Source organism: Lathyrus oleraceus, chromosome 5 (assembly GCF_024323335.1).
Source record: "Lathyrus oleraceus cultivar Zhongwan6 chromosome 5, CAAS_Psat_ZW6_1.0, whole genome shotgun sequence".
In the NCBI taxonomy this organism is placed as follows: Eukaryota; Viridiplantae; Streptophyta; class Magnoliopsida; order Fabales; family Fabaceae; genus Lathyrus; species Lathyrus oleraceus.
The window spans coordinates 24,131,234-24,203,322 of record NC_066583.1 but is presented as its reverse complement, the minus strand read 5'-3'; the positions used below and the strand labels follow the sequence as shown (position 1 = coordinate 24,203,322).

Below are 72,089 nucleotides of genomic sequence, written 5' to 3'. Positions count from 1 at the left end.
GCCCCATCCTTCCCAACCCGAGCAACCTTCCATAATACGTGCTCCGGAAGAGATGTTGCGTCACTTTTCTCCTCGGCTAGCTACACATTGAATTAGATTATAAGATCATCAATTATAACATATTGTGACAATGTATAAGCTCATAGCATTTGAATATACTCACAATTCTTTGTTGTAACCGTGCATATCCCGTACGCCCTTTTTTGTACGGATACGCGGGTTTTGATGCCCTTTTCCGATTTTTGTCGCTTACTTCCTGGATAAAAAAGTTTAAGGCATATTAGAACCAAGTAACTTAACAATTGTATAATACCATAATTAATAGACATTACATGGAATTTTTTGTTTCTTCGTTTGGCGACAAAGTTATCCCATTCATCGGCTGAAATAATCTCGGCATACTTCATTGGCCGTTCTGCTTCAACAAATTTTCCTTCCTCATCCTTGAGAAATTTGTTGGACAAAAAGGATCGAAATCCTCGGAGTCTTTTTCCGGCCAATTGAATACAATATTTTTGCCGGCTTTCATCGATGTGAAAGGATCTCTAAAAAACATACACATGGAGTGTGTTATTATAAAGTAATATTATAACAATATATGGTCAACAAATAGTCAACAAAAAAAACATATAACAATATATGGTAAGTACCTGTATCTCGGACCATATTTTTTCTTTGCCAACCTTCAAGTCCGGACTTCTCCAATTATCACATGTAATCGGAATATGTTGTCGAACAAGGAAACCAATGTAACTTGCCAACATTGAACCGTTAGGCTCAATTAGTTGGTCTTCAGCACTCCAATGTACTTCAAATTTTACACCCTTGTCTCTTGCACGAATGATTGACTTCATAACAGTCAATCCTCGTTTGATTTCTTTTTCAACATTGTTACGTGATCCATTCGCGTCATGGGTATCGTCTTGGTTAGCCATTTTATCTGTAATATAGAAATGATTCAATAAGACCCAAGTAAGACAATGATTCAATACGTGAATACATTCATATACCTTCCATTTCTCTCATGTTACAACAATCTAAACTCTTTTTTTTTTATCATTATTGAATACAAACTCACACACACCTACTGCATGCAAAAGACCAATGCAAACTTATGGTGTTTGGAACATGAACAAACTTGCATCCATAATCATCAAACTTCCAAGCACAAGCTCAAACACACTTCAAATGATATCAGTTTTCAATCAGAAATAAAAAACTCAGTTTGCCCTAAACAACATTAATCAACATAATGCACAAAATGTAAAACTAAGTTTAGAAAATGCCCTAATCAAACACATGAAGAAAGTGAACGGTAACGATGGAGAAGAGAAATACCTTCAAGGTGACGGTAACGATGGAGAAGAAAGTGAACAGTGACGGTGGACGCAGATAACTCAGTGAAGGTGAACGCAGCAGCAGAAAAAGGCGACGGCGACGATGACGGTGAGGGAGGGAGAACGAACGGAGGACGAGAGTAATCGCAGTAGAGAGTAATCGTAGTAGAGAGAAAACCCAGTTACGTAAACGAAATAGCTTAAAGAGAGGGAAAATAAAGAGACATGCAGTATATGTTATAATTTTAATGTTTACTAAAGGGGACCTTAGAGGGCGCTTTTGTAAAAAAAGCGCCCTCTAAAGGGGGCCTAAGAGGGCGCTTCTGAAAGCGCCCTCTAAGGCTTTCCAAAAGCGCCTTCTAAACTGGAAATGTACATGGACTTAGAGAGCGCTTTTTTAAAAGCGCCCTCTAAGGGTAACCTTAGAGGGCGCTTTCACTAAAGCGCCCTCTATTGTTGTCCCTCCATTTCCTCATTATTTTTTTTTGACTTCACTTTAGAGGGCGCTTTGTTACAAAAGCGCCCTCTAAAGGGGGCCTAAGAGGGCGCTTCTAAAAGTGCTCTCTAAGGCTTTCCAAAAGCGCCTTATAAACTGGAAATGTACATGGACATAGAGAGCGCTTTTTTAAAAACGCCCTCTGAGGGCGCTTTCAATAAAGCGTCCTCTATTGGTGTCCCTCCATTTCCTCATTATTTTTTCGCTTCACTTTAGAGTGCGCTTTGTTACAAAAGCGCCCTCTAAAGTGCGCTGTCTATTCCAATAGTATGCTCCTTATTTTTTCTCTTCACTTTAGAGTGCGCTTTTGTAATAAAGCGCCCTCTAAGGGGCGCTGTCTATTCCAGTTTTTGGCGTAGTGATAAGCTTCTTGATTTGTGCATGACTATTTTTATTATTGCATGATGATTACATATGATCTTATTTTATGTGTGTGGTTTGATATAAGATGAAGTTACAGGTTTGTTATATTCACATGAAAGAAACAGCATGAGAAAAAATAAAGTAGCTTGCCGTAAGAGAGAAAGTTGTAACATGCATGGTGGTGTTGTGTCAGAATGGAAAAATCCATGTAGAATTAATATATATTTTAATGAAGGCGAATAAATAACGAATGGACCAACATGGCTCGTTGGTAGCTCCCCCCTCACTGCAACGTAGAGGTCTATTTTTTTAGCTTTTCAGTGTTTTTACTATGTTTACTCCCTTTCCACTATAATTAATTCACCACTATTTTTCTATTATTAAAATAAAACTCATTAATTAATATATTATATTAGTTATTTAAACTAGGATATAATTTAATCTAGTTTATGAATTAAATTTTCATATATCACTTAATTAATTAAAATGGGCTATTTTGAATAATAAAAATCTAATTATATTTTTTTTTCTCTTTTCTTTTAAAATTTCTATCAATTTAGTCTAAGTTTTTCCATAAATTCATAAAAAAAAAGTTTCTATTATTATAGACTAAAAATATTCTTAATTCATTCTTAAAATTAGTTTATTTATTTCATTTGTCATGAACTTTCTATGCCCTTTTAATTTTGTACTCGTTAATTAAGATTTAGATATTTTATATCCCCTTTTAAATTATGTACCCCCCATCCCGAAGTCATGTAATAGCGTAGTCTTATTTTTCGCACTTTAATTTTTCCATACTGTGAATATAACTGTCTACATGTATGCTAATAGGATTGCATGGAAAGATAAATAATCAAACTTAGATAAATTAATTCAAGATAATATATCTGAATCCAATCATTTCCACACTTGCACCTCTAGGGTAACCCTCTCTTTGTTGCCTTACGATATTACGGTCATGTCCCGCGAATGTGGGGATACCCTTAGCAAAGACCCTTTCGATTAAATCATCATTATCCCTAAACAGATAAGTCATAGTCCCTTCGATCAAAAGGTCAATGTCCCTACAAGATAAATCATAATCCCTCGAACGTTGCCTTCGAATATATGACCTTGTCCCTCGAATGTTGCCTTCGAATATATGACTTTGTCCCTCGATGACCCTTCGTTGTAGCCTACGATTAAATGATGATCGTCTCTTCGAATGCTAAGGTATCCTTACAAATGTTGCCTTCAATGACCAATCGACGACCCCACGATGTCCCTTTACATCCAAAGGATAAGACTACTTACTTCTCAATAGTAAGGACAGTTTTACCCTCCTAAGGATAGGAAATACCTATAAAGACCTTTGTTAGGTATTACTCTTAAATGCTTGCTCACAGCTTAAAATACTTTTCACACCTCACACTTTTCAAAACATCTTTTAGAAAATCACCACTTGGTATAGATTCGCACCAGAATCATCGCCGAGTTATATTTTTCTAAACATCTTTCAAAATCAAACGAGATAAACACTTTGTATACATTCGTACAAGAATCAATACAAAGTTAAACTCTCCTTTCAAAATATTTTCTAAACATACCACATTTCTCAAACACTTTCTCAAACAAGGAAAACATATGTGAGTTAAGCAATTAAGAGCCCATGGATAACCATGGATACAAAGGGTGCTAACACCTTCCCTTTGTATAATGTACCTCCCGAACTCAAAATCTAATCAAGGTCTTTCCTGTTCTTTTCCGCCTTTCCTTATTGGATAAAAGAAAAGTCGGTGGCGACTCTTGCTATCCGCAACATAGCTTTTCAAAGCAAAAACACAAAGTCAGTTCACTGTATCACAGAACTGGCGACTCTGCTGGGGAATCTTAAAAAGAGAGGTTACCTTAAAGATAAGATCACTTATGTTTTCGAATTGTTTCTTTGTCTGATTTACTTTAAGGGATTATTTGGGTATTCTATGCTTGAGTGAAAGATCCTACACCCGGATCTAGTGTACCTTAGGTAAGTAGCAAGAGATCATCGCGACTGTCCGGCGTATACTGGAATGGTTAAAATGATGGCTACGGTTAATGTGACACTTTGGATGTCCTGATGTTCCTCATGTTTACTTGAGGAAAAATTTGGCGTCTGCGTGGTGTCATCAAAGCATTAACCAGACCTTTAGAACCCTAATTGACTCATCCTAGCCATTAGAAAGTAGTGAGATAACTGACTTCGGTTTCGACTGGGGTTGGTTGATACTCGATACTACACTCTTTGAGATTGGACTTTAGGGAAATTTTGGTCAACCGCTTGGTGTTGCACTGAAGTGGACTTAAGGAAAGGTCAATGATTTGAGATCCTTCTAGAACCCGGTTACTATTCTAGGACAGGTTGAACCAACCAAACTTCAGTGGGGAGGGTACTTACCTATGGAACTCATGCAAGCCTTAAAACCTATGAATGATTGTGGTGTGACTTGTTTGTGCTTGTTACTTACTTGACATCATAACATCATGACATCATGGCATTGTACTAACCATTTCGAGGACTTAGGGATTTAACTTTGCTCTGTTTTGTAGGGCTATGGCTTCCCGGAAGACCATCCGGATCAATTTTGTAGCGACCTCTTCTCAACTCAAGGATTTAGTGTTGTAACTTCCCGATCATGCTCAGTTCATCAAGAAACATGGTTATCTCCTCAATTTAGTTACCACCGGTTTCAAGGAAGATATGATGAGAGTTCTATTCCAGTTCTTCGATCTTAAACATCATTGCTTCACCTTCCCAGATTATCAGTTGGTACCCACATTAGAAGAATTTTCCAGGTTGCTTGGGATACCTATTCTTGATCAAACACCTTTCAGTGGTTTAGAAAAGATTTCGAGGTCTGAAGAGGTTGCCGCGGCTTTACACATGACAAAGTCCGACATTGAAACTAATTGGGTAACAAGAAGTGAAGTTAAGGGTTTACTTGCCAAATTTCTGATAAATAAGGCCCGAGAATTCCTAAAAGCTATGAGTGTCCATGCTTTCGAAGATGTTCTAGCATTACTAATCTATGGTTTGGTGCTATTTCCTAATCCGGATCAATTCATAGACATGAATGCTGTTAAGATATTTCTCACTCATAACCTTGTGCCCACCTTGCTTGGAGACATTTTGCATTCCCTACACACTCGTACTATGAAAAGGCAAGGGACTCTCATGTGCTGCGTACCTTTATTATCTAGGTGGTTTATTTCGCACCTTCCTCAATCAGTCTTGAAGAATGAGAAAAATTTGAAATGGTCTCAAAGGATAATGTCGCTCTCCCATTCGGACATCCATTGGTGTCCCCAACCCAAAGAAAATGTTATCATCATTGACCGTTGTGGAGAATTCTCTAACGTACCACTCCTGGGGATAAGAGGAGGTATTACTTATAATCCTGCTTTAGCCCTACGTCAGTTTGGTTATGCTCGAAGAGATGGTCCACATGAAATAATTATCCAAGGCACTGTGTTTGACTATGACAACGATTCTCAAGGTCTCCATCAAAGGTTTGTACGAGCTTGGGGCATGGTGAAAAGAAGTACTTTAGGACAGAAAAACTCTATTCCTATGGAACCTTATCTTATATGGGTACGCGCCAGAGCTCGTGAGCTTATCAAGCCATATCTTACAATCGGACCTCTGATTGTTGAACCAAAAGTTGAAGGAGGTACCCCTCAGATCATTCCTTATCCAGATATGCCTACCAATGTTGAAGAATTGAAGAAATCTTGGATCCAATTGAGAGAGGAAAGGGATACTTTTGAAGCTCAGTTCTGTGCTAAAAGGAAGAAAGTATTAGAGCTCACCAGCCAGCTTAATGAGGAACGAAGTCTCAATGCATATCTCCGCCCAAAAAGAAGCCGTCCCTGGGAGACTTGAGCTTTCATTTTTTCTTGTAATGAACATTGATTAAAGAAATTATTAATAAAAGTTCCCCTTTTTGGTGGTTTACGCAAAGTTAAATTCCAAAAGTCCTTGAAAACATTTCATACATTGCATAGCATAACATAACATTGCATAACAGGTACTCTAAAGGATCAATGTTCTCACGGTCTTCCTCTCAAACAGAAAAATGGCCCTCGAACAAACTGTCAAGGATCTCCAGGCTCAGAATGCTTAATTCCAGGAGATGATCTTGAACTTATCCAAGGGGCAGGAGGAACTGAAGACTCTATTGCTCGAGAAGAAGAAAGACAAGAAATCTGTGAGTTACATTAACCCGGGAAGAAGGCTTAAAGGACAGGCTCCAGGAGTCAAGATTGGAATTCCGAAGGATAAAGAAGATGAGACAGAAAATGATTCGGAAGATGAGAATGCTGATCCCTTCAACCCTGAGGACGACTATGAAAATTATGAAAATGAATAGTACTCTCCGAAAGATGATAAGTATAAGTTGCTGGAAGAACGTATGCTAGCTATGGAGGGTCAGAAGGCGCCCGGTCTGGATTTCGAAAGCTTAGGTCTGGTCTCTGATGTGGTCATTCCTCGCAAATTCAAGGTCCCCGCTTTCACTAAGTATGATGGTGCGTCTTGTCCTCAGATGCATCTGAGAGCTTATGTGAGAAAGATCCAGCCGTATACCACTAATAGGAAGCTATGGATCCATTTCTTCCAAGAGAGTCTGTCTGGCACACAGTTAGAGTGGTATTATCAGCTCGAGAGCTCTAACATCCGCACCTGGACTGATTTAGCGACAACTTTCTACAAGCACTACCAGTATAATTCTGAATTAGCGCCTACTCGGCTACAGCTGCAGAATATGACTATGGGCTCTAAAGAAAGCTTCAAAGAATATGCTCAAAAATGGAGAGACTTGGCTGGCATAGTCAAACCCCCTATGACTGATCGAGAATTAGTGGACATGTTCGTGGGTACACTGACTGGCCCATTCTACAGCCATCTATTGGTAAGTTCCTCATCGGGTTTCACTGAACTTATATTGATGGGTGAACGTGTTGAAAGCGGCATTCGAAGTGGAAAGATACAGGCGGCTACCTCTGCAAGCACCAAAAAGTCCTATCAGGGGAAGAATGAATCAAATGCTGTGTACGGTCAAAGGGGTCATAACAAGAAAAATCGTGACCATACTGTTGGAGCAGTTACGATTGCAGCACCGCCATCTCAAAACTTCCAACACAGACAAGACAGGCCAAGAAGGCAGTTTACCAAGATCAATATGACTTTAGCACAAGCACTGCAGGGTATGCTAAAAGCAAATTTAATTACCCTCAGAGATCCTCCTGCAAATCCCAACACTACTTCTCCTCGTTATAATCCCAATGCCAGGTGTGCATATCACTCCGATAGCCCCGGGCATGATACAAACGATTGTTGGTTGTTGAAGAATAAGATTCAGGATATGATCGACGCTGGAGAAATTGAATTTGATCCTCCGGAGACTCCTAATGTCATCACTGCTCCTATGCCTAATCATGACAAGACTGTTAATGATGTGGATGACAATTCTCACATTACTAATGTAGCTGACTTAGCATCTCCTCTCCTGATCATCAAGAAGAATTTATTGCAAGCTGGTTTATTTCTGGGTTGTGCTGAAAATTGCGATCTCTGTATACTCCGACCCAATGATTGCTTGAAGTTGAGGAATGGTATTCAACGACTGATGGATGATCGTACAATTCTCTTTGAAAAGATTCCTAAGGTGGAAAACCCTATTGAAGAAATATTTGTGATTGCTAGGTCCAAAGTTCCAGTGAAGATTACCGCTACTAGAATGCCTGTAAAGATTACTGCTGAGCCCAAGGTAGCTCCCCTAATTATTACTGCACCTGGCCCAGTACCGTATTCCTCAAGCAAAGTCGTTCCATGGAATTATGGAGGTGATGTTTACATCCACGGCATAAAGCAAGATGATAATTCTGCTAATCCTAATGACGTTGACATTGTTGGGACTAGTAAAATTACTCGAAGTGGAAGGATCTTCTCTCCAGAAATATCACCTCCCGCCCCTGAAACTCGAGGAAAGGGACCAGTAATCAATCCTTCTCAGTCAAAGACACCAGTCGAAGTTACTACCAAAGATGTTGCCAAGCAGGAAATGGAAGAAATGCTGAAAATCATCCGTAAGAGTGATTTTGATGTGGTAGAACAGCTGGGGCATACTCCGTCTAAAATTTCGATGTTATCCTTGTTGTTATCTTCTGAATCTCATGCCAATGCGTTGATAAAATTCTTGAAGACCGCTCATGTACCTCAGGAGACATCTGTCGATCAGTTAGAAAATCATGTTGCTAACTTGGTTGTTGATAATGGCATAGGCTTTTCTGATGCTGACCAGACACCAGTAGGAAAGAATCACAATAAAGCTCTGCACATCTCCATTGAGTGTAAGGGGATCACCTTGTCTCATGTGTTGATCGACAATGGCTCTTCTTTGAATGTGCTACCGAAAGCTGTGCTCGATAAGCTTGACTGTAAAAGCATTGAACTGAAACCTAGTGACGTTGTGGTGCGTGCTTACGATGGTGCGAAGAGTGTTGTCCATGGTGAAGTGGTTCTCCCTATCAAGATAGGACCTCAAGTCTTCAACACTACCTGTTACATAATGAACATTCGTCCTGCCTATTCCTGCTTGCTGGGACGCCCTTGGATCCATGGGGCAAGTGTTGTAGCTTCGTCTCTCCATCAAAAGCTGAGGTATCCAATAGAGGGCAAGATTGTCACTGTGTGTGGAAAAGAAGAGTATATTGTCAGTAGTGTGCATACCTTCAGATACGTCGAGATGGATGGTGAATTCTTTGAGACTCCTTCTCAGTCATTTGAAGTAGTTCCTCCGACCAGTCCTGTCCTTAAGCCAACTTCCCGTGTGCCCAAGGTTATTCGTGCTCCTCCTGCTATGATTTCTCTGAAATATGCTCAAGCCGTGGTTGAAGATGGTGGTCGTACTGGCTGGGGTCAACTGATCGATGTACCGTACAAGTCTGATAAATTTGGCCCGGGGTTTAGCTCTAAAAAGATAGTCGAAGATCAGATTAATGCTGTAGAAGATGCTGATAGCGATTGCGACTTGGATAGCTGGATTTTCCCAATAATTGGTGACGGACTCAATAATTGGAAGGCTGAAGACACTATCCCGATTTCCTTTAGTCAGGAGTAATTGTTATTGCTTATTTTAGCGTTTCAAATTTTGTAATTTTTATTATGAACAATTGAACTTCTTAAAGCATTGTGTCTATGCCCGGGGCACAATAGCTAATTTGTTAAGGGTTTTGTCATTTTCATAAGCATATTCACATTCAATAAATCAATGGACTTTTTGCATTCAAATATTGCGCTCTTTATCTTTCCTGTCATCTTTCAAATAAGCTATGTTTTCTTACACACACTCACGTAACAAATTGCAGATCCATATCCACTCTGGATCCTGTTGATAATAATTCAGCTACTGTTAATTATGGCTTTAAAAATCCGATCTACCAAGCCGAGGATGGAAGTGAGGAAGATTGCGAAGTGCCTGGAGAGCTTGCCAGACTGTTACTGCAAGAAGAAAAGACTATACAGCCGCATGAGGAATCAATTGAAATTGTAAATCTGGGTACTAAAGTAGACAAGAAAGAAGTCAAAATAGGAGCAGGCTTGGAAAACAGTGTCAAAGAAAGATTGATTCAGATGTTACATGACTATGTAGAGATTTTTGCTTGGTCTTATGAAGACATGCCAGGACTGGATACTGATATAGTAGTACATCGTTTGCCGATGAAGGAAGATTGTCATCCTGTTAAGCAAAAGGTTCGTCGCATGCGTCCTGAAATGTCTGAGAAAATCAAAGTCGAGGTTATGAAACAATTTAATGCAGGTTTTCTAGCTGTTACTTCTTATCCTTAATAGGTTGCTAATGTGGTACCAGTGCCAAAGAAGGATGGTAAGGTGCGAATGTGTGTAGATTATAGAGATTTGAATAAAGCAAGTCCCAAAGATGACTTTCCACTTCCGCACATTGATGTTCTGGTAGATAACACCGCTCAACACAAGGTATTCTCATTCATGGATGGATTCTCAGGTTATAACCAGATTAAGATGGCACCTGAAGACATGGAGAAAACTACGTTTGTGACGCAATGGGGCACTTTCTGTTACAAAGTAATGCCATTCGGTTTAAAGAATGCAGGGGCAACATACCAGCGTGCTATGGTGGTTTTGTTCCATGATATGATCCATCATGAAATAGAGGTATATGTGGATGACATGATAGCCAGATCTCATACTGAAGAAGAACATCTCGATCATTTATACAAACTGTTTGAGAGGTTGAAGAAATACAAGTTGAGATTGAACCCGAACAAATGCACCTTTGGAGTAAGATCCGGTAAACTCTTGGGCTTTATTGTCAATGGTAAAGGAATTGAGGTTGACCCGGATAAGGTGAGAGATATTCAAGAAATGCCAGTTCCCCGTACAAATAAAGAAGTTAGAGGTTTCTTGGGACACTTGAATTACATTGCCCGATTTATCTCCCATTTGACTGCTACTTGCAAACCCATCTTCAAATTACTGAGGAAAAATCAAGAGATAATATGGAATGATGAATGTCAAGAAGCTTTTGACAAAATCAAGAATTATCTCCAAGAACCTCCAATTCTGATGCCACCAATTGAAGGAAGACCTCTAATCATGTATTTGACCGTGTTAGCAAATTCAATGGGGTGTGTGTTGGGGCAACATGACGAGTCTGGTCGAAAAGAGCATGCAATATACTACCTTAGAAAAAAGTTTACCGACTGTGAAACAAGATACTCATTGCTTGAGAAAACTTGTTGTGCTTTGGCTTGGGCTGCTCGCCGACTAAGACAGTATATGTTGAATCATACCACTTTATTGATTTCTAAGATGGATCCTATCAAATATATATTTAAGAAACCTGCTCTCTCCGGAAGAATAGCAAGATGGCAGATGATTTTAACAGAGTATGATATCCAGTATACTATCCAGAAAGCAATCAAAGGAAGCGTGTTAGCTGATCATTTGGCTCATCAAGCAGTTGATGATTACCAATCTATGAATTTTGAGTTCCCTGATGAGGATGTTATGCTTGTTACTGATTATGAAGAACCTGGATTGGATGAAGGACCCGAACTGGGATCCCGATGGACTATGGTTTTTGATGGATCTTCTAATGCATTGGGCAATGGTGTTGGTGTTGTAATTATTTCTCCCAAGGGTTGCCATACGCCTTTCACTGCTAGACTATGTTTTGATTGTACCAATAATATGGCTGAGTATGAAGCATGTATTTTGGGACTCAGAGCTGCTAGAGACCTGAGAATCAAGTTTTTGAGTGTGTACGGAGACTCAGCCTTAGTAATCAGTCAGATCAAAGGAGAATGGGACACTAAACATCCGAATCTCATCCCTTATCGAGAGCGGGTGTTGACATTAATCCCATACTTTGAAGAGATTACATTCGAACATATTCCACGAGAAGAGAATCAGTTGGCAGACGCATTGGCTACCATGTCATCTATGTTCAGAGTCAGATGGGACAATGAAGCTCCCATGATCACCATTGAACGATTAGATGAACCAGCATATTGTTATGAACTTAATGCTGATGAAGTAGAAGAGAAACCTTGGTTCCACGAAGTAAAAAGATATTTAGAAACTCAGGAATACCCTGAAGGGGCATCCATCAATGACAGAAAATTTCTGAGGGAGTTCTCCGCTAAATTCTTTTTGAGTAATGGAGTATTATACAAATGTAATCATGATTCGACTTTGCTTCACTGTATGGATAAAAAGGAAGCAGAAAAGATTATGGAAGACATGCATGACGGTATTTTTGGGACTCATTCTAGTGGACATACGATGGCCAAGAAGATTCTGAGATCAGGGTATTATTGGTCTACCATGGAAGCTGATTGCCACCATCACTCCAGAACTTGTCACAAGTGCCAAATCTATGCGGACAAAGTACATGTACCTCCTGCTCCATTGAACGTGTTGACAACCCCTTGGCCCTTTGCAATGTGGGGAATTGATATGATTGGAGAGATTAAACCTACTGCTTCTAATGGATATCGTTTCATTCTTGTTGCTATTGATTACTTTACGAAGTGGGTAGAGGCAGCCTTATTTGCTTCTGTCACCAAGAATGTGGTGGCACGGTTCATCAAGAATAGTCTTATTTGTCGGTATGGCATCCCTGAAAGAGTTATCACTGATAATGGTACTAATTTGAACAACAAGATGATTACTGAACTCTGCACGCAGTTCAAAATAAAACACCATAACTCTTCTCCGTATCGGCCAAAGATGAATGGCGTCGTAGAAGCTGCTAATAAGAATATTAAGAAAATTATACAAAAGATGACAGTAACATACAAAGACTAGCATGAGATGTTACCATTTGCTCTTCATGGTTATCGCACTTCAGTACGCACTTCGACAGGGGCAACTCCTTTCTCTTTAGTCTACAGAATGGAAGCCGTTTTACCAGTGGAAGTTCAGATTCCCTCTCTAAAATTATGAAAGATGCAGGCTTAGATGAAGATGAATGGATTCAGACTCGACTCGATCAGATAAATTTGATTGATGAAAAGAGACTTGCGGCTGTTTGTCATGGACAGATATATCAGAAGCGCATGACCCAAGCATTTAATAAAAAAGTCAAGAGACAGGTGTATCAAATTGGCGACTTGGTGATAAAGCATATCATTCTACCACAAGGTGATCCTAGAGGCAAATGGACTCCCACATACGAAGGGCCATTTGTAGTTAAGAATGTATTCTCTGGTGGAGCCATGATGCTTGCTACAATGGATGGAGAAGATTTCCCGCATCCCGTGAACGCGAACATAGTTAAAAAATACTATGCATAAAAGAGACCCGCTAGGTCGACATATCTAGGCAAAAGTAAGGGCATCCCGGTGAACCAAAAGGGTTCGGGCAAAAATTAGGGATAAACATATAAAAATGTACACCCGGCAAGTCGAAAACCTGAAAAGGCGGCTTGGGCAAAAAAGGGTATCCTGGTGGACTGAAAACCTGAAAAGGCGGTCCAGGCAAAATTAGGGATTAAAGCGTATGACTATGTCCCGTTCTCGGTCAGCTTCACCAAAGTCAAAGAGACTGAACAAGCCAATCACTTCTATCCAACAACAAGAGATGAGATGCTTGAAGACATAATAGCAGTAGTAGAATTAAAATCAATAGGACTTTTTTTTCATAGCTGTTTTTTTTCTTTGCTTTCTTGACAATTTCCTCTTACTAGGATTTCTGTCTCCTTGTATTAAAATTGCTTGTTTATAGGCTCTCTTTCAAAATCAATACAATTTTATTTCCAAAAAGATACTTTTGTTTTACTTGCTCCGTTTTGTTTGCATAAACGTCCATTGATTTAATTCGAATTAATATATGCATTTGAATATGATTGATGTTTACCGAAAATACATGCATAAAATAGAAATAGCAATTACTAAAAGACTTTAGGATCAAGGATAAGGTTTAACCATGCGTTCTAACAAATCCGGTTGCAAATCCTATTCCCCAGCAAAACCAGTTATTCCCAGAAGAAATTGGCACTACTAAACAGACTGGTCATCTCTTTTATCCCCAGTCAGGTTCTGTTGAATATTTCTACCATCAGACAGAAATCAAATATCCCCAGCTAAGAAAGGGTCATCAATACAAATATCTCCAACCAGAATATCGGGATTTATTTTCCCATGGCAAAAAATTTCAGACGCATAATTCATTCATGCATCATTTCACAACATATACATGCATGCAATGTTCGCATTTATTTTCAAGCGCATAAAACATCTCATGCATCATGACATGGCATGAGGCTAACTCTTTTTTTTTCAGGGTTAATTATCCTCCTGATACAGTCAAAATAAAGATTCATTCAGACGGATATCTTTATCGATTACATTCAAGATTCAGATACATCTTTTAGATATAATCCATATGAATATTCATTCTGACAAGCATTCTGATATCCTCCTAATGATGGCATCTTTAAGCCCATCCCAGACATTTATTGCAAATACAACATATACAAATATTATCAGATATAGCCTAACGTACGGCTCATTCTGATTCATCCTAACGTATGGTTCCTTCAACTGTTCCAATACGGTCTAGCGTACGACCCATTTGGATATTCATCCTCTCAGATACTACCTAGCGTACGGTACATTCTGAAATGTAGTCTAGCGTATGACTACCCCTTTTATCATCAGATACAGCCTAATGGACGGCTCATTCTGCTACTCAGATACGATCTAGCGTATGATCCATTCTGATCTTTTATCCTCAGATACAGCCTAATGGACGACTCATTCTGCAACTCAGATACGGTCTAGTGTATGACCCAGTCTGGCTCTTCTCATCAGATACTACCTAGCGTACGGTACATTCTGAAATGTAGTCTAGCGTACGACTACTTTTTATCGTCAGATACAGCCTAACGTACGGCTCATTCTACTACTCAGATACGATCTAGCGTACGATGTCCATTCTGATCTTTATTTCTCCAGATACAGCCTAACGGACGGCTCACTCTGCTACTCAGATACGGTCTAGCGTATGACCCATTCTGATCCTTATCTCATCAGGTTCAGCTCACCCTAATATCACCTAATGAATGACTCATTATACGGTCTAGCGTACGACCCAGTGTGACACCCATGTCTTCAGATATGGTCTAATGTACGACGCACTCTGAAGCTCTCATCATCAAACTTTCTGGATGGCATCTTTAAGCCCATCTCCATCAAGACTATCTTTTAATTGACAAGTGCAAAATTTTTGGGCATTCTAAGTGTTCAATAATCTTCCACCTCCAGATCACGAATGGCGTACATACCATTCTAATTCTCTCGGTTTAAGAATATTGAACAGGGGCAGCTGTCATACCCTAAAATTTGCCTGTTAATTTTTATGATAAATTGATTCATGCATGACATTCATTTCACATTTGCATTCATTCATTAGCATACATTCTCATATAAATTATAAATTTTAATTTATTTATTATGTGATACAGATATAAAAAATAATAATAATTTTGGTTATCTGTATGATATAAATAAATTATATAAATATATATATATATATATATATATATATATATATTATATATATAATTATATATATATATATATAAAATAGTTTTAATTTAATGATAAATAAAAATAGATTTGAATTTTAATTGTATAATTAAAATTTTAAATTAATTTTATTTGTTAAAGCTCATTAAATTATAATAACTATTTTTTATAATTTAGTGACTCATGTTCCATTTATTCATTATTTATAAATAGTATTTATTTAGTAATTCACGTTTTTTACTTAATAAAATTTATTTATAAGAGTAACATTTTTTTAAAAAAGCCCATAAATTATAAAATAATTTTGGTTGATATAAGTAAGAATAATTTTGATTTTTTTTTAAATGATGAAAGTAAAAATAGAAATAGGTTTAAATTTTAATTCAATTATGTAACTAAAATTTAAATTAATTTTTATTTGTTAAAAGTCATTTGAATTATTCATTATTTGTATTTAATAAATATTTAGCAAGGTTAAACCCTAGCTCTCCTAAAGTATAGGAAGGGATCCAAATATTTAGCAAGGTTAAACCCTAATCCACATCATTATAAATACTTCATATGGCTGCAGCGAGAGGGAAGAAAAGGGAAAAGAGGAGAGATACAGCAGAAGAAGATACACAAGGCAAGGCAGAAGCAAGAAGATTCACGGGCAGGGAAAAGAGAAGCAACCATAAAGCACTCATAGCCTGAATAAGAACAACACACATACAGTGAGCAAGCTAGAAGAATCAAGTCCCTAGTAAGTGTTCATTAGGGAATTTGCATCCAGCATGATTACCTTGCAATACTCCTTAATTCATGCATGAATAATATTGGTTTAATATATATATTGAGATGATGTATTCATGAATTGGTGGATGTTGATATTGCTTTATTCAAGTATACATCTATTCTTGATATGTCATAGCATGTTGGAGAAATTATGTTTGCATGATTAAAGAATTATATCTGCCATTTAATTATTATTATATGAGTGTTGTTTCTAGCATGATTATGTTTATTTCACATGCTGTTATTACATAATAATGATGATGATGATGATATAATGGTGATAATATAAATCCTTGGTTGTCTTTAACATGTATGTGTAAGGTTTGTTTTATCATTATCACTGGCAGTAAAGAGAACTAGTACATGAGTAAAATAATATAAGCTTCTTGATTTGTGCATGGCTATTTTTATTATTGCATGATGATTACATATAATCTTATTTTATGTGTGTGGTTTGATATAAGATGAAGTTACAGGTTTGTTATATTCACATGAAAGAAACAGCATGAGAAAAAATAAAGTAGCTTGCCGTAAGAGAGAAAGTTGTAACATGCATGGTGGTGTTGTGTCAGAATGGAAAAATCCATGTAGAATTAATATATATTTTAATGAAGGCGAATAAATAACGAATGGACCAACATGGCTCGTTGGTAGCTCCCCCCTCACTGCAACGTAGAGGTCTATTTTTTTAGCTTTTCAGTATTTTTACTATGTTTACTCCCTTTCCACTATAATTAATTCACCACTATTTTTCTATTATTAAAATAAAACTCATTAATTAATATATTATATTAGTTATTTAAACTAGGATATAATTTAATCTAGTTTATGAATTAAATTTTCATATATCACTTAATTAATTAAAATGGGCTATTTTGAATAATAAAAATCTAATTATATTTTTTTTCTCTTTTCTTTTAAAATTTCTATCAATTTAGTCTAAGTTTTTCCATAAATTCATAAAAAAAAAGTTTCTATTATTATAGACTAAAAATATTCTTAATTCATTCTTAAAATTAGTTTATTTATTTCATTTGTCATGAACTTTCTATGCCCTTTTAATTTTGTACTCGTTAATTAAGATTTAGATATTTTATATCCCCTTTTAAATTATGTACCCCCCATCCCGAAGTCATGTAATAGCGTAGTCTTATTTTTCGCACTTTAATTTTTCCATACTGTGAATATAACTGTCTACATGTATGCTAATAGGATTGCATGGAAAGATAAATAATCGAACTTAGATAAATTAATTCAAGATAATATATCCGAATCCAATCATTTCCACACTTGCACCTCTAGGGTAACCCTCTCTTTGTTGCCTTACGATATTACGGTCATGTCCCGCGAATGTGGGGATACCCTTAGCAAAGACCCTTTCGATTAAATCATCATTATCCCTAAACAGATAAGTCATAGTCCCTTCGATCAAAAGGTCAATGTCCCTACAAGATAAATCATAGTCCCTCGAACGTTGCCTTCGAATATATGACCTTGTCCCTCGAACGTTGCCTTCGAATATATGACCTTGTCCCTCGAACGTTGCCTTCGAATATATGACTTTGTCCCTCGATGACCCTTCGTTGTAGCCTACGATTAAATGATGATCGTCTCTTCGAATGCTAAGGTATCCTTACAAATGTTGCCTTCAATGACCAATCGACGACCCCACGATGTCCCTTTACATCCAAAGGATAAGACTACTTACTTCTCAATAGTAAGGACAGTTTTACCCTCCTAAGGATAGTGTGCAGACTACTTACTTCTCTTCATAAACAGACTAGAAACAGACTGAGTTATAACAGACAAAATATAGTGTGCAGAAGGTAAAAACACCAGTAATTGTTAACCCAGTTCGGTACAACATTACCTACTCTGGGGGCATACCAAGCCAAGAAGAAGATCCACTATTAGCAGTATTAATTCAGAGTTAAACTCCCCCGTTTACAACTCTTCACTTAATCCCTACCCAATGCAATCTATACCTAGGCACTCCTAGATAGAAACCTCCAGTTTCCATTCCTATCATTACAAATACCATGTAATGCTTAGACAACTTGAACATGCTTCATAGCTTCGTTCAAGAACATAACAACTCTTGCCTACAGGCTTTGAGTTACAAATAATCTCATGCTTTCAAGCACTGAGAAACACTTGGTAACCTTCCCACAGGTTGGGAGGTTTACCTCACACATACCCCTAATTTTTACATTGTTTGAGGCTTACAAAACCTAGGTTACAAACTGCTATTTATAACCTAACCACCTAACTGGATTTGGGCCTTCAGAAATCGCAGCAAATCTTTCCTTTGCTGTTACAGAGCTGGCAGAATTCTTCTGCTACAATCAAGGTCTTCAATCTTTTATTTCCTAAAAGATCTCCATATTTGGAAACTGTATTTTCACCAAATATATTCACCAAATCTTCTGATTGAATCTTCAAGATCTTCACATAGGAGTTAGGATATTCACCAGATCTCCTAATTGATCACAAACCAAACCAGAATTAACTGATTCAGTTTTATACACATGTGAGATGTCACAGTCCCGATGTCGTGACATCTTACATGACATGTTGGTCCAGATGTTGAACTTCTTCAACCCAACATATTAAAACAACAGAGGTGATTACACTATTTGTTTTACAAAATTAATGCCAATCTTAAGGTACTAACACTTTTCACACCTCACACTTTTCAAAACATCTTTTAGAAAATCACCACTTGGTATACATTCGCACCAGAATCATCGCCGAGTTATATTTTTCTAAACATCTTTCAAAATCAAACGAGATAAACACTTTGTATACATTCGTACAAGAATCATTACAAAGTTAAACTCTCCTTTCAAAATATTTTCTAAACACACCACATTTCTCAAACACTTTCTCAAACAAGGAAAACATATGTGAGTTAAGCAATTAAGAGCCCATGGATAACCATGGATAACCATGGATACAGGGTGTTAACACCTTCCCTTTGTATAATGTACCTCCCGAACTCAAAATCTAATCAAGGTCTTTCCTGTTCTTTTCCGCCTTTCCTTATTGGATAAAAGAAAAGTCGGTGGCGACTCTTGCTATCCGCAACATAGTTTTTCAAAGCAAAAACACAAAGTCAGTTCATCGTATCACAATCATACATGCAAGCTTTTGGCTATTAACAAGAGCATTGAAGAATATACCGTTGATGGGGAGATGGAACAAGGAGGAGATGTCATCCAGAGTGATAGTCATCTCTCTAAATTAATGATAAAAGGAAGATATCTCATTGTGCCATCGCTCAACAAAAGCATTAAGAAGTGAAGTGTCGTGCATGGTGAGTGAGCAGTCGGCAAATGAGAGAAGACCAAAAATATGTATAATTCTCCTGACCTAATCAGGCATCAGAGCCTTGGGGAAGTTCTTCACCTTCGAACCGTGGGATGTCACCTTCCGTGGGAGACGGTCTTGTAACAACCAAAATTTAAAAAATCATCAGTTGGCTTTTCAACAAATCATGGAACAATAATAAATAAATTCATGTTAAACATAAAATATATATACCTCTCTCTACCATAATCGATATGCTATATGATCATCATACTCGATAAACATCGATGTGTCAATGGGTCCTCCTGGGAACTCTCCATCAATGTGCACAAACAGCTTTGTCGAAGCAGGAGTTGTAACCTTTGTATCAGCGGTAGCATATGGCACCAGATTTGTGACAGCCACTTCATCAGCAACAATGGCATCTGGCATGACCACCTCATCTGCAATAGGGGCATCTGGTTGGACCACCTCATTTTCCACCTCATCAGCAACATGTATCGCATATTTCTCGACCATTGGGTCATGAACAACCTGAATATGCATCTCCTGAGCATGAACAACCTCAACATCAGCTCTAGGATGCTCGTCTAATCTCACCGCTTGACGTTGGGTGCTATGGGGTGCGCGGAACTAGCCTACTCAGGTAACTATTTTTGGTGTAAATCGATTAGACTATTCGTACAACCCGTAGCTCGGAAGACTCTACCTCAACAACCCTAGTCAAGGCTCCTGCTATATTCATGGTCTTGCCTACAATTGTGTCGTCATTTTCACTAGATTTCACTTTAAAATGAAAAAATAAAAATAAAAAAATAAGTTAACTACCGCCGATTTCAAATTCTTTCACATATCACCGGAAATTCTATAATTTCTAGAAAAAAATCGAACTTTTTTGAACTTCCGAAAATTCTGAAATTTCCGAAAAACAACGTATAAAAATACCAGAGTTTCTGAAATTTCCAATACAAATTTATAAAAAATATCGGAAATTCTGATATTTTTGAAAAAATAACATATAAAAATACTGGAATTTTTGAAATTCCCAAGACAATTACTCACAGAAACTTTAAAATTTTTGGAAAAAACCGACTGTTTTCAAGATTTTCGATAAACTTGGAAATTTTCAGTATCACTCTTAAAGTTTTGGAACTTGTGCAAATTTTGAATGGATTTTAAAATGATTAAAAAATTTACAAAGTTAATATAGTCAAAATATTGAGTTTGGAAAGATGTCAGATAGAATTGAAAATGTGACAATTTAAATGCTTTGTTTATAGCTATTGATTAAAAGTCCAAACCAATCAGCATCCACAATACAAATGAAGTTCAACATATAAGACCGATTTGTTTTAGTTTTAAAAAATATATTTTTTATTTGTATTTTCAAAAATTAATTTTAAAACCTATTTTTTAAAATATTACAAAAAAAATTATATTATTTTTCTAAAATTAAAATATTACTTTTGACATCCTATAAAAATCAAAATATAATTAAAATTGCAAAAATCTTAAAAAGTTGTATCTAAGAATAATTTTTATAAAAATCTGTTTGAAATAACTTTAAATTAAATGATTTTTTGAAATTTCAATGTTTTAAAAAAATTAATAAAATGATGAAATATTTAAAATAATATTTTAAGAATAACTATTTAAACCAAACTTTCATTTAAAGCATTTATAAAATGTTCTTTTATAAAATAATTATGCAAAATTATGTTATACTATAAAAAAACATTTAAAAAAAAAACTCAAAACAAACATGTCCATATATGAATCATAATACGATTGTACACGGTATTTCTGTATGCAAATATCATTAAAAAAATTAGTGGAATATTTATGCGTTCGCACGGATACTGCTATATTATGCACATTTATTTTTAAAATTGAATAAGAATATGAAAAAGAAAACAAAACCGTTTTATCAAAAGAATTTATTATTTTTAAAAGAAAGACATTATTTGATTTATATATGGATCATAAATAAAATTTTTACATATATAAAAATATTTGAATAAAAAAAATTATTCTCATTTACAATAATAAAAAGTATTAAGATTGACTCATTAATCTAAAAATAATATTTATCATTAATAACATAAATTAGTGAAATGATTACATCAATAATATTTAGCTTAGTTTTTTATATATTATCCAAAAAAAATCGTATTTTAAATTTTAAATAATTTCAAAATAAAAATATTAGTAATATAAATAATTTAAAAACAACATGTTTTTCCGTGTTTCGATTCATATATTATTTGAAATATATTTATTTTATTTTTTTTAATTATATAAAAAATATAATAACATATGTGTTTGCAAGAAGATTGATGTGTTACTTGCATTTATTTTTAAGATGTAATAAAACTGCAAAAAAAAAAAAAAAATTATTTAAGTAACAAAGTTTATCTATAACAATATATAAAGTCAAAATATTATCATTTAAAATTATTTTATTTTACCTATTTTCTCTTCTAAAATAATATTATTAATATTTAATAATGAATATTAATATATAATTTAACAAATGAATTTCCCTTTACTCCATTAACATTAACTTCCAGTACTGTCTTGACGTGGTTTATGGATATTACTATGTTCATTTTCTTTTTTTTAATTTAAATTTTATATGTATATACTCCCACATAGTATTGAAACTACCACCACAAGTAGTGCATCACAATATATAGGTTTGTAATTAGTATTTTCTTTAACATCTTCAAAACTCATCTTTTTCTACAGTAAGCTTTCAGTTTTCTGCTAAAAGATTCTTATCTGTCAAAATCTTCATATGTATCGATTTGTGTTTTTTTTCCTTGGTAAACTTTAAATTTTCTTCCTTTTGAAAATTCGTAGTTAAGATATTTGACCCTTCGTTATTACTCTTTTCATGGCTACTGACATATTAATTATATAGAATAGCACATAATACTAATTAACTCTAACAACTAATTAATTACTCTTTTAGATGTAACAAAGTATATCCAGCGAGTTAAGAAACTTTTGCAATTTTTTACTAATATAATGTGTGTTTATCATTATTTTTGTTTTCATGCAGAAAGTGAAGCACTCCATCATCTTAGACACTACATATAATTGTGGTGTGTAAGAGTAGTTAATTATATTATTGCTCATTTTTCTATAGAAGTTATCAAACAATTAACTATAACTTTAAAAAACAATGTATTATAGTGTTCACACTTTAAAAAAAATTAAGTACTCTTAGACATAAATATCCTTCTTGAATGGTTTTATTTTGACTTAACAATTATGATATAGTAAGATCAACCTACTATCAATATTGTGGTAAGTATAATTCTTTCAATACTCCGATAGATAGTAATACATATTTAGATTTATACATTGTTGTTATTTTTCAACTATAACTCTATATTGAAGTTAATACTTTCTTTTATAGAATTGTCTTCGCAAAATATGAATTCACTTGTTGAAACTCATGAAGCACAAACAATTTTTTATCAAGGTACGATTATGTATTTTTAATCCATAAAATATATATTGTATGTTTTTATTAAATATTATTTCATGTTAGCAACCATGTATATAATAAATATAATTTTTTAATGAATGTTTTGTATGTAATAAAATACAGAATCACGATATAGTTTTCAAGTAAGATATAATATTGTTAGAAATTTTTGAAATACTATTATGATCATCAAATCCCTACTGCTTACTTCGAGTCAGTGTAGACGATGCAACGCAAAACTGTTTAATTTCGTAGAGAATCTCAAGATACGTGTTGCAAAGGTGAAAAAGGTGACAATTTCGCAGGTGCTTGCTCCTGACGAGTTGTTATAGTTATTTTCAGACACTTCTACTGAAGGAAGACATTTTAGACAATGTATTTGAAGTTACAACCGTGTAATGTTGTTTACTTCATTTGGTGTCCATGTCGACGGAAGTTTGGTTGCAACTAGTTATGGTATTTACACATTTCGTGCTCAAGGCGTAATTTATCATAAAATAAGTAGGTTTTCATCTGAATCAAGGTTCAAGGCCACGTTACTTGCAGTTATAAATTTATGATACCGATCATGAGTTTCAAAATAAGATGGAGGAAAAATCAATACTTAACCAAGTCATAGTGTGTAAATTAAAAAAAATAGTCCACCAATGCAACCTGTTTGTCATTGTGTTTAGGTATCTTGCATTATACCTAAATGTTGAAGAATGTAGGTTACTCATTAAAGAAGGTTCGTCAAATCAACCACAATATAGTCTCCCTTCAGCTTCTCAAGTCACAAAAAATGTTATTAGCGCTGGTGATGAAGATACAACATAATGTGGAAGAGATACAAATGTCATCAACTATGATGGAAAGCTAACAAAGGTTCAAGAAACAATGGGGTATTCAGTGGCGGAACTGAGGGGGGACGTGGGAAGGTCACGGCCACCCCTCAACTTTTTATTTTTTTTTAATTCATATATATTAAATTACTAAAACATCCTTATTTTAAATTAAAATTATTTTTTCTTTTTTCTTTTTCATTCAAAGTTAGGTTAAAATACAAATAAGGTAAAAAGCTCATACATTTCCTTTCTTTCTCATATGGGTTTGCTACCGGCACCGGAATCGGAACAGATTAAAGTGATCGGCATCTAACAGGTAAAAAAAATTATTCATTCTTCTTTTATAAAAAGTAACAAATTAAAGTGATTACTTGATTTGTGTTTTTGAGATTTTTAGGGTTCTTCTTTCTTAATGTGTTAAAATAATCTATATGAGGTTTATTAAGCCAATTCATAAGACTGTAATTTATAAATATAGTTATACACTGTAATAAGGTTTATTTAATCATTGTTGCTGCTAATTTCTAATAGTGAAGTTACCGGTATTTGAAAACGGATTAAAGTTGATTAATTAAGTTTATGAATTTTTTTCTCTTTTAATTTTTATGTTCTCTAAATTGATTTTTGGATCTGATATGATATTTAAGGAAGAGTAAAGATGAATAATAGGAAAATTGATTCTTTTTTCAAAAGGAAAGCATGTGAAATTGAAAGAGAAGAGAGAGATGAAGAAATTATAATCCCGACATCCGAATCTGAAACAGTTCTTGAGAATCCAACAATTGAAGAGCATCATGGTTTTGAAAATTATTTGGAACGCGATCCTGGAAAGCGTCCTCCGATTTGGCAATATCCACCAAATCAAGTGGATGCAATACGAAGAGCTTATCTAAAATGGGGTCCATATCAAATTCATTTAGAAAACTATCCTTTGTCCGGTAACGAGGATCATCCGAGAAGGTTTCAACATACTTGGTTTAGCATATTTCCATCATGGTTAGAATATTCATCATCTGAAGATGCCGCATATTGCTTACCATGTTACCTTTTTAGCAAAAAACTAAGTGGACGTCCTGGATCACTTGTCTTTATTTCTATGGATTTTAGAAATTGGAAGAAAGTTAGGAATGAAAAACATTATTCCTTTCTTAAACACATAGGGAAGGATCCTTGCTCACCACACAACAATGCAATGAAAGCTTGTCAAGACTTGTTGAATCAAGATGGTCATATTAGAAATGTTATTCAAGTGTAAAGTTCAAGTGAAAGAATGAATAATCGGTTACGACTCAAGATTTCAATTGACACTATTCGTTGGTTAACACTACAAGCTTTCGCTTTTAGGGGTCACGACGAAAGTAGAAAATCAAGAAATCAAGGTAACTTTCTTAAGTTATTGAAACTTTTAGCATCCTACAATGATGAAGTTGCAAAAGTTGTGTTGGAAAATGCTCCACAAAATTGCAAGTATACTTCACGTCAAATTCAAAAAGAGCTCTTGCAAATTCTTTCTAGAAGGGTGAAAAAGAGTATTCGTGAGGAAATTGGTGATTCCAAATTTTGTATCGTTGTTGATGAAGCTCGTGATGAGTCAAAAAGGGAACAAATGGCTCTTGTATTAAGATTTGTTGATAAAGTTGGTTTAATACAAGAGAGATTTTTTGATGTGGCATATGTTAAAGACACCACATCTTTAACTCTTAAGGAAGCAATATGTGATATACTTTCTCGACATAACCTTGATGTTTCTAACATTCGTGGCCAAGGGTATGATGGTGCTAGCAATATGAGAGGAGAATGGAATGGTTTACAAGCCCTCTTTATGAAGGATTGTCCTTATGCATACTATGTTCATTGTTTTGCTCATCGATTGCAACTTGCATTAGTTACATCATCAAGAGAAGTCAAACCTGTTCATAAATTTTTTGAGAAGCTGGTCTTTGTTGTGAATGTTGTTTGTTCTTCTACAAATCGTCATGATGAATTACAAGCTGCCCAATTAGAAGAAATTGCTTATTTGTTAGAGATTGATGAGATTGTAACTGGTAAATGTGCAAATCAAGTTGGTACATTGAAACGAGCTGGAGATACTCGTTGGGGATCACATTACGATTCAATTTCTAGCTTGATAAACATGTATGAAGCAACTTGTTTAGTTTTAAAAAAAATTGCAAAAGATAGAGGGAGTTATGCTACACGTGGGGATGCAGATAGTTGTTACAATTACTTGAAGGCATTTGATTTTATATTTATTTTGCACTTGATGAAAGAAATCATGGGAATAACAGATATGCTTTGTCAAGCCTTACAAAAAAAATCAAGATATAGTTAATGCTATGAACTTGGTTCGTTCAACAAAACATCTTATTCAAGGTTTGAGAGAAAATGGGTGGGATATATTGTTTACTAAAGTGGTATCTTTTTGTGAAAAGCATGGTATTGAGATTCCTGATCTTAATGATGTTCATTCAACAACAAGATTTGGACGCTCCCGTCTTGAAGAGAATCAAGTCACAATTCAACATTATTTTAAAGTTGAAATCTTTTTCACTACCATTGACAAACAGTTACAAGAGTTGAATAGTAGATTCAGTGAGCAGGCAATGGATTTGTTAACTCTTTCTTGTTCTTTATCTCCTAAGGATAGATATAAAGCTTTTAGCATTGATACTATTTGTTCTTTAGTTGAAAAATATTATCCTATGGACTTTAGTGATCAAGAGAAGAATAATTTGCAATTTCAACTCCAATATTTTCTATTTGTTGCTCGTCAAGCATCAAACTTGAATAATTTATCAAATATTCAAGAACTATGTTCATGTTTGGTTGCATCTGGACAGGCTGAAACTTACTTCTTGATTGATAGACTACTTCGTCTTATCATGATTCTTCCCGTTTCTACGGCCACAACTGAGAGGTCTTTTTCAGCAATTAAAATTATTAAGACTAAGTTGAGAAACAAGATGGATGATGGGTTTCTTGGAGATAGCATGACAGTATATATTGAAAGGGAGATTAGTGCAAGCATTAGTTCGGAGTCAATTATTGACGATTTCAAGTCACTCGGAACGCGTAAAGCATTACTTTAAGGTAGTTTTAAGTCATGTAATTTAAATTTTTAGTAATTAACTTTGTATTTATTTTAACTTTAATGTTTTATTTAAAATACTATTTACATTTTATTTATAATCTTTATTTTACGTTAGCGGTCATCCCAAAATTTTTTATCTGGCTCCGTCACTAGGGGTATTATGATCTTTTACAATATCTTATATTGTTGTCATTCGGAACATATTGTTGGGACATAGAAACAAAAAATAATGTTGGAACAAATGTTACATGCTGGGAGTACTACATTTATGTGCTTTAGGTACATGTTGAACTGCTTTTCTATGAAATTTACTTCTAAAAGTGTGAAAAAATAAGTCATGATTGACAATTTTATTCAATGTAGATTCGTCATATTGATCAATATGTATTGTTAAAATTGGGTCGACTTTTATAACAATATATTGTAAACAATTATGTAAAGATTGAAACAGGAAGGTTGAGATGGATTCGAAGAAATCAAAATAGTATTCGGTCTGAGGTATATCAGGGGTTATAAGATGCATTACACAATGGGGAGAATAACGCAGGTATCTTGATATCTTTGTATCACATTTAATTTTTATAATTTTCATATATTTCTATAGTTTATGTCAAACAAATGACAATATTCTCATCGTCGTTTATTGGCAGTAAGCGAGATATGATACAAAGATATCAAGATGACATGGCTATTGTTCTTAAAGATGGTAACCCGAATATATTCTTTACAATGACATACAATCCTTCTTGGATTGAGATAACTTTCTAACTAAACCTCCATCAAACTCCACGAGATCGGCCTGATTAGCTAACAAGAATTTTTCGATTAAAATTTAAGCAGTTTTAGGATGATGTCATTAACAAAGGAGTCTTAGGGATAGTTAAAAGTTATATGTATGTAAACGAGTTTCAGAAACATGGACTATCGCATGTGCATATGCTACTCATCTTGGATACAGATGACAAGTTACGGGAACCTGAAGAGTATGATAATGTGGTGAAAGCAAAAATACCACGACATGAATTTGACCCAGAATTGTACGAAGCGGTGTTAAAGACATGATCCATGAGCCATGTGGAGTATTGAATCAAAACTCTTCATGTATGAAGAATGGTCATTATAAAAAAAGATATCCAAAAGACTTTTGCGAAGAGACACGTCAAGGAAATGACTCATATCCTAAATACAAAATAAGGTTTAGAGATCCCATTTTCTTTAAATAGAAATAAGTCTGTTGATAATAGATGAGTGGTTCCTTATAATACATGGTTGTTGTTGAAGTACGATTGTCACATCAATGTTGAGATTCGTAACAACATCAAAAGCATTAAATATTTGTATAAATATGTTTAGAAAGATCCTGATCGAGTTGCAATGGAAGTTCACAAGGGACAGGTATATATGAGATTCAACAATAGGTTGATGCAAGATGGATTTATGCTCTAGAGGCACTGTGAAAAATATTTAAATTCACACTTTACAAGTTATATGCCTCTGTTGAAAGACTACCGATCTACTTGTCAAATCAATATCAAGTGGGATTCTATAAGCATCAAAGTATTAGGCATCTACCAAATGGGCATATATAAAGACAAAATGGGGTAGAACATACTTTTAGCCACCATAATGGGCATATATATATATATATATATATATATATATATAAAGACAAAACTTAATTTTGGTCTAACCTATTTTCTTTTTCCATAATACGGTATTTTTAGCCACCAAATTATTCCACAAAAATTATTGTTTTGCTTCAAAAGAATCGGTTGAATAAAGTCACCTCACAACGTTGTTATCTCAATTCAAACAAAATTTAATGTCCGAATATTACATGCTTGAAAATATAACGATTGAATAAAGTCATGTCAAAATACGGTTATTTAAATTCAAACAAAATTCAATGCACAAATATAACATACTACAAACAAAATTTAATACGTATATGAATAAATACCACATGTTCCATCATATAAATAATTTATATCAAAATCGAACTTATAAAAAAAACGTTAATATCTTTACGCGTTAGCGCAATAAAAAAAGAGGACAAACGGACACTTTTAAAAGAAAAACATATTTATTTATATATATATAGTTTTAAAATAGTTTTTTTTAAAATAAATTTTATTAAAAGATTAATTTTGACATCTTTTAAAAATCAAAATATAGTTAAAATTGTAAAAAAATAATTTAAATTGTATCTAAAAATAATTTTTTATAAAAATCTGTTTGGAATAACTTCAAAATTAAATAATTTTTAAAATTTTAATATTTAAAGAAACAATAAAATATCTAAAATAATATTTTAAAAATAACTATTCAAACCTAATTATTCAAATCTAATTTTAATTTGAAGTTTTTTATAAAAAAACTTGTAAACTTTTTTTTTCAAAATTATTTCATATTCTTCCATTCCAAAGAAAAAAACTGTTCTTCTAATTATAACTTTCTAATTACAACTTGTAAAATTCAATATAGTATTAATTGTATTTTTGCCAAAATTACCACTAAATAATTATTATAAAAAAAATTAAATAAATATAATAAATAATTAAGAGTATAAATAAATAAAAAATTATTATTTAAAAAATAATAATAATGATTAGTTTCTAGATACAGATAAAAAGTCAAAATTAATACTTTAAAAAGGTAGGGAGAGAGTACTATAAAAATCAATTCTAAAAAAAACCCAAAACAAACATGGCCATGAATTATAATATGATTGCTCACAATATTCTGTATGCAAATATCATTAAAAAAAATAATACAAAATATGATATCTCATAATTTATCTTCTCTCACAAGAGTACGAACCAGCTAGGGGTTCTAGCCATCATTTTGTAAAGTTAATAAAGAGCCACAAAACTGCATCCTCCGCCCAAGGAAGTCAATCTGAACCAAAGCTTCATTCCCAATCAATATACAATTGGCTTTCTACTGAACTCCTTGATCAATAACAGAATTCAACTGCCATCCCATCAACAATCTAATCTAGTAAAGGAAAATGACGGGTTGGCCACTTTGGGTATGAACGTTTGAATAAATTCAAACATACAGTATCACTCTGTGCAAGCACCCCATTGAGAAGACATTTCATTGCTCCTGAACCACAATAAACAGATTACGATTAAAAAGTATCCCGCATTTATTTGAAGCTTAGTGATGATTACAAGCTCATATATGAACCAAGAAACTTACACAGGGGATTTAAGTTAGTCTACAAAACAATAAACTGAGTAAGTGATTATCATTAGTCTTTCTCTAAGATTAATTTTTGTATATTTATTAACCCGGAGAATCATTTCTCGGAAACAACCAATAGTGAAGTAAAGATTTCCCTTTGGAAACAACCATTGCAATCAATATTCAATAAAGGTGCAGATCAAATAGTTATAATTTAGCTGACTAGTTCATTATTATCCATAAGTTTCTATTACTACCCGTCTAAGAACAAGATCCTGAAGTAGGAGGTAAATTCAAATTGACAGCACAGCAAACTCCATATTAAACATTTTCCAAGAGTAAGAAAATTAATTACGATAAAACATTTTTAAAAAATGAGTCAAGATGAGAAACATGGAATGCACGGGTGCATCACTAATGAAGCAATAAATAATCAGCTTCTCCCTAAAATGAGTAGCTGCCTGCATGTTTATAGTAAGATTGGCAGTAAGGATGTGGAACATAACATACCGTGTGTACCAACTGGTTCTTTAATTCGGCCACGAAGACCACGTTTGGTATATATCTCTACAGGCTGCAATCACCACCCACATTAAGAAATCACGTTAGAATAAGTTCTCTCAATACTGAACAACTCATCAAAATTATATCTAAGGGTTTCAGAAAATGGGCAACAACTGTTTTTTACCTTGAACCATTTAACATCCTCTGGATTATAGAACATATGTCTTACGGAAGCTTTACGTTTTGATACTCTCTGGGGGTAGCTGCATCACAAAATGTTCAAAAACTTCTAATTACCACAACAGTATTTTTATTGTCACAATTCTGAAATGAAAATAATTACATTTTTCCCAGTGTTTTTGTTGAGATTATAGGGTTTTACAAAAGAACAGAGAAAAAGAAAAAGAATATAATGAAATAATTTAATATTATGTAAAAAAATTCAATTTATGGATTTTGAGAAAATATAAATAAACATACCCTGTCAAAATAAGACGCTTAAGGATTATCCTATCTGGATCAACAGTTTTCAGTGAGCCAACAGCAGCCACTACTGGTGCAGCACCATCTCCAACTGTCTTTAGGACTATAGTAGGAAGAGGAGGAAATGAAATTGGTGCATAAATTGAAGCAACTGAAAAGCGTCCGGCGTGGAGAAACCTCTCCATCTTGTTCTTGTCTGTGTTTATGAACTCACTAGAGAAAGTTGGTCGGCCAACAAATTGCCGAAACCCAACATGAAATATTAACTCTTCCTTGGATTTGATGGGTGCATCATATGTTTCGTGTTTTTTCACACTACAAAACACGAGTGATTTAGTTCATGACACATCTATTGAATACTCAGAGAGAACCACTTTTGATGAGAGGGCGCTGAAATGATCCAACAACAAATATGAGAAAATGATATATCATATACGCACCTGAAATGAAGGACAGATACTTTTGACTCATGTTTCAACAGGCCACATGTTGTAACTGGGGTTGTCTGTGCAAGCGAACGTAGCTTTGAGACAACAATACTGGGCACTTCTTTGATATGCAGCCTAGCATATGAGCCAACTGGAATATTATCCTCTCTGTTTTCATCTTCCCATTCTAAAGCTTTAGCATGAACATGCTTTTGTGTTCTTTTAAAATTATCAAACTCAAAAATTTTGGCATAGTCTTGGGGTAGAGACTCCTGATATAATTGGAAATGTCAGATTACTTTTTTTTAAGTGGCAATGTATGAATGTAAAGAATCTCCAAAAGACAAACATACTTTAGGATCCCATGAAGAAGTCCTGAAGGACTTGAGTCCCCTATATTTTGCAAACCGCTTCCTAGCCGGAACATCCAATGGTGTATCGACTTCATCAGGATACTCTACAACAAGAAACAAATGGCAAGCAACAAATAAAATATATGAGCAATAAAACAGCAAATTATCTTTAAAGGTTCATTTTTGCTTATCTAAGACAAAAATTTCACACAATGCAAAAGGGAGGAACCAGAAAGTGGAAACAAAAAAATAAGGTATCTAAGGAAAAATTCCCAACAAAGTGCAAAAGGCGGGACGGGAAATATAAAGTAGAAACCAAAAAAAAAAGTTTGCATACAATGTGCTTACCAAACTCTCTTGCCTTTCTCAAAAAAAAGGCGGGTGTCACACACAGCACACATTTATAGTGATAAAACTGATAACATGAAAGAAAAATATACCCTCATCTGCAGCATGTGCTTCTTTAAGTTCCTTAAGTTCATCTTGTATCTTCTCTGTAGTCATGTTGTCTACTTCCTGTAATACCAAAATAGTAATTGTGCAATTAAAGATATAGATCATGATCCACTGACACGAAGGGAATGAAAATTAATCTAGGAAAAAACTAATCCAACATTGTTTACTTAGAGAGAAGAATATCTTAATATTAATGAATAATATACTTTTAAAGTCAACAGAAATAACCACTGAGTTTGAAAAATAATTGGGTAATGATAGAGCTTCTTTTTCATTGTGTATGCAGCCAAAAAATAACTTTATAAATAACAATTAATTAAAAAATGAACATTGGATTTGTCAAAGTCATATTTTCTATATAAACTTCTTCAATGGTACAAGTTTATTAAGTCTTACACCAGCACCAATAAATCCCAAACACACACATACACAGTACACATGCATTTAAAAGAAGGAATAGCTTTCAATAATTTAGAAAAAGGTAATCAAACACCCAGCTATGGGCCAGGATTATCACAATGCAAGTCCTTAACATGTTTGAAATAACGCAAAATTCGCAAAAATAACTGAATATCCATAATACCACATACAAAGGATTGATTGATAAAGCAGCACTGTCCAATACATAGTGTTCAAATACCGGGAACAAAATCTGTGTTGTCAATAGCACGCTTAGTGGTGCTATAATGGAACAGCGTAGTGGTGGTAGAATTTTGGGGATAAATTCCACAATCTTTTATAACTGTCATCTTTTCTTTAAAGGTATAATTCAATCCAACCCCTTTGAAGAGTAATGTTAGGTTCTGTTTTATTCTTTTTCTCGGCTTAAGTTTTATTACTCTATACTTTAAGTTATATAAATAAGTATGATGATCTCTTTAATTTTGTAAACTAGTATACTTTGAGTATTTATGTTCACTTTGTACACTGGTTTTTAGTCTTTGCAATAATGGCTATCCCGCTATCCACTATACTGCTATAGCATTTTAGAGGGTCTGTGTTATGCAACCCTATCTGAGATTAACATAGAACAAAATAAAGGACAAGAGACTGTCCAGTAAGGCCAAGGGCTAAGGATAAATATTTTAGTATTGCAAAAGTATTAGCAAGCTCACCATCATGACAGAATCATTGTCAGTTTCATCCTCAGAATCTCCAAATCTTAGTGAAGCTCCATCACCATCGAGATCTACATATTTATTTCCCTCTTGCCCCGGAAGCCCATTTACTTCATCCAACATCATATCATCCTCATTGTCACAGTCCGACTGCTCTTCATCAGACTCATCAACAATCCATGCTGCCTGAAAATTAAAATAAATATTAGATGCCTATAATTTCCATACTAGATACTTGGTGAGCAAAAAAATGTGATATATATATATATATATATATATATATATATATATATATATATATATATATAAGAAGTGTATCAGGCACATACCTGATATTCTGAAGTGCCGGCAGGAAGCTTCCTCTTTCTTAACTTTTTTTGCTTTCGATCTTCATCAGCCTGTGCCATTTCAGCCTCTGTTGGCCATGTCTGTCAACAAGTAATGATGTCATACCAAAACACTACTAAACAAAACAATCTTGCAAATAAATAAACATATGCAATTAAGATAGTGCCCCCACAAACGTGTTAAAGCACTTTGCTTAGGTATAGGCTGATTGTAAGCTAAAAAGAGGGAACTTAGATAACAGGCTACAACGGATTGAATTATAAGATATTCATCAGAGCATGTTCTGTCATATTATACTAAAAAAAACTAAAATTAGAAAATACTCTAATGCACCCAAAAACTTGTTAAAGCACTTTGTTTAGGGAAAGGGGGGGGGGGGGTGATTCTACGCGAAAAAGAGTGAACTCGGATAACAGGCTACAGCTGATTGAATTATAAGATAATCATCAAAGCATATTCGGTCATACTATACTATAAAAAAAATTAGAAAATACTCTAGTCATCAACAAAAATAATGTCAATCAAGAAATTAGGAATACGGAGGCTCATAAATAAAATACTAGTACTCTTAGAATCTTTGGGTTCGGCCTAACTCATCCCTACAAAACAAATACCGACTTGTAAGGTGAGGATTACTGGGACTAAATTCACCCCTTCAAACCCAACACAATGAAGGTGTTGGGGGTTGCAATGAAGGCAAGCCAAATGTGCAATTAAGGGGACTAGGGGCGGACCGCAATTAAGGCGGAAATTCCAACAACAGTTTACAAATGGCAATAGTGGAAATGAGATTTTAATGTCTACCTGCTCTCCAGCAATAAGATCAGGAGTATTCTCGACAACTAAAGATTCTTGAATTTCAGGATCTGGAACTAGAGAACGAATGACCTACAACATTAAAAGGTGGGGGAATGAGAAAAAAAAGTAAATGTGTAAATATAAATAAATGGTTCAAGATTAAATGAGTAAAAAAGATCATAATATCCAAGAGTGGCACGAGCCAATTTAAATTGTTATATTTCAATATGAATTTACAATATTTTACTAACCGTCTGAACATTCGCATATATTATACATTTCAACATACAGATATATATTTACATAATTATCTTACCTTCTGAACATGTGCATATTATTATACATTTTGACACACTGCTTAATGTTTACATAATATATGGGCAAAATCAGATTGAAACTCAAAACCTTAAAGGGGACTTCCTTTAAGAGTTCCTAACCAGTCTAGTTTTGAAAATTAGGTAAAAATATGTACCTCCTGGTCATGCATTTCATCAGAATCCATCAAGTCTTGTTTTTTCTTTGAATTCAAAGCAAAGGGATCCTTAAGAACCTCAATTTTGCCTAGCTGGAAATCTCCTGCACCTGATACATGAACCTGAACAAACAATATATGAGACAACAAACAACTAAATGTAACTAAATTTTATTGAATGACATCGCTGATTACCAGTTGATTCACAGAGAGGTTACGAGCACGAAGGTAACCACTGAGAACAAGGGTGCATTTGTCAGAATTGCCATCATATACTGCATCGACCTGTAATTTATGGTCGTAAACATGATAAGCTCAATATGAGAAACTAAATGTAAATTGATTGAGTCAAACAACGTCTGGATCAAACTAATGAATTCAAACCTTGTTAGTCGTGAGGTAGGGTCGCTGAGTCCTCCAATGAGGAGTTTTAAGCCTCTGCTCTTTAAAGAGTGACAGGAACTGCAATTGCAGAGATGAGAAAAGTGGAAGGCTTAGAAAATCAAAATGATCATACAATGTGTGATAAATACAGCAGGTGCAATCGAAATTTTCAGTCATCAAAGGGTGAAATAATTACCTTGTGAAGATCATCCTTTGTATCAGCTGGATAAAATTTACAGTCCTCAGGAAACTCAGAGGCAAGACTAGAAGTACAAACCTTCTTTAGTTCATTTCTTTGTTTTAGCTCGGTTGGCAAATCCTGAAAGCATTACATGGAAATTCCAAGTATATGATTAAAACTCAATTTCTTCATGAAATGATTGTAAGCTCGTATAAGTTTTATCCATAAGTTCTAAAATACTACTAAGAGCCAGCATAACTTACCCGAACAAAGATTGCAGTACTTGGTAAACCAAGTGATTTAAATATTGAAAGGCAATGCTTTCCAAATGAATCAATAAAGTAAGAATCAGTTTCTTCACACAGAGACCTTGCAGTTACAGAGGCGACAAAAATCAGTAGATCGGCAACCTACAACACAAACAATGTTGAACAGTAATCACAACCAACATTCTCAACATCCGCACACTAAAATCCTTGAGATAAGAAGAATAAAAACAATTGATAATACCTTAGCCATTTCCAGACAAGACTGTAAGTCACCATGAGGTGCTTTTAGTACCTGCAGTGTATATAACATCGGTGTAAAATAACAACCGTCAAAACAAAGTTGGGAAATGACTACAAAAAACATCATTAAATACCCACTGAACAGATGTCTAAATTACAACTGGTTCCTTATTTCTCGACTAACCAAGTGTATGTCTATATTTAACTTCTAACAATAGATTTTTAAATTCATTACTCGGTATATTTACAACTATTATTAAATATTAAGCATAAAAGTATTTCTTATCAACATCAATTAACACAATCCATGTTGTATATGCAAACCCGACAAATTAACTAATTTACAGAGAATGAAGGAGCAGACAGATGTACCGTTACTCTGGTCCTATATTCAGAAGAAGCAACTGTCTCTGACAGCACCGCAGAAGAATCATTGGATAACAATGACAAAAGATCAACTGCAACTGGTTCTAAATCCACAGTATCACGAAGGGCAAAAAGAACCTGGGAGGAACAAAAGTTAAGGACACAATAAAAGTGAAACCAAAATGGTGTGCAATAAATAAGAGTTAGTTCGAATTAAGCTTATTTGAGCTTTTAACTACTATCATAAGGCATAAGCACTTGTCCGACTACTAGGAAGAACTAATGGAAACAGTTTATAACATGTTTACATCTAATTTACAGCTCTAAATTAAGTTGTTTATCAAAACAGTGCATAAATATAATATCAAATTCAGTTCCAAAAATAAAGGCAAGAGTAAATTTACTCACAATTACTCGAGGAGGACATTTCGATCCACTCAATTCTCTTTTCTCTTTCAAAACCGCAGCCTTTTTTTGTTCACGAATCTGTATATTTACAAATAAGTAACATGAACACAATACAACACACAATGAACAATAGGAACAGATTCAAATTCAGATACCATTTTATTTCTCTGAAGTCGAGTTGCACGAGCCCCTTTGCCAACATTGCGCGACGATTGTACAATCGCAAGTCTATCTAAACAATTCAATTGAAAACCCTAACATTAATAATCGATGTAAAAACAAAATAAAGGCATTCATAGCTTGAAAATACGAACCTTTGACAGAGGTTTTGTGAATATTGCGAGAAGACTTTGAAGAGAAACGCGATTTGTGAGGCTTATTGACTTGATGCGTTGCTCCCATCGTGCTCGCACCGATCAGGTATCAGCTTTTCGCCCTCTATGCTTCGTTGTTATGGTGATGTGAGTTGCAGTTTGCAAAACCCTATTCTGGAGACCAGACTTAAATCAACTAAACCCTTTTTATCCAACAATTATTTGGTTTATTTTTATATACTAGTATCACTTAAACCGGTGTCTTAACCTATTTAAACCCGGTCCGACCAACTTTCCAATTTAGAACTAACCTAATTTACATTTAAAAAACACCTTCTTTTTTAGATTTGAGTTATATGTAAACCCTCCGAATTTTTAAATGAGTTTTTAAACTAAAGAGTTTTAATCAAAAAGATTTATTCAATTTCATTACGTTTGATCAATTTAAACAAAGTCTAAACTATTTTATTCTTTTAATTAGATTGTTTGTTAAATATATTTTATATAATGTAAATAGGTCATTAAACTAATTTATAATTTATAAATAGATTTTTCAACTAATTAAAATATATAAAAGTTAATTTATTATAATTTTACACTAATAATGAAACGTAAAAAGAAATTCACACGCAAGCACATATATAGTGATAATTTAAAATAGAAAATAAAGAAATAGACAACTAAGTTTAGACCTTCAATCATAAATAAAAGTAATTTTAACATAATTTAAAATTTAGAAAGTCTAATTTATTTATAATCAAATCTGATAAAATGGCTAAGGGAGCATGATCCTACGAAATAAAAATTCATTTCTAGTTAAGGTTTAATGGCTAAGGGGACATGATCTTACCAATTGAAAGTCTACTAGAGATAAATCAATAGAGGCAAACTTGTATACGCAATAATTTCTTTCTCTAAAAGTATGAATTATCATAAAATGCAAGTGACTTGTTAGAACTATGATGTTCAACCACCTATTTTTTATTTCTCAAGGAACAAGATGATGAGACATACAAGTAACTAATAAGGAATCATTATTAAATCAAAGTATATGTGGATGTCTCATATGAGCAAGTTCAATAGATAAGTTATGCATACGAGGCATTATGCTTACCAAGGGGATAGTCAACGCAACCCACATAATCCATAATAACATTCGTGAAAATACTTGCATATGTCAATGGACCGGGACAACCAAGTGTAAATCAGTTGTGTGTAAGTATGAGTTGGAAGTCTCATATTATTTAAAAAAGTAGAGGTTTAACACTTTATAATTAAGAGAGTTCATACATCTATCACCTTTGGGTTTTATGTGAATATGTGGTGTCTCTCTCACTTATGTGTTGCTCTTGACTCAATGTTGATGCTCCTCGTGATGACCTAACTGTGGTATCAGAGTCGATGGTTCAATTAAGGGACTAGCTCCTCGTATCGAAAGCCTTCTTGACAATGTAGTAGTGAGGCGGCATATTCCATTATAATGCCCGTAACAGGGGTACAAGTGTATGTGAATGAAATAGTTTTCGTTTTAAGAGGAGTATAGTGGATGGACTCACACTTTAGGGGGGGGGGGGGGGGGGTTGTATGCAAATGTGAGTTAAAAACTTAGAAAAGTGAAGGTTGAGCACTTTACAAGTGAGATGACCCATACACATATCACCTTAAGGTTTTTGGTGAGTATGTGGTGTCTCTCTCTCACTTATGTGTTGCTCTTTACCCAATGTGGATGCTCCTCATGATGATCCAACAATTTGTTTTAACCCTAAATTCATCCTCTCTACTTAAAGAAGTGAGACAAATGGGCTAATCATATTTAGGTTTTTCTTCACATAGGAAGGGAGCTCAATCTCAACAATGTTGTACTTGGTCTAATTGAGAATAATAGGGTGTCATATGACTTCTATGATGTTATAACTTTATTTAGGTTAAGAAATCATATATAAAAGTCTGTTTCAAGCATGGTAAAGTTTCTTCTCTTAAAAGCATAAGCAGTTACCTGAGATGTCGTTGAGTTAAAAGTTTAGTGGTAAAGGAGCAATGTAAAAAATAGTGTGAGGAGGATTCATAGTTATTGTTGCAAATGTTGCACATTAGAGGATCATAACAACCTATTCTCATTAATTTCTCATACGATGTAACTTTGGTATTGATAAGTTTCCATACCATGGAAGAATAAAAGGGATGAAATGATATATTTCACATGAGTTTTGTCCACACAGAAAAAATTAGTTGCATAAATAGTAGTGAAGTGATAAGCATCTATAAGGGTGAGCAGTCATGAGTTTGTGTGTTTCCAAAAAAGCATGCCTTCTCTAATATTAAGAGGAATGATAATTCTCCTAATATTGTCAATTAGGAAAAATTACATGTAAATCTTGAAGAATTTGCACGTCTGGCCTTGAGATAAAGTCTTGCACTCTTGCTTTTAAGTTAAATTGAACAAGTTAAGGAATGTTAAAGAGGGTACCTAGGAGTTTGTTAAATTGATTTTCCGACCAAAAATTAATTATAAAGCTTCTGCCTACTAGCAAGCTATTATTACAATTAATGTTTTGAAAATGAAGTATTATTTCACTCCAAATAAAGGAGAAAATATGATAATTAATTCATACATGTTTATAATCTATTTGCTTTAACTTTATTAAGAAATGAAATGTAAACAAAACCATTTAACCAAAAATATTATTGAGTGGTGGCAACTCCTGATCAAAGTTAGAAAGAACGTAGACTTTATTAAAAAAATTAGTATATACTATATTTTAAATAAACATTATAGTTGTAATTGAGGTTAAAGGTAGTACACTGTGAGTGTAAATCATTTTTATACTATCATCCAATAGAATTATAACATTCCACCATGTCATACCAGTATTTTAAAATTAAATGTGTGACTTGTCAGGATACATGTCCCTGATTGGTTGACAATGTAAAAATATTTTACATTGTCAATTCATATTCTTTTTTCTCTTGTAATTTTACTTAAAATATTATAGTTTTTGATATTGTAAAATTAAAATGTATTTTATTATTTGAAAAATATAGATTTAAATATTTAAATAATAATTGTGTATTGATTTTTTTTATTAGTTTACTTATTTGTCATGGGAAATATTTTTCTTTTGTGGTGTATCAAACACCTTAAGTTAATGGGCACAATTTTTTAAAAACAAATTATTTAAATAAATATCTAAATTTTGAAATAATCAAATTATATTATATGTATAAAATATTAGAACAAGATTGTTGACATCCCTTGCATTTTGATGATAACAAAGTACTTAAAGAACAAATGGATATAATAACATGTGTTCAAGTGTGCGGGATCACAAACATATAATTAATTCTGATTGAAACTATATGTAGAGAAGCAATATAATTTTGATTCTGATTTATCAGAATCTGATAACTCGAAATGTGTTCATCATCCTTTAAAGGTTCAAACTTTGGTCATGTGTTCCAACCTCTGGTGACAGCTCAAACTCTGAAGGCTTGAAGAGCCTCTGATCCGTACATTGTACCAAAATAGACTAGTCTTGTCAAAGCCCTAAATTTCTGGATAGAATCAACTAGAGTTTCGTTTTGCAAGGCTTAAGGAATGGTGATGTGTCCTATTTAGCATGTTCTACTTTTTGGTAGATGCATAGTACTTCGAAAGGTGTTGTGAAATGTGTCATTATTCAGTGGACAATCCTTCTAACCAAATTCGTTCTCCGACATCTCTCTTGGCATGCTTCTTCACTAAGTCTGCTCTTATGTTCAAACCCTCTAACGACTTTTTCTCTACCTCTATAAAAGGAAGCTGAAGATTTGAAAGAAGGTGTACAATAACAACGCAATATAATATTTTGAGCATAACTATAAGCTTTCATTTGTAATTGTTATTGCATAAGATCTTAAGATTTCTTATCTTTGTATATCTTAGAAATCTTAAGAGGTTAAGAACCTCGATGGTTGTTGCACAACTACTATAATTTTGATCATGTATCTAAGTAAAGTGGTTATCTTATATGCTAAACTATTTGCTTAAATTAAAGGAAGTCTCTTGCATGCGTGTTTAGGAAATGAAGTCTCTTGTATGTGTATTCGAGCAAGGAAGTCTCTTATTTGCTATCGCATCTCGAAAAATACGATCTTTCGTGATGGTCGTGGAAAAAATTGATTCAAACAGAGTTGTCACTAAACTTTATTTATTTCAAAAGAGGAAAGGGGAAATATCCATAAAACCCTAAAAAAAATAATGGTCGTCGTAACCAAATTCAGGTTCGGGGGTCGATTATGCAAGGGGAAGGTATTAGTGTCATACCCCAATTTTGTTCGGGTTTATTTTATTTTTTAATGGATACCACAATGCGTGCATCATAACCTTAAAACCTTTATCTCTTTGCACTTCGAAACTTTACCAGCTTGCACTTAGGGTTTGGGCTCCACCAGGATCCTCTAGGTAAAGGTCTCATCGCACATTTCTTCAATGGACCTGTGGATGTGCATTTGACTGAAGTTGGATAGTCATTACATTAATTAATTGATTCGGTTGGACATCTATCCATGTCATGAAGATACATCACCTTAGATTCGCATCACTGTTGTGTCATTTCCATACTATTTGGAAACATGCATTTCATGAATCCAATTTCGTCTGAAAGTATGATTTAGTATACGAACAAGGAAAAGGATATAATGAAAGGGGACTACTTGAGGTGGAATACTAATTTGAATTAATGTCATGGGTGAGTTTCATTATGTAAGTACTATATTGATGAATCCATTAGTATAGCCATGAGCACGTTTTATTACAAGCATTAATCGTTGATGTGCCAAAGTAGTTCATAACTTTGTTAACTTCACACCTGGTTTGAAGGCATTGCTTACTTTAAATTTGCGTCTTTTCGAACCAAGTTGACAAAGGTTGACGAGATATTGGCGAATGATTTAAAATAAATTCACAATTTTTTTCTTCATTTATAATCATCATTTTTTTTGGGGGGGGGGGGGCATGAATTGGAAAGTCTCTTAGGATGAAGATTAAGTGTTCATTTATGCGTTATATGACTATGGATTATATGGCACAATGAAATTCTAGTTAACAGACTTTCGATGTCACACGGGATGTTATGACATCCAATTCTGCGCAGACAAGAATTATGCAGAACTTAAAAAATAAGTGCAGTAAATAATCACAAGGAATTGTTTACCCAGTTCGGTCCAACATGACCTACGTCTGGGGGCTACCAAGCCAGGGAGGAAATCCACTATTAGTAGTATTAATTCAAACCTTAAACCAACTGTTTAACCCTATCACTTAATACCTACCCAATGCAATTTCAATCTTACTCTAAGATCAGAGTTCCTACTCACTCCCCCTCAATCACCTCAGTGATTACAACCTTTAATTAAGATTAAAGACAATTGTGAAGTCACACTTCAAACAACTCTTGATTGTGCTTAACAGCTTTAATCAAGATACACAACACCCATGCTTAAAAGCTTCGAGTGACACAACACTTACAACTCAATGAACACCCTAGTCCAATGCAATCATCTAGGTGATAATTGCTTGGCTCACAAGATACACCTAATACAAGACACACAAAAATACAGCAGTGAAGTTTGATGGACAACTAAAATCTTCACGCCTAAAATCCCTGAGTTCTGAATGAAGGATAGCCATCCTTTTATATTGCAGCACTTGGGCCTTGTACTTGTATTTCCTAAAATTAAGGTCACGCAAGTTAACCTAATTTCCACATCTTAGGGTACTAACAAATAGGCTATTTGTTAGGTTCATTAATTGTAGCTTAGTTGTTAGTTTCCTAGATTTTAGCTCAGCTGTTGAATTCCTGAAGAATAGCCTGAGAAAAATGCTGAAACAGAAAAACTAAACAACCTACAATTTAGCATATGCTGTCAGGAATGAATGTCACAACATCCAGTTTGACTTCCACATCATAGACCATATGCTAAGTCTGTTTTTCCTGAAAACAGACTGTACAAAATGTTGTACTGTATAGGACCAATCCGTCCATACTTCAGTATCAGCTTACATTAGTAAATGTCACAATATCCAATTTGACATATACACATAAGGCCTTATGCCATGGTCTGTTGTTCTCCTGAAGAACAGACTGAGATACATACTGAAGTGTAGCAGAAAACCAACCTGCCTATTATTCAGTATATGCTGTCAATGATGAATGTCATAACATCCAGTTTGACATTCAGACAGTAGGCCTTGTGCCAGGTTTGTTATTCCCTTGATAAACAGACTGAAAATAAATACTGAGTTATAGAAAAACACCAACTGTTCTATTTCTCAGTATCTGCTGACAGGGATGAATGTCATAACATCTAGTTTGACATTCAGTAAGTCATGTATTAACTACACCTGCAGCATACTACTCAAGTATGTCATGACATCAGTCAAGACATCAGAGTACAGTTAGATGATCTAACACACAATGCAGTTAAACAAACATCTCCACAGCATGTCATGACATCAGTCAAGACATTAGAATCCAGCTAGTGTTTTACCATAAAATGCAGCCAATCAAACATCTACAAACTCCCCCTTTGGCAAATTTTTGACTAAAACACTTTGGCCTCACAACAGAGTGTAACACCTCAAAATTTGCCCTCCTCTCTTGGGACTAGCTTAGCATATTGCATTTCATCTTTTAGGACATTAGTCATTGCATCTTTGCATGTCATGTGGAAACATTGAGCAAGCCATCCTCCTAGGTCTTTCTCAGAAGATGGAAAGGTTAAAGGATTCAAGCCTGAGGGTCTTAATGAATTGATCACTAATCATCTGAGGGTTTGTGATTCAATTAGGGTTTCTTGGTTCCTCAAGGAGATTGATCATTATCTTGGTTGAAATGGTACATCACCATCATCATGGTCTCATCATCATCATCAAGGTTCATGGTGCCTGATCAGATTTCTTGGGATTAGGGTTTTGACCTCTGGTCAACCCTAATCAGTTGAATTATGTCTATCAGGGTTTTTGTCAAGGAGATGAGTTCATGTGACCTAGGGATCATTTTGAAATGGTTTGATCAAGCATTGAAGGTTCAAAGCTCACCAGTCAAGATGTAATTCATCTGAAGCCCTAGAAAGTCAACCAAAGTCAACTGTCAATTCAATCATGGATTTGGAGGTGGGAGATGGTTAGAGATGCCTCATTCATATCCATACAAGTCTCATTTGACATTGCAAACATCTACAATGGAGAATTTGAGGTCAGATGAAAACTTTCCCAAAATAGTAAGTGACCTGTAATTTGGAATTGCCAAAAATGGAAAGGTTTTCAACTTCAAATTACATGACCAAAAATGCTTCAAACGGAATTTTGTTGAACATGAAAGTTGTAGATATTGCTCTCACCTTTCCAAAATGTCCAAGAACATGAATTTCCCATTTGTGATTGAAGAGATATGGATCAATCTTGGTCAAATAAATTTGAACTTCAAGCATGCATAACTTTTGAACCATAAGGCCAATTGGGATGGTTCTTTTTGCAACATTCTTGTTTTGACATGAACTATCCAATTCATGCATCACACATCATGCATTTCCATTACAAAAAATTTGGACTTTTCATTTGAAATTTGGAGGGAAAATTACAATTCAAAAATTATGCATTGGTTTCACTTGCTACCACTTGCATTTACCTCCAAACCATATTTCAATTGAATTAAGCTCATAAAACGTGCACTGTAGCATCTACTTCATGCACATGAGGGTGAATTTCCAATTTGCCATAACACTTGCATTTCACTAATACACTTGCATTTGCCTAATCATGATTAGCAAACATGTTTAACAGACCATATATATTGCAAATCATAACAGAAAATGTGGTTAGCATAACAGAATTCTGAAATCTAGATCTAGATCCAAAAACTTCACATTTTTTCCTCTCACTTTTTCATCAAAAATCTTCACAAACATTGCTTTGTTTTGGATCAAATCATCATCTACATGCATAATTGAGGCTATTGGAAGCAAGATCCAAAGGAATTCTTCAAGATTTGAGGACTGTTGCAAGCTACCTCCATCCATGGCAGTTTGATTTTCCAGCTAGATCGTGCACAATTAACATCCAAACTTTCTTCCATTCCATTGTACAAGAGCTGAAGAACACCTGTTTGGATAATACAAGGCTTGAAAGTCACGAATCCACTTCTGCACTTCGCTTAAGGTCAGGATTCGAATCTTACAATTCATGAAATTAGGATATGCATGTGGTAGATCTTTGAATGTAGAATGCACTGAGCTTTGTATCGTGGAATTTCATCAAGAAATGAATGAGTTATGTCGAATCTAAGTTTCATGCATGAAACTTTCATGGCTCGAATCTTGTGATATAGGATGAATTAGGTTAAATCGATTTTAGATTCATGTTGCTTGTTGAAAGATGATTCCAATGGTATAGGTTTTAGGAATTTCTGTGCAAAAATGTTCTTGAGCCTATGAATGCGTATGAAGATTGCATGAACTTAGGGTTTTTGAATCCAGAACTGTGTTTGATCCTCTCACCGCGTACTCTGCATGCGCTTGTGTGTTTTTTCTTCATGCATTGGACCACGTGTCCCTGGACCTTAAGTGAAACACAGCGTTTCACGTTAGAGCGCGCTCAGTTTGAATCCACACTCCCTTCGATTCCCAGCGCATGACAAATCCATATATGGCCTTTGCATTTTATCTCCTTATTCCATGCCATTCACACCATGCTTTCATGTGCATTTTTATTTTTCTCTTCACTTAGAAAATTCATAACTTCATGAATAATTGTCCAAATGAGATGAGGTTTTTTGCATGATGATCCTCATGATGGCTACTATTTTATGAGTATTTTTCCAGAAATTGTGCACTGTTGAATTTTGTTTTGGCTTAGGGATTGTGTATGTATATGCATTTTGGACCTACCTTGCCATTTGCTTCATGAAATGATGGATTTTAATCCAATGATTTTGAAACTTTGCATGCTTAAAATAGACACCTTAATGGACATTTTGGTATAGAGTTTGTATTTTTCTCATGTCTGGTTGTTGAGTTGTGGTCTGGTTAATGAAGGTGTGACAATGTATGTCACACCATTTCTTTCTCAACTTGATGATTTTATTTTCCATGCCAAATAAATGCCAATTGATGTGAATTTTTGCATGATGCCTCTTCTGGATGTTAGGATTGCTCATGAATTTTTGTAGAATTGTTGGATGCATTTTTTATTTGTTTTGGATTTTCTTTGTTGGTTGATCATTTGTGCACTTTTGGATAGTCATGAACTTAGATGATTTGTGAAATGCTTGATGTTTATCATATGAACTTGAAATTTTGTAAATTGATTCTAGACACTTTGAAGTTTATTGTGGATTTGGTTTGGGACATTTATCATTTGTCAATTCTGTTTTAGGCTTGTGTGAAGTTGAGGTACCAATTGTGGTCTTATTTGAGTTTGTTTGTGCTTACCATGACTTGATGAATTTGATTACCATGCTTAAACTTGTCCAAATGCCTTGAATTTTGGTAGGATGATCATGTGATGTGTTATGTTTAGCCATGATTTTTATTGAGATTTATTGAGCCATTTTTGAATTAATATGCATTTGTTCATTCTGTTGCTTCAATGAGCTTTAAAATTGCATGCTTTGCCATGATTGCTTTGTGAAATGAAATTGGTTGATGCTATGGACATGAGACCACTTGGATGATGTTCTTATTTGATTGAGCTTGATTCTTGTCAATTTTCATGTTCTGTTTTGAATTATTTCCCCCTCTTTGACCCTAGGCCTTGTCCTAGAGGTTGGTGCTTATGTTTGAGTTTTGTTTTCAGGATAAGAAGCATATGGCCTTGAGGAGAGTGATTCACATTGCTTAAAGTTGGTTGATTGTTGAATGTTGACTAACCTTGACTTGTTTTGTAGGTTGCTTTTAGCTCATTTGAGTTGAGCTTGTGCCTTGCACCTTGTTGTTTTGTGTGTTTGACTATGTACAGTTAACTGTTGACTATTCTGTTTGACTTTTTGACTAGTATACTAACTGAGTTAGATTGTTTTCAGGTACATTAGTTGCTTAAGTTCAATTTGAACTTGCTTGTGCTTGGTTGCTTAACCAATTAGGTATAACCTCTCTTCTCCATGTAGTCTGGAAGACCTGGCCTGTTATGTGGCCAGGCACCTGTCTGAAGTCCTCCTTAAGAGGCAATGTCTTTGTGTGTTTAATTTTGTGCTAAGCAGGAAAAGTCCTTTGATAAGGCAATTGGCAGATACAAGACATGTGTAGTCCATCTCCTGCTATTCAGTGTGTCATCCCTTGGCTCACATTACATGTTGATGCCTTGAGGATATTAACCCAAGATCTATAGAGTCATTAACTTGTGGAGAGAGTTCCAACTTTCTGAACTCCCACACCTTCTATTATTCAAAGCTCTCCCAGGCCGGGGATAAGAGCTGTGAGGCACACCCCTCACTTCCTATTTCATCTGCTTCTCCCTAACTCTCAATGTTAGGGTTAAGAGCTAACATCACCCTGATACAGTGGCTTGTTTGTCGAGGTTGACATGACCCCTTGACTAAAGCTTAACCCTGTGTGAGCCCACTTTGTTTGTATATAGTGTGTGCTATTTGTGTGTATGCTTGCTCTTGTGCTTTGCTTATGCTGTTTAGGTTTAGCTTGCTCCCTGTGCAAGTTAGATAGAAACTTCAACCTAGGACCATGGTGAATTTGCATGATAACTATTAGGCTCGAGTTAGTCTCCCTTCTAGTTTGTCATTTCCCAGTCTCTGGTTAGGTTAGAAGTTCTTTCCCTGTTAAGGGGAACTACGTCGCCCTGATCCTCATACTAGATGAGGTACGTAGGCAGGAGACCGTACGAGGTCTCTCCGGGCACCCTTTTTTCTCTTGGTGTGTGTGTTTGCTTGACAGTTATTGGGCTCGAGTTCCCGACTCCCTAGTAACTTGTTTGTTGGTGTTTGTTTGTGTGGAGTCCGACGTAAGTCCAGCGATTGGCAGTCAGTTTCCTTTGTTGGTGTTTGTTGTGTGGAGTCCGACGTAAGCCCAGCGATTGGCAGTTGGTTTCCTGAGTGTGTTTGTTGGTTCGGAGTCTGATGTAAGTCCAGCGATTGGCGTTCGGTTTCCATGTTTGCCTATTTGTGTGTTTGTTTTGACGTCTCAGCGTCTGTGCGTGTGTTTTGTTTGGCGTGCGTGAGCCGAACTACGGAAGCTCTGATTCTCATTCCAGATGAGATACGTAGGCATAGGATGCGATATCCTAGCGAGCCCTCTCCCCCCTTATTCCATCTGTGTTTCTTTCTAGTGTGTGTGTGCATTCTTTGAGCAGTGTTTAGCAACCTTTCTTCTATCTTTTTGAGCGTGGATTCCGTCGAGTACGACGGATGCGTAGGGGTGCTAATACCTTCCCTTCGCATAACCGACTCCCGATCCCATCTCTCTCTGGTCGCGAGACCATGTCTTTTCCAGGTTTACTTCGAGCTTTTCCTTTCCCTCTTTTGGGATAAATAACGCACGGTGGCGGCTCTATGTTGTTTTGTTTTAGCCCGCCGGTTGTTTTTCGCGGATGCGACAGCTGGCGACTCTGCTGGGGATTTATAGAGAAGTTGACCTCTTGTTGGTCCATCTTCCCTAAGCGAGTCTCTCCTAGCGTTCTAGGATAGTTTAGGTTGCTTGTGTTGCTCTATTTATTGCATTGATTATTATGTTGTGTATATATTTGCATAAATATTTGCATGCATCATACTATCATTGTTGTCATACCCCAAAATTTACCCGTTAATTTTGCAAGACATTTTTTTAAGGCACCCCAACTTATTTTCCAAGGCATTGACCTTAAAGGAACCAAGACCCAGCTCACAGATGGCCAAATCCAGAAAATGGCCCAAACTGGCATGCTCGCTAGGCGAGCAACTCCTTCGCCTAGCGAACCCTTCGCTACGCCACTCGCCTAGCGAAGCTTGCGAATACCAGAAAATTCTGGGCTTCATTCTGAGCCCATTAGGTCACAAAACTATTATAAATACCAAGGACTTCATTCAGAAAGGAGAGAACGAAAACGGAACGAAAACCGGAGATAGAAAGAAGGCACAACAAACCCTGGAGGCTAACCCAGAGAATTCAGAGCAACCCTAAAGGAAACCCTGAAGGAAACTCATCTGCACCGAGGTTACCTCCGCCCAACTCAATCCGCCGCCCAACTCAATCCGACTTGCCAATTCAAGATTGCAATTCAATTGCAAACAGGTTTGCATTACTATTACCGCCTTATGTTATAATTTACATGTGATATTATAATTGAATTCATAAATATATTTGAGGTTTTGCATGTGAATTTAAGTGTGCATGAATATCTTGAATGTTTAACCATGTAATCTCTGTAATGGATGCCATAGGGTGTGAAGCTTGCTGAAATTGTACTGATATCCAAACCAGAACCGCAGCCGCTCGCTAGCACATTGCTAAGCGAGCATGTAGCGAGTATTCGCTAAGCCTTCGCTAGGCGAGGCAGGAGCGAACGTGACAGTCGCTGACTTTTCTGTTCTGATTTTTGCTCATCTGACATGTTTTATCATAGCCATGCATTATTTACCTGACCCTATTACTGTTGTGATTTCTTTTGTGGTGCAATTCTCGATTGCACCCTGATTTGGTATTCTGACTTGTTTGCTGAATTTTGTAAGGGCTCACGTACTCCCGAAAAGGTAGCTTGCTAGGTATTCCACTTTATTTGTGGGATACCCTTGTGGAGATTCATCCTAATTATTCAATTGATTTTAATGTGGAGATTCATCCAAATTACTTAGTTGATTTTAATGTGGAGATTCATCCTAATTATTTAATTGATTTTAATGTGGAGATTCATCCTAATTACCTAATCGATTACAACTACCTAATTGATTATAAAATATTGCCTTTGAATATGTGATCTTGGACCTCTCTTTGTTGCCTTACGATATTGTGATATTATGGTCATGTCCCGCGAATGTGGGGACACACTTAGCAAAGACCCTTCGGTTAAATCATCATGTCCCTATAAAATAAATCATAGTCCCTCGGATGTTGCCTGCAAATATATGATTTTGTCCCTCGATGACCCTTCGTTGTAGCCTACGGTTAAATGATGATCGTCCCTTCGAATGCTAAGGTATCCTTACAAATGTTGCCTTCAATGACCAATCGATGACCCTACGATGACCCTTTTACATCTAAAGGGTAAGACTACTTACTTCTCAATAGTAAGGACAGTTTTACCCTCATAAGGATAGGAAATGCCCATAAACACCTTGGGTAGGTATAACTCTTAATTGCTGGCTCACAACCTAAAACATTTTTCATACCTCACACTTTGCAAATACTAGAAAATCACCACTTGGTATACATTCGTACTAGAATCATTGCCAAGTTATATTTTTTTAAAACCGCTTTCAAAATTAAACGAGATAAATACTTTGTATACATTCGTACAAGAATCATTACAAAGTTAAACTCTCTTTTCAAAACATTTTTTAAGCAATTCACAAACACTTTTTCAGACAAACATAAGTGATCAAGCAATTAAGAGCCCATGGATAACCATGGATACAAAGGGTGCTAACACCTTCCCTTTGTATAATGTACCTCCCGAACCCAAAATCTAATTAAGGTCTTTCCTGTTCTTTTCCACCTTTCCTTATGGGATAAAAGAAAAGTCGGTGGCGACTCTTGCTATCCGCGACATTTGCTTTCCAAAGCAAAAACACACACAAAGTCAGTTCACCGTATGACAGAACTGGCGACTCTGCTGGGGACCCTTAAAAAGAGAGGTTACCTTAAAAACAAGATCACTTATTCAAATTGTCTGATTTACTTTTAAGGGATTGCTTGGGTATTTTACGCTTGAGTGAAAGATCCTACACCCGGATCTAGTGTACCTTAGGTAAGTAGCAAAAGATCATCGCGACTATCCGGCGTATACTGGAATGGTCAAAATGATGGCTACGGTTAATGTGACACTTTGGATGTCCTGATGTTCCTCATGTTTACTTGAGGAAAAATTTGGCTTCCGCGTGGTGTCATCAAAGCATTAACCAGACCTTTAGAACCTTAATTGACTCATCCTAGCCATTAGAAAGTAGTGAGATAACTGACTTCGGTTCCGACTGGGGTTGGTTGAGACACGATACTACACTCTTTGAGATTGGACTTTAGGGAAGCTTTGGTCAACCACTTGGTGTTGCACTGAAGTAGACTTAAGGAAAGGTCAATGATTTGAGATCCTTCTAGAACCCGGTTACTATTCTAGGACAGGTTGAACCAACCAAACTTCAGTGGGGAGGGTACTTACCTATGGAACTCATGCAAGCCTTAAAACCTAGGAATGATTGTTGTGTGACTTGTTTGTGCTTGTTGTTTACTTAACATCATAACATCATAACATCATGGCATTGTACTAACCATTTCAAGGACTTAGGGATTTAACTTTGCTCTGAAACAGGGCTATGGCTTCCAGAAAGACCATTCGGATCAATTTTGTAGCAATCTCTCCTCAACTAAAGGATTTAGTGTCAGAACTTCCTGATCAGACTCAGTTCATCAAGAAACATGGTCATCTCCTCAATTTGGTTACCACTGGTTTCAAAGAAGATATGATGAGGGTTCTATTCCAGTTCTTCGATCCTAAACATCATTGCTTCACTTTCCCAGATTATCAGTTGGTACCCACCTTAGAAGAATTCTCCAGGATGCTTGGGATACCTATCCTTGATCAAACACCTTTCAGTGGTTTAGAAAAGATTCCGAAGTCTGAAGAAGTTGTCGCGGCTTTACACATGACAAAGTCCGATATTGAAACTAATTGGGTAACAAGAAGTGGAGTTAAGGGTTTACTTGCCAAGTTTCTGATAAATAAGGCCCGAGAGTTCTTAAAAGATATGAATGTTCATGCTTTCGAAGATGTTCTAGCATTACTAATCTATGGTTTGGTGCTATTTCCTAACCCGGATCAATTCATAGACATGAATGCTATTAAGATATTTCTCACTCATAACCCTGTGCCTACCTTGCTTGGAGACATTTTGCATTCCCTTCACACCCGTACTATGAAAAGGCAAGGGACTCTCATGTGCTGCATACCTTTATTGTCTAGGTGGTTTATTTCGCACCTTCCTCAATCAGTCTTGAAGAATGAGCAAAATCTGAAATGGTCTCAAAGGATAATGTCGCTCTCCCATTCAGACATCCGTTGGTGTCCTCATCTCAAAGAAAATGTTATCATCATTGACCGTTGTGGAGAATTCTCTAACGTACCACTCCTGGGGATAAGAGGAGGTATTACTTATAACCCAGCTTTAGCCCTACGCCAGTTGGGGTATGCTCGAAGAGAGGGTCCACATGAAAGAATTATTCAAGGCACTGTGTTTGACTATGACACCGATTCCCAAGGTCTCCGTCAGAGATTTGTACGAGCCTGGGGCATGGTGAAAAGAAGCACTTTAGGACAGAAAAACTTTATTCCTATGGAACCTTATCTCAGATGGGTACGCGCCAGAGCTCGTGAACTTGTCATGCCATACCTTGCAGTCGGACTGCTGATTGTTGAACCAGAAGTTGAAGGAGGTACTCCTCAGATCATTCCTTATCCAGATATGCCTACCGATGTTGAAGAATTAAAGAGATCCTGGATCCAGTTGAGAGAGGAAAGGGATACTTTTGAGACTCAGTTCATTGCAGAAAGGAAGAAAGTATTAGAGCTCACCAGCCAGCTTAATGAGGAACGGAGACTCAATACATATCTTCGCCCAAAAAGAAGCCGTCCCTGGGAGACTTGAGCTTTCATTGTATTTTTATTATTTCCTTTTTGTAATGAACATTGGCTAAAGAAATTATTAATAAAAGTTTCCCTCTTTTTGGTGGTTTACGCAAAGTTAAATTCCAGGAGTCCTTGAAAACATTTCATACATTGCATAGCATAACATAACATTGCATAACAGGTATCCTAAAAGATCAATATTCTCACGGTCTTCCTTCTAAACAGAAAAATGGCTCTCGAACAAACTGTCAAAGATCTCCAGGCTCAGAATGCTCAATTCCAGGAGATGATGCTGAGCTTATCCAAGGGGCAGGAAGAACTGAAGGCTCTCTTGCTCGAGAAGAAGAAAGACAAGAAACCTGTGAGTTACATCAACCCGGGAAGAAGGCTTAAAGGACAGGCTGCAGGAGTCAAGATTAGACTTCCGAAGGATCAAGAAGAGGAGACAGAAAATGATTCAGGAGAGGAGGATGTTGATCTCTTCAACTCTGAGGACGACGATGAAGATTATGAGAATGAACAGTACTCTCCAAGAGATGGCAAGTACAAGTTGCTGGAAGAACGTATGCTAGCTATGGAGGGTCAGAAGGCGCCCGGTCTGGATTTCGAAAGCTTGGGACTGGTCTCTGATGTGGTCATTCCTCGCAAATTCAAGATCCCCACTTTCACTAAGTACGATGGTGCGTCTTGTCCTCAGATGCATCTGAGAGCTTATGTGAGAAAGATTCAGCCGTATACCACTGATAGGAAGCTATGGATCCATTTCTTCCAAGAGAGTCTATCTGGCACACAGTTGGAATGGTATTATCAGCTCGAAAGCTCTAACATCCGCACCTGGACTGATTTAGCGACAACTTTCTACAAACACTACCAGTATAATTCTGAATTGGCGCCTACTCGGCTACAGTTGCAGAATATGACTATGGGATCTAAAGAAAGCTTCAAAGAGTATGCTCAAAAATGGAGAGATTTGGCTGGCAGAGTCAAACCCCCTACGACTGATCGAGAATTAGTGGACATGTTCATGAGTACATTGACTGGCCCGTTCTACAGCCATCTACTGGGAAGTTCTTCATCGGGTTTCACTGAACTTATATTGACAGGTGAACGTGTTGAAAGCGGCATTCGAAGTGGAAAGATACAGGCGACTACCTCTGCAAGCACCAAAAGGTCCTACCAGGGGAGGAACGAATCAAATGCTGTGTACGGTCAAAGGGGTCGTAACAAGAAAAATCGTGACCATACCATTGGAGCAGTTACGATTGCAGCACCGCCATCTCAAAACTTCCAGCACAGACAAGACAGGCCAATAAGGCAGTTTACCAAGATCAATATGACTTTAGCACAGGCACTGCAGGGTATGCTAAAAGCAAATTTGATTACCCTCAAAGATCCTCCTACGAATCCCAACACTACTTCTTCTCGTTATAATCCCAATGCCAGGTGTGCATATCACTCCGATAGCCCCGGGCATGATACAAACGATTGTTGGTCGTTGAAGAATAAGATTCAGGATATGATCGACGCTGGTGAAATTGAATTTGATCCTCCAGGGACTCCTAATGTCATCACTGCACCTATGCCTAACCATGACAAGACTGTTAATGCTGTGGATGACAATTCTCACATTTCTAATGTAGCTGATTTAACATCTCCTCTCCTGATCATCAAGAAGAATTTATTGCAAGCTGGTTTATTTCCAGGTTGTGCTGAAAATTGCGATCGCTGTATACTCCGACCCAATGAGTGCTTGAAGTTGAGGAATGGTATTCAACGGCTGATGGATGATCGCACAATTCTCTTTGAAAAGGTTCCTAAGGTGGAAAACCCTACTGAAGAAATATCTGTGATTGCTAGGTCCAAAGTTCCAGTGAAGATTACCGCTACTAGAGTGCCTGTGAAGATTACTGCTGAGCCCAAGGTAGCTCCCCTAATCATTACTGCACCTGGCCCAGTACCGTATTCCTCCAGCAAAGCCATTCCGTGGAATTATGGAGGTGATGTTTACATCCATGGCATAAAGCAAGTTGGTAATTCTGCTAATCCTAATGACATTGTTGGGACTAGTAAAGTTACTCGAAGCGGAAGGATCTTCTCTCCGGAAATCTCACCTCCCGCCCCTGAAACTCGAGGAAAGGAACCAGTAACCAATCCTTCTCAGTCAAGGACACCGGTCGAAGTTACTACCGAAGATGTTGCCGAACGGGAAATGGAAGAAATGCTGAAAATCATCCGCAAGAGTGATTTTGATGTGGTAGAACAACTGGGGCATACTCCGTCTAAGATTTCGATGTTATCCTTGTTGTTATCTTCTGAATCTCATGCCAATGCATTGATCAAATTCTTGAAGACCGCTCATGTACCTCAGGAGACATCTGTCGATCAGTTCGAAAACTATGTTGCTAACCTGACTGTTGACAATGGCCTAGGCTTTTCCGATGCTGATCTGACACCAGCAGGAAAGAATCATATCAAAGCTCTGCACATCTCCATTGAGTGTAAGGGGATCACCTTGGCTCATGTGTTGATCGATAATGGCTCTTCTTTGAATGTGCTACCGAAAGTTGTACTCGATAAGCTTGACTGTAAGAGCATCGAATTGAAACCTAGTGATACTGTGGTGCGTGCGTACGACGGTGCGAAAAGTGTTGTCCATGGTGAAGTGGTTCTCCCTATCAAGATAGGACCTCAAGTCTTCAACACTACCTTTCACGTGATGAACATCCGTCCTGCCTATTCATGCTTGCTGGGACGCCCTTGGATTCATGGGGCAAGTGCCGTAGCTTCATCTCTCCATCAAAAGCTGAAGTATCCAATAGAGGGTAAGATTGTCACTGTGTATGGAGAAGAAGAGTATATCGTCAGTAGTGTGCAGGCCTTCAGATACGTCGAGATGGATGGCGAATTCTTCGAGACTCCCACTCAGTCACTTGAAATGGTTCACCCGCCCAGTCCTGTCCTTAAGCCAACTCCCCTTGTGCCCAAGGTTATTCGTGCTCCTCCTGCCATGATTTCTCTGAAGGACGCTCAAGCCGTGGTTGAAAATGGTGGTCGTATTGGTTGGGGTCAACTGATCAACGTACCGTACAAGTCTGACAAGTCTGGTCTGGGATTTAACTCTGAAAGGATGGTCAAAGATCAGGTTAATGCTGTAGAAGATGATGATAGCGATTGCGACCTGGATAGCTGGATTTTCCCAACAATTGGTGACGGACTCAATAATTGGAGGGTTGAAGACACTATCCCGATTTCCTTTAGTCAGGAGTAATTGTTATTGTCTATTTTAGTGTTGCAAAATTTTTTAGTTTTACAATTGAACTTCTTAGAGCATTGTGTCTATGCCCGGGGCACAATAGCTAATTTGTTAAGGGTTTTGTCATTTTCATAAGCATATTCACATTCAATAAATCAATGGACTTTTTGCATTCAAATATTGCGCTCTTTATCTGTCCTGTCATCTTTCGAACAAGCTATGTTTTCTTACACACACTCACGTAGCGAATTGCAGATCCATACCCACTCTGGATCCTGTTGATAATAGTTCTACTACTGTTCATTATGACTTTGAAAATCCGATCTACCAAGCCGAGGATGGAAGTGAGGAAGATTGTGAAGTACCTGGAGAACTTGCCAGACTGTTACTGCAAGAAGAAAGAACTATACAGTCGCATGAAGAGTCAATCGAAATTGTAAACCTGGGTACTGAAGTGGACAAGAAAGAAGTTAAAATAGGAGCAGGCTTGGAAAACAGTGTCAAAGGAAGATTGATTCAGATGTTACATGACTATATGGAGATTTTTGCTTGGTCGTATGAAGACATGCCAGGGCTGGATACTGATATAGTAGTGCATCGTTTGCCAATGAAGGAAGATTGTCATCCTGTTAAGCAAAAGGTTCGTCGCATGCGTCCTGAGATGTCCGAGAAAATCAAAGCCGAAGTTATAAAACAATTTAACGCCGGTTTCCTAGCTGTTACTTCTTATCCTCAATGGGTTGCTAATGTGGTACCGGTACCGAAGAAGGATGGTAAGGTGCGAATGTGCGTCGATTACAGAGATCTGAATAAAGCGAGTCCCAAAGATGACTTTCCACTCCCGTACATTGAAGTTCTGGTAGACAATACCGCTCAACACAAAGTATTCTCCTTCATGGATGGATTCTCGGGTTATAACCAGATTAAGATGGCACCTGAAGACATGGAGAAAACTACGTTTGTGACGCAATGGGGCACTTTCTGTTACAAAGTAATGCCATTCGGTTTAAAGAACGTCGGGGCAACGTACCAGCGTGCTATGGTGGTTTTGTTCCATGATATGATTCATCATGAAATAGAAGTATATGTGGATGACATGATAGCCAAAGATGAACGGCGCCGTGGAGGCTGCTAATAAGAATATCAAGAAGATTATACAAAAGATGACAGTAACGTACAAAGACTGGCATGAGATGTTACCGTTTGCTCTTCATGGTTATCGCACTTCAGTACGCACTTCGACAGGGGCAACTCCTTTCTCTTTAGTCTACGGAATGGAAGCCGTCTTAGCGGTGGAAGTTCAGATTCCCTCTCTAAGAATCATGAAAGAGACAGGTTTAGACGAGGATGAATGGATTCAAACTTGACTCGATCAGATAAATTTGATTGATGAAAAGAGACTTGCGGCTGTCATGGGCAGATATATCAGAAGCGCATGACCCAGGCATTTAACAAAAAGGTCAAGAGACATGTGTATCAAATTGGCGACTTGGTGATCAAGCGTATCATTCTACCACAAGGTGATCCCAGAGGCAAATGGACCCCCACATACGAAGGGCCATTTGTAGTTAAGAAGGTATTCTCTGGTGGAGCCATGATACTTGCTACGATGGATGGCGAAGACTTCCCACATCCCGTGAACGCAGACATAGTCAAAAAATACTACGCATAAAAGAGACCCGCTAGGTCGACGTACCTAGGCAAAAGTAAAGGCATCCCGGCGAACCAAAAGGGTTCGGGCAAAAATTAGGGATAAACATATAAAAATGTACACCCGACGAGTCGAAAACCTGAAAAGGCGGCTTGGGCAAAAAAGGGTATCCTGGTGGACTGAAAACCTGAAAAGGTGGTCCAGGCAAAAATTAGGGATTAAAAGCGTATGACTATGTCCCGTTCTCAGTCAGCTTCACCCAAGTCAAAGGGACTGAACAAGCCAATCACTTCTATCCGACAGCAGGAGATGAGATGCTTGAAGACATAATGACAGTAGCAGAATTAAAATCGATAGGACTTTTCCTTCATAGCTTTTTCTTTATGTTCTCGACAATTTCCTCTTACTAGGATTTCTGTCTCTTTGTACACAAATTGCCTGTTTATAGGCCCTCTTTCAAAATCAATACAATTTTGTTTCCAAAAAAAAATGCTTTTGTTTTACTTTTTCTGTTTGGCTTGCATAAACGTCCATTGATTTAATTTGAATTGATATATGCATTTGAATATGATCGATGTTTATCAAAATACATGCATAAAACGGAAATAGCAATTACTAAAAGACTTCAGGATCGAGGAGAAGGTCTAACCATGCTTTCCAACGAACCCAGTTGCTAATTCTATTCCCCAGCATAAACCAGTTACTCCCTAGAAGGAATTGGCATCGCTAGACAGACAGATCATCTCCTCCATCCCCCAGCCAGACTCTGTTGAATATCTCTACCATCAGACAGAAATCAAGTATCCCTAGCCAAGAAAGGGTCATCAATACAAGCATCTCCAACCAGAAGATGGGGATTTATTTTCCCCAGGGAGTCGCCAGGAAAAACTTTTCAGACGCATAATTCATTCATTACATCATTTCACAACATACGCATGCATACATTGTTCGCATTTATTTTCATAAGCATAAAACATCTCATGCATCATGACATGGCATGGAGCTAACTTTATTTTTCAGTTAATTATCCTCCTGATACAGTCAAAACAAAGGTCCATTCAGACGGACATCTTTATCAATTACATTCAAGATTCAACTACATCTCTCAGATACAATCCATATGAGCATTCACTCTGGCAAGCACTCTGATATCCGCCCAATGGTGGCATCTTTAAGCCCACCCCAGATATTCATTGCAAATACAACATATACAAATACTATCAGATATAGCCTAGCGTACGGTTCATTCTGATTCAGCTCAACATATGACTCCTTCAACTCAGATACGATCTAACGTACGATCCATTCTGACCTTCAACTACTCTAATACGGTCTAATGTACGACTCAGTTGGACCTTCAAATCCTCAGATGCTGCCCAGCATACGGTACATTCCGGGGTGTAGTCTAGCGTACGACTACTTTCTTCTTCAGATACAGCCTAACGTACGGCTCATTCTGCAACTCAGATACGATCTAACGTACGACCCATTTGGATATTCAACTCAGATATGATCTAGCGTACGATCCATTCTGATTCTACCTTCGTCAGATACAGCCTAACGTACGGCTCATTCCGCAACTTAGATACGATCTAGCGTACGATCCATTCTGATCTTTCCTCCCCGACGAAGTCATCCGCCTAATGAACAACTCACTTTGCTATTCAGATACGGTCTAACGTATGATCCATTCTGATCCCTTATCCCCAGCAACGTATAACACACTCTGACTCCCCGGCGAAGTCGACAGCCTAATGGATGACTCACTATATGGTCTAGCGTATGACCCGGTATGACACCCATGTCTTCAGATATCATCTAATGTACGACGCATTCTGAAGCTCTCATCATCAAACTTCCTGGATGGCATCTTTAAGCCCATCTTCATCAAGACTAACTGTTGATTAACAAGTGAAAATTTTGGGGCATTCTAAGTGTTCAATGATCTTCCACCTCCAGACCACGAATGGCATACATACCATCCTAATTCTCTCGGTTCAAGAAAATTGAACAGGGGCAGCTGTCATACCCCAAAATTTACCCGTTAATTTTGCAAGACATTTTTTTAAGGCACCCCAACTTATTTTCCAAGGCATTGACCTTAAAGGAACCAAGACCCAGCTCACAGATGGCCAAATCCAGAAAATGGCCCAAACTGGCATGCTCGCTAGGCGAGCAACTCCTTCGCCTAGCGAACCCTTTGCTACGCCACTCGCCTAGCGAAGCTTGCGAATACCAGAAAATTCTGGGCTTCATTCTGAGCCCATTAGGTCACAAAACTATTATAAATACCAAGGACTTCATTTAGAAAGGAGAGAACGAAAACGGAACGAAAACCGGAGATAGAAAGAAGGCACAACAAACCCTGGAGGCTAACCCAGAGAATTCAGAGCAACCCTAAAGGAAACCCTGAAGGAAACTCATCTGCACCGAGGTTACCTCCGCCCAACTCAATCCGCCGCCCAACTCAATCCGACTTGCCAATTCAAGATTGCAATTCAATTGCAAACAGGTTTGCATTACTATTACCGCCTTATGTTATAATTTACATGTGATATTATAATTGAATTCATAAATATATTTGAGGTTTTGCATGTGAATTTAAGTGTGCATGAATATCTTGAATGTTTAACCATGTAATCTCTGTAATGGATGCCATAGGGTGTGAAGCTTGCTGAAATTGTACTGATATCCAAACCAGAACCCGCAGCCGCTCGCTAGCACATTGCTAAGCGAGCATGTAGCGAGTATTCGCTAAGCCTTCGCTAGGCGAGGCAGGAGCGAACGTGACAGTCGCTGACTTTTCTGTTCTGATTTTTGCTCATCTGACATGTTTTATCATAGCCATGCATTATTTACCTGACCCTATTACTGTTGTGATTTCTTTTGTGGTGCAATTCTCGATTGCACCCTGATTTGGTATTCTGACTTGTTTGCTGAATTTTGTAAGGGCTCACGTACTCCCGAAAAGGTAGCTTGCTAGGTATTCCACTTTATTTGTGGGATACCCTTGTGGAGATTCATCCTAATTATTCAATTGATTTTAATGTGGAGATTCATCCAAATTACTTAGTTGATTTTAATGTGGAGATTCATCCTAATTATTTAATTGATTTTAATGTGGAGATTCATCCTAATTACCTAATCGATTACAACTACCTAATTGATTATAAAATATTGCCTTTGAATATGTGATCTTGGACCTCTCTTTGTTGCCTTACGATATTGTGATATTATGGTCATGTCCCGCGAATGTGGGGACACACTTAGCAAAGACCCTTCGGTTAAATCATCATGTCCCTATAAAATAAATCATAGTCCCTCGGATGTTGCCTGCAAATATATGATTTTGTCCCTCGATGACCCTTCGTTGTAGCCTACGGTTAAATGATGATCGTCCCTTCGAATGCTAAGGTATCCTTACAAATGTTGCCTTCAATGACCAATCGATAACCCTACGATGACCCTTTTACATCCAAAGGGTAAGACTACTTACTTCTCAATAGTAAGGACAGTTTTACCCTCATAAGGATAGGAAATGCCCATAAACACCTTGGGTAGGTATAACTCTTAATTGCTGGCTCACAACCTAAAACATTTTTCATACCTCACACTTTGCAAATACTAGAAAATCACCACTTGGTATACATTCGTACTAGAATCATTGCCAAGTTATATTTTTTTAAAACCGCTTTCAAAATTAAACGAGATAAATACTTTGTATACATTCGTACAAGAATCATTACAAAGTTAAACTCTCTTTTCAAAACATTTTTTAAGCAATTCACAAACACTTTTTCAGACAAACATAAGTGATCAAGCAATTAAGAGCCCATGGATAACCATGGATACAAAGGGTGCTAACACCTTCCCTTTGTATAATGTACCTCCCGAACCCAAAATCTAATTAAGGTCTTTCCTGTTCTTTTCCACCTTTCCTTATGGGATAAAAGAAAAGTCGGTGGCGACTCTTGCTATCCGCGACATTTGCTTTCCAAAGCAAAAACACACACAAAGTCAGTTCACCGTATGACAGAACTGGCGACTCTGCTGGGGACCCTTAAAAAGAGAGGTTACCTTAAAAACAAGATCACTTATTCAAATTGTCTGATTTACTTTTAAGGGATTGCTTGGGTATTTTACGCTTGAGTGAAAGATCCTACACCCGGATCTAGTGTACCTTAGGTAAGTAGCAAAAGATCATCGCGACTATCCGGCGTATACTGGAATGGTCAAAATGATGGCTACGGTTAATGTGACACTTTGGATGTCCTGATGTTCCTCATGTTTACTTGAGGAAAAATTTGGCTTCCGCGTGGTGTCATCAAAGCATTAACCAGACCTTTAGAACCCTAATTGACTCATCCTAGCCATTAGAAAGTAGTGAGATAACTGACTTCGGTTCCGACTGGGGTTGGTTGAGACACGATACTACACTCTTTGAGATTGGACTTTAGGGAAGCTTTGGTCAACCACTTGGTGTTGCACTGAAGTAGACTTAAGGAAAGGTCAATGATTTGAGATCCTTCTAGAACCCGGTTACTATTCTAGGACAGGTTGAACCAACCAAACTTCAGTGGGGAGGGTACTTACCTATGGAACTCATGCAAGCCTTAAAACCTAGGAATGATTGTTGTGTGACTTGTTTGTGCTTGTTGTTTACTTAACATCATAACATCATAACATCATGGCATTGTACTAACCATTTCAAGGACTTAGGGATTTAACTTTGCTCTGAAACAGGGCTATGGCTTCCAGAAAGACCATTCGGATCAATTTTGTAGCAATCTCTCCTCAACTAAAGGATTTAGTGTCAGAACTTCCTGATCAGACTCAGTTCATCAAGAAACATGGTCATCTCCTCAATTTGGTTACCACTGGTTTCAAAGAAGATATGATGAGGGTTCTATTCCAGTTCTTCGATCCTAAACATCATTGCTTCACTTTCCCAGATTATCAGTTGGTACCCACCTTAGAAGAATTCTCCAGGATGCTTGGGATACCTATCCTTGATCAAACACCTTTCAGTGGTTTAGAAAAGATTCCGAAGTCTGAAGAAGTTGTCGCGGCTTTACACATGACAAAGTCCGATATTGAAACTAATTGGGTAACAAGAAGTGGAGTTAAGGGTTTACTTGCCAAGTTTCTGATAAATAAGGCCCGAGAGTTCTTAAAAGATATGAATGTTCATGCTTTCGAAGATGTTCTAGCATTACTAATCTATGGTTTGGTGCTATTTCCTAACCCGGATCAATTCATAGACATGAATGCTATTAAGATATTTCTCACTCATAACCCTGTGCCTGCCTTGCTTGGAGACATTTTGCATTCCCTTCACACCCGTACTATGAAAAGGCAAGGGACTCTCATGTGCTGCATACCTTTATTGTCTAGGTGGTTTATTTCGCACCTTCCTCAATCAGTCTTGAAGAATGAGCAAAATCTGAAATGGTCTCAAAGGATAATGTCGCTCTCCCATTCAGACATCCGTTGGTGTCCTCATCTCAAAGAAAATGTTATCATCATTGACCGTTGTGGAGAATTCTCTAACGTACCACTCCTGGGGATAAGAGGAGGTATTACTTATAACCCAGCTTTAGCCCTACGCCAGTTGGGGTATGCTCGAAGAGAGGGTCCACATGAAAGAATTATTCAAGGCACTGTGTTTGACTATGACACCGATTCCCAAGGTCTCCGTCAGAGATTTGTACGAGCCTGGGGCATGGTGAAAAGAAGCACTTTAGGACAGAAAAACTTTATTCCTATGGAACCTTATCTCAGATGGGTACGCGCCAGAGCTCGTGAACTTGTCATGCCATACCTTGCAGTCGGACTGCTGATTGTTGAACCAGAAGTTGAAGGAGGTACTCCTCAGATCATTCCTTATCCAGATATGCCTACCGATGTTGAAGAATTAAAGAGATCCTGGATCCAGTTGAGAGAGGAAAGGGATACTTTTGAGACTCAGTTCATTGCAGAAAGGAAGAAAGTATTAGAGCTCACCAGCCAGCTTAATGAGGAACGGAGACTCAATACATATCTTCGCCCAAAAAGAAGCCGTCCCTGGGAGACTTGAGCTTTCATTGTATTTTTATTATTTCCTTTTTGTAATGAACATTGGCTAAAGAAATTATTAATAAAAGTTTCCCTCTTTTTGGTGGTTTACGCAAAGTTAAATTCCAGGAGTCCTTGAAAACATTTCATACATTGCATAGCATAACATAACATTGCATAACAGGTATCCTAAAAGATCAATATTCTCACGGTCTTCCTTCTAAACAGAAAAATGGCTCTCGAACAAACTGTCAAAGATCTCCAGGCTCAGAATGCTCAATTCCAGGAGATGATGCTGAGCTTATCCAAGGGGCAGGAAGAACTGAAGGCTCTCTTGCTCGAGAAGAAGAAAGACAAGAAACCTGTGAGTTACATCAACCCGGGAAGAAGGCTTAAAGGACAGGCTGCAGGAGTCAAGATTAGACTTCCGAAGGATCAAGAAGAGGAGACAGAAAATGATTCAGGAGAGGAGGATGTTGATCTCTTCAACTCTGAGGACGACGATGAAGATTATGAGAATGAACAGTACTCTCCAAGAGATGGCAAGTACAAGTTGCTGGAAGAACGTATGCTAGCTATGGAGGGTCAGAAGGCGCCCGGTCTGGATTTCGAAAGCTTGGGACTGGTCTCTGATGTGGTCATTCCTCGCAAATTCAAGATCCCCACTTTCACTAAGTACGATGGTGCGTCTTGTCCTCAGATGCATCTGAGAGCTTATGTGAGAAAGATTCAGCCGTATACCACTGATAGGAAGCTATGGATCCATTTCTTCCAAGAGAGTCTATCTGGCACACAGTTGGAATGGTATTATCAGCTCGAAAGCTCTAACATCCGCACCTGGACTGATTTAGCGACAACTTTCTACAAACACTACCAGTATAATTCTGAATTGGCGCCTACTCGGCTACAGTTGCAGAATATGACTATGGGATCTAAAGAAAGCTTCAAAGAGTATGCTCAAAAATGGAGAGATTTGGCTGGCAGAGTCAAACCCCCTACGACTGATCGAGAATTAGTGGACATGTTCATGAGTACATTGACTGGCCCGTTCTACAGCCATCTACTGGGAAGTTCTTCATCGGGTTTCACTGAACTTATATTGACAGGTGAACGTGTTGAAAGCGGCATTCGAAGTGGAAAGATACAGGCGACTACCTCTGCAAGCACCAAAAGGTCCTACCAGGGGAGGAACGAATCAAATGCTGTGTACGGTCAAAGGGGTCGTAACAAGAAAAATCGTGACCATACCATTGGAGCAGTTACGATTGCAGCACCGCCATCTCAAAACTTCCAGCACAGACAAGACAGGCCAATAAGGCAGTTTACCAAGATCAATATGACTTTAGCACAGGCACTGCAGGGTATGCTAAAAGCAAATTTGATTACCCTCAAAGATCCTCCTACGAATCCCAACACTACTTCTTCTCGTTATAATCCCAATGCCAGGTGTGCATATCACTCCGATAGCCCCGGGCATGATACAAACGATTGTTGGTCGTTGAAGAATAAGATTCAGGATATGATCGACGCTGGTGAAATTGAATTTGATCCTCCAGGGACTCCTAATGTCATCACTGCACCTATGCCTAACCATGACAAGACTGTTAATGCTGTGGATGACAATTCTCACATTTCTAATGTAGCTGATTTAACATCTCCTCTCCTGATCATCAAGAAGAATTTATTGCAAGCTGGTTTATTTCCAGGTTGTGCTGAAAATTGCGATCGCTGTATACTCCGACCCAATGAGTGCTTGAAGTTGAGGAATGGTATTCAACGGCTGATGGATGATCGCACAATTCTCTTTGAAAAGGTTCCTAAGGTGGAAAACCCTACTGAAGAAATATCTGTGATTGCTAGGTCCAAAGTTCCAGTGAAGATTACCGCTACTAGAGTGCCTGTGAAGATTACTGCTGAGCCCAAGGTAGCTCCCCTAATCATTACTGCACCTGGCCCAGTACCGTATTCCTCCAGCAAAGCCATTCCGTGGAATTATGGAGGTGATGTTTACATCCATGGCATAAAGCAAGTTGGTAATTCTGCTAATCCTAATGACATTGTTGGGACTAGTAAAGTTACTCGAAGCGGAAGGATCTTCTCTCCGGAAATCTCACCTCCCGCCCCTGAAACTCGAGGAAAGGAACCAGTAACCAATCCTTCTCAGTCAAGGACACCGGTCGAAGTTACTACCGAAGATGTTGCCGAACGGGAAATGGAAGAAATGCTGAAAATCATCCGCAAGAGTGATTTTGATGTGGTAGAACAACTGGGGCATACTCCGTCTAAGATTTCAATGTTATCCTTGTTGTTATCTTCTGAATCTCATGCCAATGCATTGATCAAATTCTTGAAGACCGCTCATGTACCTCAGGAGACATCTGTCGATCAGTTCGAAAACTATGTTGCTAACCTGACTGTTGACAATGGCCTAGGCTTTTCCGATGCTGATCTGACACCAGCAGGAAAGAATCATATCAAAGCTCTGCACATCTCCATTGAGTGTAAGGGGATCACCTTGGCTCATGTGTTGATCGATAATGGCTCTTCTTTGAATGTGCTACCGAAAGTTGTACTCGATAAGCTTGATTGTAAGAGCATCGAATTGAAACCTAGTGATACTGTGGTGCGTGCGTACGACGGTGCGAAAAGTGTTGTCCATGGTGAAGTGGTTCTCCCTATCAAGATAGGACCTCAAGTCTTCAACACTACCTTTCACGTGATGAACATCCGTCCTGCCTATTCATGCTTGCTGGGACCCCTTGGATTCATGGGGCAAGTGCCGTAGCTTCATCTCTCCATCAAAAGCTGAAGTATCCAATAGAGGGTAAGATTGTCACTGTGTGTGGAGAAGAAGAGTATATCGTCAGTAGTGTGCAGGCCTTCAGATACGTCGAGATGGATGGCGAATTCTTCGAGACTCCCACTCAGTCACTTGAAATGGTTCACCCGCCCAGTCCTGTCCTTAAGCCAACTCCCCTTGTGCCCAAGGTTATTCGTGCTCCTCCTGCCATGATTTCTCTGAAGGACGCTCAAGCCGTGGTTGAAAATGGTGGTCGTATTGGTTGGGGTCAACTGATCAACGTACCGTACAAGTCTGACAAGTCTGGTCTGGGATTTAACTCTGAAAGGATGGTCAAAGATCAGGTTAATGCTGTAGAAGATGATGATAGCGATTGCGACCTGGATAGCTGGATTTTCCCAACAATTGGTGACGGACTCAATAATTGGAGGGTTGAAGACACTATCCCGATTTCCTTTAGTCAGGAGTAATTGTTATTGTCTATTTTAGTGTTGCAAAATTTTTTAGTTTTACAATTGAACTTCTTAGAGCATTGTGTCTATGCCCGGGGCACAATAGCTAATTTGTTAAGGGTTTTGTCATTTTCATAAGCATATTCACATTCAATAAATCAATGGACTTTTTGCATTCAAATATTGCGCTCTTTATCTGTCCTGTCATCTTTCGAACAAGCTATGTTTTCTTACACACACTCACGTAGCGAATTGCAGATCCATACCCACTCTGGATCCTGTTGATAATAGTTTTACTACTGTTCATTATGACTTTGAAAATCCGATCTACCAAGCCGAGGATGGAAGTGAGGAAGATTGTGAAGTACCTGGAGAACTTGCCAGACTGTTACTGCAAGAAGAAAGAACTATACAGTCGCATGAAGAGTCAATCGAAATTGTAAACCTGGGTACTGAAGTGGACAAGAAAGAAGTTAAAATAGGAGCAGGCTTGGAAAACAGTGTCAAAGGAAGATTGATTCAGATGTTACATGACTATATGGAGATTTTTGCTTGGTCGTATGAAGACATGCCAGGGCTGGATACTGATATAGTAGTGCATCGTTTGCCAATGAAGGAAGATTGTCATCCTGTTAAGCAAAAGGTTCGTCGCATGCGTCCTGAGATGTCCGAGAAAATCAAAGCCGAAGTTATAAAACAATTTAACGCCGGTTTCCTAGCTGTTACTTCTTATCCTCAATGGGTTGCTAATGTGGTACCGGTACCGAAGAAGGATGGTAAGGTGCGAATGTGCGTCGATTACAGAGATCTGAATAAAGCGAGTCCCAAAGATGACTTTCCACTCCCGTACATTGAAGTTCTGGTAGACAATACCGCTCAACACAAAGTATTCTCCTTCATGGATGGATTCTCGGGTTATAACCAGATTAAGATGGCACCTGAAGACATGGAGAAAACTACGTTTGTGACGCAATGGGGCACTTTCTGTTACAAAGTAATGCCATTCGGTTTAAAGAACGCCGGGGCAACGTACCAGCGTGCTATGGTGGTTTTGTTCCATGATATGATTCATCATGAAATAGAAGTATATGTGGATGACATGATAGCCAAAGATGAACGGCGCCGTGGAGGCTGCTAATAAGAATATCAAGAAGATTATACAAAAGATGACAGTAACGTACAAATACTGGCATGAGATGTTACCGTTTGCTCTTCATGGTTATCGCACTTCAGTACGCACTTCGACAGGGGCAACTCCTTTCTCTTTAGTCTACGGAATGGAAGCCGTCTTAGCGGTGGAAGTTCAGATTCCCTCTCTAAGAATCATGAAAGAGACAGGTTTAGACGAGGATGAATGGATTCAAACTTGACTCGATCAGATAAATTTGATTGATGAAAAGAGACTTGCGGCTGTCATGGGCAGATATATCAGAAGCGCATGACCCAGGCATTTAACAAAAAGGTCAAGAGACATGTGTATCAAATTGGCGACTTGGTGATCAAGCGTATCATTCTACCACAAGGTGATCCCAGAGGCAAATGGACCCCCACATACGAAGGGCCATTTGTAGTTAAGAAGGTATTCTCTGGTGGAGCCATGATACTTGCTACGATGGATGGCGAAGACTTCCCACATCCCGTGAACGCAGACATAGTCAAAAAATACTACGCATAAAAGAGACCCGCTAGGTCGACGTACCTAGGCAAAAGTAAAGGCATCCCGGCGAACCAAAAGGGTTCGGGCAAAAATTAGGGATAAACATATAAAAATGTACACCCGACGAGTCGAAAACCTGAAAAGGCGGCTTGGGCAAAAAAGGGTATCCTGGTGGACTGAAAACCTGAAAAGGTGGTCCAGGCAAAAATTAGGGATTAAAAGCGTATGACTATGTCCCGTTCTCAGTCAGCTTCACCCAAGTCAAAGGGACTGAACAAGCCAATCACTTCTATCCGACAGCAGGAGATGAGATGCTTGAAGACATAATGACAGTAGCAGAATTAAAATCGATAGGACTTTTCCTTCATAGCTTTTTCTTTATGTTCTCGACAATTTCCTCTTACTAGGATTTCTGTCTCTTTGTACACAAATTGCCTGTTTATAGGCCCTCTTTCAAAATCAATACAATTTTGTTTCCAAAAAAAAATGCTTTTGTTTTACTTTTTCTGTTTGGCTTGCATAAACGTCCATTGATTTAATTTGAATTGATATATGCATTTGAATATGATCGATGTTTATCAAAATACATGCATAAAACGGAAATAGCAATTACTAAAAGACTTCAGGATCGAGGAGAAGGTCTAACCATGCTTTCCAACGAACCCAGTTGCTAATTCTATTCCCCAGCATAAACCAGTTACTCCCTAGAAGGAATTGGCATCGCTAGACAGACAGATCATCTCCTCCATCCCCCAGCCAGACTCTGTTGAATATCTCTACCATCAGACAGAAATCAAGTATCCCTAGCCAAGAAAGGGTCATCAATACAAGCATCTCCAACCAGAAGATGGGGATTTATTTTCCCCAGGGAGTCGCCAGGAAAAACTTTTCAGACGCATAATTCATTCATTACATCATTTCACAACATACGCATGCATACATTGTTCGCATTTATTTTCATAAGCATAAAACATCTCATGCATCATGACATGGCATGGAGCTAACTTTATTTTTCAGTTAATTATCCTCCTGATACAGTCAAAACAAAGGTCCATTCAGACGGACATCTTTATCAATTACATTCAAGATTCAACTACATCTCTCAGATACAATCCATATGAGCATTCACTCTGGCAAGCACTCTGATATCCGCCCAATGGTGGCATCTTTAAGCCCACCCCAGATATTCATTGCAAATACAACATATACAAATACTATCAGATATAGCCTAGCGTACGGTTCATTCTGATTCAGCTCAACATATGACTCCTTCAACTCAGATACGATCTAACGTACGATCCATTCTGACCTTCAACTACTCCAATACGGTCTAATGTACGACTCAGTTGGACCTTCAAATCCTCAGATGCTGCCCAGCATACGGTACATTCCGGGGTGTAGTCTAGCGTACGACTACTTTCTTCTTCAGATACAGCCTAACGTACGGCTCATTCTGCAACTCAGATACGATCTAACGTACGACCCATTTGGATATTCAACTCAGATATGATCTAGCGTACGATCCATTCTGATTCTACCTTCGTCAGATACAGCCTAACGTACGGCTCATTCCGCAACTTAGATACGATCTAGCGTACGATCCATTCTGATCTTTCCTCCCCGACGAAGTCATCCGCCTAATGAACAACTCACTTTGCTATTCAGATACGGTCTAACGTATGATCCATTCTGATCCCTTATCCCCAGCAACGTATAACACACTCTGACTCCCCGGCGAAGTCGACAGCCTAATGGATGACTCACTATATGGTCTAGCGTATGACCCGGTATGACACCCATGTCTTCAGATATCATCTAATGTACGACGCATTCTGAAGCTCTCATCATCAAACTTCCTGGATGGCATCTTTAAGCCCATCTTCATCAAGACTAACTGTTGATTAACAAGTGAAAATTTTGGGGCATTCTAAGTGTTCAATGATCTTCCACCTCCAGACCACGAATGGCATACATACCATCCTAATTCTCTCGGTTCAAGAAAATTGAACAGGGGCAGCTGTCATACCCCAAAATTTACCCGTTAATTTTGCAAGACATTTTTTTAAGGCACCCCAACTTATTTTCCAAGGCATTGACCTTAAAGGAACCAAGACCCAGCTCACAGATGGCCAAATCCAGAAAATGGCCCAAACTGGCATGCTCGCTAGGCGAGCAACTCCTTCGCCTAGCGAACCCTTCGCTACGCCACTCGCCTAGCGAAGCTTGCGAATACCAGAAAATTCTGGGCTTCATTCTGAGCCCATTAGGTCACAAAACTATTATAAATACCAAGGACTTCATTTAGAAAGGAGAGAACGAAAACGGAACGAAAACCGGAGATAGAAAGAAGGCACAACAAACCCTGGAGGCTAACCCAGAGAATTCAGAGCAACCCTAAAGGAAACCCTGAAGGAAACTCATCTGCACCGAGGTTACCTCCGCCCAACTCAATCCGCCGCCCAACTCAATCCGACTTGCCAATTCAAGATTGCAATTCAATTGCAAACAGGTTTGCATTACTATTACCGCCTTATGTTATAATTTACATGTGATATTATAATTGAATTCATAAATATATTTGAGGTTTTGCATGTGAATTTAAGTGTGCATGAATATCTTGAATGTTTAACCATGTAATCTCTGTAATGGATGCCATAGGGTGTGAAGCTTGCTGAAATTGTACTGATATCCAAACCAGAACCCGCAGCCGCTCGCTAGCACATTGCTAAGCGAGCATGTAGCGAGTATTCGCTAAGCCTTCGCTAGGCGAGGCAGGAGCGAACGTGACAGTCGCTGACTTTTCTGTTCTGATTTTTGCTCATCTGACATGTTTTATCATAGCCATGCATTATTTACCTGACCCTATTACTGTTGTGATTTCTTTTGTGGTGCAATTCTCGATTGCACCCTGATTTGGTATTCTGACTTGTTTGCTGAATTTTGTAAGGGCTCACGTACTCCCGAAAAGGTAGCTTGCTAGGTATTCCACTTTATTTGTGGGATACCCTTGTGGAGATTCATCCTAATTATTCAATTGATTTTAATGTGGAGATTCATCCAAATTACTTAGTTGATTTTAATGTGGAGATTCATCCTAATTATTTAATTGATTTTAATGTGGAGATTCATCCTAATTACCTAATCGATTACAACTACCTAATTGATTATAAAATATTGCCTTTGAATATGTGATCTTGGACCTCTCTTTGTTGCCTTACGATATTGTGATATTATGGTCATGTCCCGCGAATGTGGGGACACACTTAGCAAAGACCCTTCGGTTAAATCATCATGTCCCTATAAAATAAATCATAGTCCCTCGGATGTTGC

The 72,089-nt window shown here is 37.1% G+C and overlaps 1 protein-coding gene across 1 annotated transcript; it reads right to left on the bottom strand.

Annotated features, from left to right (window-relative positions):
* Positions 1–29,472: 29,472 nt before the first annotated feature.
* Positions 29,473–37,318, bottom strand: LOC127083314 (uncharacterized). Its single transcript, XM_051023621.1, has 20 exons — positions 37,094–37,318; positions 36,935–37,011; positions 36,780–36,857; positions 36,378–36,509; positions 36,007–36,057; positions 35,760–35,906; positions 35,512–35,634; positions 35,316–35,393; positions 35,127–35,216; positions 34,932–35,054; positions 34,466–34,549; positions 33,643–33,741; positions 33,311–33,499; positions 32,180–32,255; positions 31,740–31,843; positions 31,399–31,658; positions 30,956–31,273; positions 30,660–30,738; positions 30,482–30,545; positions 29,473–29,890 (listed from the first exon to the last, which is right to left on the bottom strand). Exons 1-20 carry the CDS (start codon positions 37,179–37,181, stop codon positions 29,775–29,777), a joined length of 2,376 nt encoding a protein of 791 aa, XP_050879578.1. The 5' UTR covers positions 37,182–37,318; the 3' UTR covers positions 29,473–29,774.
* Positions 37,319–72,089: the final 34,771 nt, after the last annotated feature.

Bases quoted from the DNA above. Each gene is read 5' to 3' on its own strand.
- LOC127083314 (XM_051023621.1), bottom strand. From the start codon at position 37,181: ATGGGAGCAACGCATCAAGTCAATAAGCCTCACAAATCGCGTTTCTCT. The intron at 35,635-35,759 runs GTAAGTTATGCT...TAATGCTTTCAG, and splicing joins GTACTGCAATCTTTGTTCGG to GATTTGCCAACCGAGCTAAA. The intron at 32,256-33,310 runs GTGAGCTTGCTA...TTGGTATTACAG, and splicing joins ACAATGATTCTGTCATGATG to GAAGTAGACAACATGACTAC.